Source organism: Ambystoma mexicanum, chromosome 3p (genome assembly GCF_040938575.1).
Source record: "Ambystoma mexicanum isolate Mex_15411 chromosome 3p, UKY_AmexF1_1, whole genome shotgun sequence".
In the NCBI taxonomy this organism is placed as follows: domain Eukaryota; kingdom Metazoa; phylum Chordata; class Amphibia; order Caudata; family Ambystomatidae; genus Ambystoma; species Ambystoma mexicanum.
The window spans coordinates 812,941,728-813,013,816 of record NC_090925.1 but is presented as its reverse complement, the minus strand read 5'-3'; the positions used below and the strand labels follow the sequence as shown (position 1 = coordinate 813,013,816).

Sequence of the window (72,089 nt, the reverse complement as noted above, 5' to 3'; positions counted from 1 at the left end):
AACGACACATTTAAAACAGGCAAAAGGAAAATACAAGAAAGATGCTGATCGGCATAGAAGTGATACTCCACAATACCAGATAGGGGCCCAAGTATGGTTAGCCACAAAACATATACCTCTAAAGGGAACACGGACCTTTAACCGCAGATATTTGGGACCTTACTCTGTTAAGGCCGTTATCAACCCGGTGGCTGTCAAGTTGGACTTACCTGCTAATATGCAAATTCACCCCATCTTTCATGTGTCACTTTTGAAGCCAGTGCAACCAGGGACAAGACTAACCAAGCCACCAGACCCCATCCTTGTAGGCGGAGAACCCGAATTTGAAGTTAAGAACATCCTGGACTCCAAGCTGATAAAGTCAAAACTTTTTTATTTAATCGACTGGAAAGGTTCCGGACCATAGGAAAGGTCATGCGAACCAAGTGACGATGTTCATGCACCCCGATTGGTGAAAAAATTCCACCGAAATTTCCCAGACAAACCGAAACCACAGGTAAGAATGACTTTAGGAGGGGCCTTGGGGGGAGTGCTGTCATGATGCCTACCCCCGGGAACCCAGACCAAGTCCAGCAACCCCAGAAGCAGGCATCAAGTTGTCCCAAGCAAGCCCAACAACCCCTGCTAGGGGCTGTTTGGGTGCAGTCCTGGTGCCTATGGCGCCAGGCTCATATGGAGAGTCAGTCCTGGCGCCATAGGTCCAGGCTCATAGATTAAAACTTACCTGATGGAGACCATGCTGCAAACTTACCTGATGCAGACCATGCTGCAAGAGCTCCAAGCAAAAAGAGGCTTGGAAGGAACTACTTTACCCACAGACTATTTTTTTTACTCGGGTGGGGCTGGGGAGGAATACTTACCTGGGACTACTTTGGAGGCTATTTAAACCACGCCCGAAGAGCAGCACACGCTTCGCGTTATTCTGCATCCAGCAGCGTAACGCTCACTGTGCCTGCAAGTCTGCATCCAGTCTTCTGCCACGCCCGCCTTGAGTTTGGAGCTCCTAGAAAAAGGGAGAAAGAAGGAGAAAAGGTTAGAACAAGAGCAATACCTTTGATCCTTACCTGAATTCCCGATCCATCGCGCCTTCGAGCTGGAAGAAAGAAGTTATTTTATGCGCGCCGCCTCGCCTGCTTCAGCGCCGCCCTGAAGTCACCGACCTTCGCAGCATCTTCACATTCCACCGCATCCTCCTGCATGTTCCCGCCGCACTCCGGCACCTAAGGAGAAAACGTGACTAGCAAGGTGAGCCAAGAGAATACCCAGAGGAATATTAGTTACCCCCCCATAGACTTACCTGATTTTACCACCAGGGGTAATATTCCTCTTGACGGGTCGGTGCAGCTTCCACTGCATCTTCGCCGAACCCCGTCCCCTAAGGGGAAACAGAAGGACAGCAAGGTGAAACAAAGGGACTAACAACCCTCCTCCCATAAAAGACTTACCTGATTTTACCACCAGAGGCATTATTCCCCGAGACTTCATACTTTCTCTCAGCGCCTGAATAAGGGAGAAAGCAACAAGTTACATATTGACTGTGTTTGATAATACAAACTTTACCAGAATATTACTGGTTGCCACGAGGAGCTCCCCACTAGGGTCAAGCTGCCACCTGCAAGGAATCGGACAGGAGTGAAAGTCAGACATTTGAACTCTTACGGACTACATACTTACGGCGTCTTGCCGGGAGTCAATATTGTTCTGAAACTCACCAATTCCTTCGAGCCAGTGAAGCAACTGGTTATCTACGCGCCCCTGCGCTCAATGCAGGATGGAGAGCTCATCTTTTCAAACCATCAGGTGAGGCTATAAGAGGGGACATCAAAGTTCATCAGTAGGGAGACCAGCGGGTGTGGGGGGATTTACGCTCAACTCCAGGGGTGGTTAATTCCCTTTCTCCATTTGCAGAAGAATATTCCTATGGGCCAAGCAAACGAAGCTAGGTGGGCCAGTCCAGTCTGTCATCTCGGCCCTACGCATCACTTTGGTGGAGACCGCAGCCGTCCAGTTCAGATCGACGCCTCTGTGGGAGCCAGGTGAGCGTAACACAAACTGAATAAAAACATTGTAAACCATCGGAATCAAGACATTTGGAACCCATAAAAGGGAACAGAACCTCAAATCCAAACAAACCATTGTATATTAAAATGCTAAAATGAATACACCTTTGAAGGTTAACCCAACCATTGCATGCTGAGTTCTAAATTGAACGTGACTTTCAGGAACATGCAAATAGAAGGTGCTGAGCGTAATTTGTCCACTTGTGTAAAATTACAAACTAAAGGAACTAATGTTTGAAAACCTTGAACTTTTGAACTTTAAATTTAATAGACAAGGATACCTTGCTTTTTGAACTGCGTTACTTAAATCTTGGGGAAAGGAACCCCAAGTCGTGACTTAGGGAAGGGCACCCGGGTCGTGATTCAGATTATTTCATCCTAAATCCAAAGAAGGTCATCTTGAGATTTGTTGGTGGAACGGTTTTACACTTGGGGAAGGGAGTGGAAAGGAAGTTGCGAGCTGGAAGAACTTCATTTGAAACACTATTTTCTTTTTGGTTGCTGACTTCCCTACAGATTGTACATATTTAGTTGTGAGGTCAAATATAGGTTTTGGACAAAGACAGATTCTTCAGTTGGACACTTTGACTCAGACTTTCCTTGGTTTTCTTTAGGTAAGGTAGGGAAATCCCCCCTTAGCATAGGGCAGGCTAGGTCTTTTTCCAGCCTGACATTTAAGTTAAGAAAAGTGTTAATTTTGAGCTTTGAATCTGTTGTCTGTGTCTTGCTTCATGATGTCTTCACAGATCCTACTCCATTACAAACGATGGTCGATAGAGCAGATTTATTATTTATTTTGGGTTATTTAATGATTGTAGAGCTAGCTTCAGAAAGCAATGGAGCTCTTTACAGAGTAACAGGGAAAACTTCAGGAAGGGGGAGTTAGTAAGCCTTAAATAATAAGAGAAGGTCCACATCTCCAATCAGACGGACAGTAGGTAACTGAGAGTAACCAAGCATTAGCAAAGTAAATATGTTTGGCTTTTTTAAGCATCCATGTTGTGCAGTGCTTAGATGGGATATATGTGGTGAGTGCTTAGATGTGTGGTTTGGCCTGTGTTTTTCTTTTGATGTTTGAGCTGTTGGGTATTTGATTTGAATATATGTAGTTGTATGAGTGGAGTGTTGTATAAAGGGGGTTCATCAGTGTTTCAGTCTTTGGCGTGTCTGTGATGTAATTTACAAAAACACTACTACAGCAGCACTGACTCATTAAGCTATATGCCCATAGTCGAGCTGTACAGTTAACCTGTTGCTCAAACTCCCAGACCGCAACTGAGATAACACTTACCACAAATGAGGACCACTAAGACAAGGGTTTTAAAGTGGATTTGGATCAGCACCTTCAGGGTCTTGCTGAATAATCTAGAAGTAACACAGGATGAATCTGTAGGACAGTGTCAAGGATGGGACAAAACAGAGTGTTACAAGTGCAGAAGGGGGTGGCTACTACAAAAGGAATATACTTAACATGTGGCTAACAAAAGTTCACAGAATTCTGTGTTTTCAATGTACAGTCCAACACAAGATGCTTCCTTGGACAGAGTGCATATGCTTCTGACTTCCCTTTGGTCAGACCATGCAATGCAAAAATGTGCATTTTCTTCTTAGAGTCGGGTATGGGAATTTCATTTAAGGTTTGCAGTTTAATTTTCTTCCTCAGTTGGAATGTGTTGCCTGTTTGTGGCTTAATTCTCTTCTGCGATTTGTCCCTGCCAGACTCAGGGTTTTCTGGAACTTGTAGTCCCCTGTTTCTGCTTCAGGTGCTGGTATCTTGCCAGGTTACATCTGAATACCTCATCTCAGAGGGGCAGGGCGAACCCAGGGAATCCCGCTCCAGTCCTCCTCTGGGAGGCACATTGGGTAGTGGAGGGACCAATCCAGGCCTCTGCTCCATCATAGTAAAGTATGGGGAGTTCTAACCCATCACTCAAAGTATCTAATTATCTCATGTGGTTGATGTAGCACAAATAAACATTACCGCAAAGAAATGTAATTATAGCATCAATTACATATTCTATAAATTGAAGATGAATTCAATCGGTATTCAATCTGAGAACCTGAACTGTCAAAGGCACAATACTGGTGCTGTGAACTCCATTGCAAGTATTCATTCACCTGATCCAACTGATGCAATCTCATCCGCATAACTCAATGTTGTGACACTAGAGTGGCACATATAATCAGCCATGGATTGCATGGCTGTGATCGCATCACATATAGCCACTGCAGGGGGATGTTTGTTTCTTTAGGGTGCTACAAGCTCGACTGCATGGTCCTGTGTGCAACATGGCAACCCCACCTGAGAATTGGAGCAGACATTTAGGGTGCCCAGTCATGCTGACTGCAAGCTCCTGCTTCATCTGCAGCACTGCTGTCAAACAGAGCCTTTTTTCATTGTGCTACCATTGCACAATGTGCTTCAGAATCCTAGTCTCTCAGAGCCACAGTTTGCAGGTTCTCACGCACTTCCACCCTAGCCCATCACATTACTTTAGCAAGACCCCAACGTCAGTCAACCACATCGCATCTACTGCTGGTAAAAAAACACACATTTCTGCATAAGGCGACACACTGTTGCAAGATGGCCACACAATTCACTGGGGACTTGCATCTCTAGGTGAGACATCCTTCAGAATCCTAGATTCTCAGAGCCACAGTTTGCAGGTTCTCACCCACTTCCCCCCTAGCCCATCACATTACTTTAGCAAGACCCCAACGTCAGTCAACCACATCGCATCTACTGCTGGTAAAAAAACACACATTTCTGCATAAGGCGACACACTGTTGCAAGATGGCCACACAATTCACTGCCTTATGAAGCATATGGAGGAATTGCATAAGTGGGGGCAGAGAAGCTTCCTCTCAGGGTTTGAACAGAGACCTGTGTGGATTGGATCAAGCTGTGAAATTCTTTTCTGCATCATGGAGCAGATGCTTGACATCAGGTTCTCTTTAGATAGTCCTCCAAAAGGTCTGGAAGATAGCTAAACTTCCCCCTATCGAGACCTAAAAAAGAAATCATAATCATGGGGACTTCAACTCTCACTCCTACAGGTGAAAAGTTCAAGACAACTGCAAAGTATTGTCTGGCATAATCGTTCACTGTGATAAGACATGATGTAGGTCTTATGTGGGACTGTGTAATGCGAAAGACATATACATTCAGTACAGTTGCTGCTTGTCATGATCTCTGCTTCCAAAAGATCAGGACTTGCCCGACTCCCTTGGAAGCAGACCCATAACCCCGGTTCCGAGTGCCAGCCAGTCCCAATTGGGACCTTTTGGACCCTGTCCTGGCGCCAGTGGCACCAGGCTCATAAAGATGCCCAGTCCCAGCGCTGGAAGCGCCGGGCTCATAATGCTTGGGTGGACTTACCTGCAGCAGACCATGCTGCTTACTTACCTGCCAGTTGAACCCCTGATCCTCTTCTGTTTGGGACTACTTTTCCTGTTGGGTGGGGCAGGAGCCACTCCCTAGGTTCAGAACACTGGAACTCTTCTGGAAAGCAGGAACTCTTTTCTTACCTAGGCGTGGCTGTGGAAGGAGACACCTAAGCACTACAGGAGGCTATTTAAACCACACCCGATGGATGAATCTTGCTTTGCGTTATTCTGCATTCTCTGCAGCAGAACGCTCATCGTGTCTTCTGCTTCTGATCCTGGGCCTAAGGGAACAAAGGCTTACCAACCTGGAATCCAGTCTTCAGCAGCACCTGTAAAGACAAAGAAAGAACAGGTTAGCACTACGGTCTTCAGTGGCAGCGCATCTCTTACCTGGTCCATCGGCTGTCACCAACGCCTCGCGCTGCATTCCGGCATCTGAAAGACAAAGGCTTACCTACTCTTCGCATGCTCCGGAGGTCTTCGCACTGCATTCCGGCATCTGAAAGACAAAAGCTTACCAGCTCTTCGCACGCTCCGGAGGCCTTCGGCGCGTCATCCCGCATCTGAAAGACAAAAGAAGGTGCGTTTAAAGACATTGGGCAACTTTATTACTCACGTGCCATTACTCCTTCCCACGCCGAATCCAGTGGGTATTCCAGCACCCTTCAGCTTCTCTAAAGCTCCGAACTTGTACCTGCAAGATAAAAGGGACAGTTAGTGCGCATCGTGAAGCAGGCTACAAGCGCTTACTTACGTGCTTACAGGCGCTTCTATTCCTCACGCGGGTTCGATCCTCAACTCTCATCAGCCCGCCAACCGCCATCGCCGGAACCCTGCAAAACAAGAGATATCATTACAAAAGACTTTTAAGACATTTGAAGTGCTCAGAACTTACCGTTCGTGCAGTTAACGACGGACAGCAGTCCTCTGAGGTCAAGAGGCCTGCACCCTTATCCAGTGAAGAAACTGGTTACGGCACCCTGCCCCGAGGCAGATGGAGAGCTTGGCGTTCACTTACCTAAGACATCTTACTCTTCGAGTCAGACATACAGTGCACAGAGGTCCAGCCCAAAGAGCCAACCGTGTGTTACACATCACCTTTGAAGATACGGCATTCACCCAGTCAAGACCGGCGCCTCTGCGGGAATCAGGTGAGCGTTACAGAACGCAAAGCCTACCGCAAAACTCCCACCCAGGTGCTATGGAAACCTCGGATACCGACCAGCTAGCCCAGTTACTTGGGGAACTAAGAGCAGAAGTGCATGCAGCCCGTCAGGAAACGAATGCTCTAAGAAGGGAACTGATTATTTCCAAGGAGCGAACAGACGATCTCGCTAGACAATTGCTACGGTCACAAGCCGGACAAACTCCGTTACCCGCATCAGGGGCAAATCTTCCTTCAACATCCTCTACGAACCCAGTGCAGATCAACCTACCTGGGAATGTACCTCTGGCTCCGCCCGAACGATTTTCTGGTGACCCAAAGAGGTTTGCAGTATTTATTAATCAGTGCCGGTTGCACTTCTTATGCCGGCCAGCAGCTTTTCCAACTGATCAAGCTAAGGTAGCTTTCGTGCTTTCGTACCTTAGTGGCAATGCGGCAGACTGGTCGATCCCTCTAGTTAATCAAGATGATCCGGTTCTCCATGATTTTCAAGCTTTTCAGCTCAGTATGGAAAAACTGTTTGCAAGACATTCACAGGGGCAGGCCTTGGACAATGAGCTCCTTTCATTGCGACAGGGTAATCAAGACCTTTTGGCTTATATTGCGTCTTTCAACAGACTGATAGTGGAAACTCGATGGCCTGAGGACAAAAGGATTATGCTGTTTTATAGAGGTCTACGTGGAGAGCTCAAAGATGTGTTAGCCCAAGTAGTGAATCCCCCGCAAGACTGTTCGGACTATATTGACTTAGTCGTTCAAATTGACCACAGACTGCAGAACAGGAAGGCCGATCGTTCCAAGTTTGATGCTCGAGTATTTTCCAAACCACCAACTCCTACCAAAGGAGTAGACTCCGGGGAACCCATGCAAATAGGGGGCCTGAAAGGACCACTAACACAAAAGGAGCGGGAAAGGAGAAAACAGCTGCAATTATGCCTCTATTGCGGAAACTCGGGGCACTTTCTTCGAGACTGTCCGGTGAAACCAGCCAAGAAGGCAGTAGGAGCTGCAGTTACCAGGGTCACAAACTCTGAGCAGGGAAACGACCTCGCCCGACAAGAATAGAGGTCCTCTTGCCGAGCGTTAAAACCAGTTCCGTGACCTCGCATTTCGTGATACCTATGGTCCTCATTAGCCCTGAACATCCGGATCGATTACATGCGATTGAAGCTTACGTCGACAGCGGTGCCATCTGCAATTATGTGGATCATGAAATGGTTTTGAGGATGAATCTGACTATTTGTCCAAAGGCTGTAAAGGACGTCATTACTACGGTGGATGGTACGGAGATAGCCTCCGGACCAGTAACGCATACCACCCAAGAAGTGACGCTAGTAAGTCAAGATGGACACCATGAGAAGATCGTGTTCGATGTGATCAAGGCCCCTCAGTTCCAGATTATTCTAGGAATTCCTTGGTTAGTGAAGCATAATCCTCAGATCGATTGGCGAGCAAGAACGGTTCAGTTTTCAGAATGTGTCTCTACTTGTCACGCTCGACCTGGTGTTGCACTGGCAGCAATTTCCTCGGAGGCTCCCCAGTTACCTCCTGAATACCTAGAATTCCAAGATGTTTTCCGGAAGGATCAGGCTAACTCTCTACCTCCTCATAGGTCTTATGACTGCCAGATAGACCTGATACCTGGATCTACTCCTCCTTGTAGTAGAATTTATGCCCTCACCGAGCCTGAGAATCTTCACCTCCGACAATACCTGGATCAATACCTAGCAAATGGGTTTATTCGTCCTTCCAAGTCCCCTGCTTCCTCAGCTTTGTTCTTCGTTCCAAAAAAAGAAGGGGGCCTTAGAACTTGTATAGATTATCGCGCCCTGAACCAGATCACCTTTAAGAATAGATATCCGTTACCTTTGATCCCTGAACTCCTGGACCAAGTCAGAAAAGCATGCATATATACAAAGCTGGATCTTAGAGGAGCCTACCACTTGGTACGAGTAAAAGAGGGCGATGAATGGAAGACGGCCTTCCGCACCAAGTATGGGCTATTTGAATATCAGGCCATGCCGTTCGGACTTTGCAATGCCCCGGCCGCCTTTCAATATTTTATGAACGATGTCCTCAGAGAGCTCATAGATGTGTGTGTTATTGTTTACATTGACGACATCCTCGTTTATTCTTCATCGGAAACTGAACATCGGAAACACGTGAAAATGGTCCTCGAGAGATTGCGTCAACACAAACTTTTCGCTAAGTTGGAAAAATGCGTTTTCAACGTGACTGAAGTTGAATTCTTGGGATTCATATTATCACCTAGCGGAGTGCGTATGGATTCAAAGAAGGTTGATGCAATTCTCAAATGGCCATCGCCATCCTCCGTAAAAGGTGTTCAAAGCATGTTAGGCTTCGCTAACTTTTACCGCAGGTTTATCCCCCAATTCTCTCGAATAGTCCAGCCCATCACCGCCTTGTTAAAGAAAAACAAACGTTTTGAATGGTCTACCGAGGCGGAACAAGCTTTCCAGAATTCGAAGACTAGATTTATCTCTGCACCGATCTTAAAACATCCTCGCCCAGAACTCCCCTACATCGTTGAAACTGATGCTTCGAGCCTTGCCATGGGGGCAGTTCTATCACAAAAGGACCCAGTAACCAATCAGTTGCATCCCGTGGCATTTTGGTCCCGCAAATTCTCGCCTCCTGAAATCAATTACACTATTACTGATAAGGAACTTCTAGCTATCAAGTCCGCCTTTAAGGCTTGGCGGCATTATCTTCTGGGGGCCCGACACACCGTTACTGTGATTACAGATCACCGAAACCTGCAATATTTGAAAACCGTTAAAGCTCAATCCTCTAGGCAACTCCGTTGGGCACTATTCTTTGCCGAGTTTGACTTCATAATTACCTATCGACCTGGTACAAAAAACGGTAAAGCTGATGCCCTTTCTCGGATGGGAGTGGAAGAACATTTGATCAATCCTAAACCTGTACCTATCATTCCAGAACAAAGAATTCTAGGTGTAATCGCCACACAATCCATAGAGGAAGTTAAGGATAAAGCCAGGCTACTGGTAACTCCAGCAGACATACAGAATTGGCATCTGCAGGGAAAGGACTTTACGGTGAAGGACAACCTATTGTATTTCCAAGAACGGTTATACCTGCTGTGATACTGAAAACTTCAGGAGACGGTGGATGCCAAAACAACATTTTATTCTAATGGGTAATGGGTCCTTAACAAAACAAAGAGTATCGTCCTCTGGTTTCCTTCACCAGTGATTGACCCTTCCAAAGTAGATTTGAAGCAGTTCCCAACTTTATCCTATCTCGTGGTATCCGGATAGGCCCACCACTCCGATCTTCGTTCCTCGTCCTCTTCTCTTTCCTGGAAAATGAGAGCACCCTGTCAGTTTCTTTTGGCGTGCTTTTAAAGGGTTCCCTAGGTTTAAGTCCCCACCAATCAGCATCAGCTTTGCCTGGCTTACGCCTTATTGGCTGCTGAGGGTTTGTCCCGCCTCCCTTAAAGGCTGCCGTGTCAGCGTACGCCTTTTCCTGTTTTCCGAGACCTGGGAAATGCCGGAGCTGATCACGTGATCGCAGCCGCGATCGCGTTGTGTATGGGCGTGCTCTGGGCGCCTTCCAGCCGCAGCCCGCTCCGGGGCCGCCGCGGGGCACGCCACGCTGAAGGGCCGGTCGCCCCCACACCAGGCTGCCATGGAGCGCCTGCGCCCTCGTCCCCCCTCCTTCGGGATCGGGTCTCCCGTCAGGTGAGCGCAGCTGTGACGCGCCGCAATTCCGAGCCGCGGCTCGCGCTTCCTCGCTCTCGGCGCTCATGACAGCCGAGAGCGAGGGAGCCGACCCGCGGCTCTCAGGGCCCCCGATCGCCGCTGTAGCCAACATATGCTGCCGGCGCCGAGGCGCATCCCCACACATCCCCACCCCAGTCCCAGGCCGTTCGGGCCGGGAAGCACACCTAGATAGGTAGTCGGCCACCAGCTGAAACCTGGCTGGTTTGTGCAATGTAAGGAAGTCAAAAGGCTGAAGGGAGAGGAACCAGCGGAGCACCCTCTGGTTGGTATCTTTATGTTGTGCAAGCCACTGCAAGGGGGCGTGGTCCGTGTACAAGGTGAACCGGCGACCCAGTAGGTAGTATTTAAGGGAGTCGATGGCCCATCGGATGGCCAAACATTCCTTCTCAATGGTTGAATAGGCAGCCTCATGAGGCAGCAACTTCCGGCTGATAAAGCATACAGGACGTAGGGCGTCCCCCCGGTCTTGTGAGAGTACAGCCCCTAAACCTTGGTTCGAGGCGTCAGTTTGCAGGTAAAAATGTTTTTGAAAGTCCGGGCAACAAAGTACAGGATTCGATGAAATCCTATGTTTCAGGAGTTTTATGGCGTTCAGGGCGTTCGGGTTGTTGGTTAGGTTCGGAACACCTTTGAGCCTTAAAGCATCGGTCAAGGGGGCAGCCACCGAGGAGAAGTCAGGTATGAACCTCCTGTAATATCCAACGAGCCCCAAGAATGCTCGGATCTGTTTCCGGTTGGTGGGAGTCGGAATATCTTGTATGGCCTGTGTCTTGGATAGTTGTTGTTTTAGGACACCCCCACCTACTATGTGCCCCAGGTATTTGGTTTCATGCGTTCCGATCGTGCTTTTCCTTGGGTTAATATGCAAACCAGCCCTATGCAGATCGGCAACCACTAGTTCCAGGTGGTTCATATGGGCTTCCCAGGACTTGCTATATACCACAATGTCATCCAGATAAGCGGCTGCATATCCGTCATGTGGACGTAAGATGATATCCATTAACCTCTGGAATGTGGCGGGGGCGCCGTGTAGTCCAAAGGGCAGGACCTTGTATTGATAGAGCCCCCTTGGCGTGGAAAAGGCAGTTTTCTCCTTGTCCTGAGAACGTAAGGGGATCTGCCAATATCCCTTGGTTAGATCTAGGGTGCTCAGAAAGAGGGCCGCGCCGAGGCCTTCCAAGAGCTCGTCCATCCGCGGCATAGGATATGCTTCGTATTGGGAAATTGTGTTTAATTGTCGGTAGTCCATACAGAAGCGGACGGACCCGTCCGGCTTGGGAACCAGGACTATGGGGGATGACCATACGCTGTTGGATGGCTCAATGATATCCATCCGTAGCATTTCGTCTACTTCTGAACTGATGACTCTTCGTCTGGCTTCGGGGATTCGATATGGCCTAAGCCTTATGGTTTTTCCGGGTTCTGTGTTGATCCCGTGTTCCAATATTCTGGTCCGACCGGGCAATGTAGAAAAAGCATTGGCATAGGGGAATAATTTGTCCATGACGTCTGCTTTCATGGTTGGGGAGAGGACATCGCCCCAACGGATGGCTTCGAGGGTGTCAGGAACAGTGTTCACGGTTTCCTCTGATTCTGGCTCCTCGGGTTCTGTGAAGGCACTCAGACTTGGTTCGCTCCACTCCTTCAGAAGGTTGATGTGATAAACCTTGTCGGTTATGGTTCTATCAGGTTGATGCACCCGATAAGTCACTGGGCTGAGCACGTCCGTGATTTTGTATGGCCCTCTCCATCTGGCCAATAGTTTGTTTGCAGATGTAGGCAGAAGTACCAGTACTTGGTCTCTGGGTTTGAAGGTCCTCATTCGGCTCCCTTTATTATAGTTCTTCTCTTGGGTTGTTTGAGCCTGGCTGAGGTTTGCTTCGGCCAAGGTACGCAGAGCTGTCAGATGGGTTTTTAGCTCCTCAGTATATTCAGTAAGTGATACCTCTCCGCTGGCTTCCCATTCTTCTTTCACCAGATCCAGTATCGTCCGGGGTTGTCTTCCGAATAGAAGTTCAAAGGGGGAGAATCCAGTGGAAGATTGGGGTGTATCCCGTAACACCATCAACACCAGAGGCAATACCCGATCCCAATTCTTCGCGTCCGGCCCTGTCACCCTCTTCAACATTTTCTTGATGGTCTGGTTATACCGTTCCACCAGTCCATCGGTCTGGGGATGGTATACTGAGGTTCTCATTTGCTTGATCTGGAGATTCTCACATATTTGCCGTAGGAGGGTGGACATGAAATTCGTACCCTGGTCTGTGATTATTTCCGAAGGCAAACCCACTCGTGCAAAAAACGGAATAAGCTGATCACACAAAACTCTGGCAGATGTCCCCTTTAGGGGAAACGCTTCCGGGTATCGGGTGGCATAGTCGACAATCACTAACAGATATCTATACCCCCTGCTAGCGGGTTCCAAGGGGCCGACAATATCCATGCCTATCCTCTGGAAGGGAACTGTTATGAGAGGCATTTTCTGTAGTGGCGCCTTTGCTGGTAGGGCACCGCTGGTCAATTGGCATGTGGGGCAGTTTTTACAGAACTGCGCCACTTCCCCGTATATGCCCGGCCAGTAAAACCGCTTCAATAAGTTCTGCTGGGTCCCATATGGCCGCCACAGGGATGGTTGTGGGCCAGTTGTACAACTATGTCCCGATGGTTTTTCGGTAGCACCAATTGCTCTTTGGTGACTTCATCCTCGCCCTTATATCTTCGATATAGTAGACCCCGTCGTAATAGGAACCCTGGTCCCTTACTTAGATCGGGTTCCCCCTCTTGGGTTGCCCTTTCTCGTGCTATCCGTAGGGTTGGGTCAGTTAGGGTCTCCCTTCTAAGGGTGGTTTCATTCTCCTCCAAATTCCAATCGATGGGTCTGGTCATGTAACTAGCCTGACACCATTCCATCCGGGTTCGTCTTTTCCGTCCTGGTATAGGGGTCAGGGAAGCAGAGTCTGACGCTGGGACGTCGGAATCGCATGGAATTTTCTTTCCCTCCAGGGCATTTATGGCCTGTTCAAAGCCAGGCAGGTCGGTCCCTATTACTACCGGGGCAGGTAGACACGGTAGGACGGCAGCCCTCAAGGGAGTGGTTGTGTCGTTTAGTTCTACCACCACATTCTTCATTGGATATCGCTTTACATCCCCATGGATACATCTAATGGGTACGGTTATATTAGACAAATAGGGAGCGTTACTCACGGTTGGTGATATGGCGGTCTGCCGGCTGCCGCTGTCGAGTAGAGCGCGCGATGGTCTGCCATCCACCCGGATGTCCACCATATAGGGACCCGGGAGGCTCTCCTCCGACCCAGGGCTCAGGTATCCGATGTCCATCGGTTCGGCTGGTCTCCTTCTAGGGCAGAACCTGGCTATATGGCCCCATTCATTGCACTCGTAGCATTGCGGTTGCTTGTATCCTGGTGCTGCCAATGGGTGTTTCTCTTCACCTCCTGGTCTTTTTTCTTCCGGTTTTCTGGAGCTGTCGTCGGTGTGTCTCCACCTCATGGGTAGGGTCCTACCACTCCGGAATGCCAGGGGGTCGGACATCGGGATTGCTATCCGGGCTGTTATTCCTGTTGGTTGTATCTTGTGGTGACCCGCCTTCTGGTATGCGGAGGCGATATCTACCGCCTCAGTCAAGGAGGGCCGGTGGTGCTGTCTAACCCACCTCTGCATTTGTCCTGGTAGGGCTTCGATGAATTGCTCCAGGATGATTTTGTCGAGGACGGGTTGATTCGCTGGGGTGGGAGGTAGCAGCCATTTTTCGACCAAGTCTTTTATACGATAGTATAGCTGGCGCGGGCTTTCCCCCACCCTGAGTCTGGTCTCTCTCAGCTGTATCCGGTACGCTTCTTCATCTAGGCCTAGACGATCCAGGACTGCGGCCTTAATTTCTCCGTAGGGAGTGCTGCCATTAGGGTTAACCGCCTGATAGGCACCCTGCATCACCCCGGATAGAAGGGGGGCGACATACTGTCCCCAGCGGTCGGGAGGCCATTGCGCATTCCTGGCGATCCTCTCAAAACTGGTAAAAAAGAAGGCAGGATCTTCCCCCTCCTTATATTTCTGGAGTAGAGCTGATGGCACCAATGGTTGGTTTCTGACGTTGGCCACCACATCAGTGAGACGGGCTATGGTCTCGTGTTGTTTGTCCTGGGCTGTGGTTTGTATGTTGCCCTGCAGCTGGATGGCCTGCTGGAAGGCTTGTCTATCGGCAGCCGCCTGTTGGGTTTGCAGCTGTATTAATTGTTGTAGTTGCTGCTGTCCCTCCGATAGCGTTTTGATTAGGGCCTCCATGACGTTGTCAGTAATCCCACCTTCGTCGCCAGTGTGATACTGAAAACTTCAGGAGACGGTGGATGCCAAAACAATATTTTATTCTAATGGGTAATGGGTCCTTAACAAAACAAAGAGTATCGTCCTCTGGTTTCCTTCACCAGTGATTGACCCTTCCAAAGTAGATTTGAAGCAGTTCCCAACTTTATCCTATCTCGTGGTATCCGGATAGGCCCACCACTCCGATCTTCGTTCCTCGTCCTCTTCTCTTTCCTGGAAAATGAGAGCACCCTGTCAGTTTCTTTTGGCGCGCTTTTAAAGGGTTCCCTAGGTTTAAGTCCCCACCAATCAGCATCAGCTTTGCCTGGCTTACGCCTTATTGGCTGCTGAGGGTTTGTCCCGCCTCCCTTAAAGGCTGCCGTGTCAGCGTACGCCTTTTCCTGTTTTCCGAGACCTGGGAAATGCCGGAGCTGATCACGTGATCGCAGCCGCGATCGCGTTGTGTATGGGCGTGCTCTGGGCGCCTTCCAGCCGCAGCCCGCTCCGGGGCCGCCGCGGGGCACGCCACGCTGAAGGGCCGGTCGCCCCCACACCAGGCTGCCATGGAGCGCCTGCGCCCTCGTCCCCCCTCCTTCGGGATCGGGTCTCCCGTCAGGTGAGCGCAGCTGTGACGCGCCGCAATTCCGAGCCGCGGCTCGCGCTTCCTCGCTCTCGGCGCTCATGACAGCCGAGAGCGAGGGAGCCGACCCGCGGCTCTCAGGGCCCCCGATCGCCGCTGTAGCCAACATATGCTGCCGGCGCCGAGGCGCATCCCCACACCTGCCCAGCACAGATTTACAGAAAAAGGTAATCTCTTGTTATCACGATTCTTTAATGGAAGGACATCCCGGTATGACCAAGACCTCGGAAAAGATCAAGCGCTACTTCTGGTGGCCGTCTTGGAAAAAAGATATCAGAGACTTTATAATGTCCTGTGGAGTATGCGCCCAAAACAAGAGTCAAAAGGAAAAACCCGCCGGCCTCTTACGCCCTATTGACATCCCGCCTCGCCCTTGGCATACGCTTTCTATGGACTTCATCACCGATCTACCTCCATGCTCCGGATACAATACGATCCTAGTAATCGTGGACCTATTCTCCAAGATGGCGCATTTCATTCCACTCAAAGGCTTACCAACAGCAGCAACTCTGGCCCGAGAATTTCTCGAAAACATCGTCCGACTGCACGGTTTTCCTTCAGTTCTAATTTCGGATCGAGGTAGTCAATTTATTTCTCATTTTTGGCGAAGTTGCTGTCGGTCGGCTCAAATTGATGTGAGACTTTCGACCAGCCACCACCCTCAAACCGACGGACAAACCGAGAGGACCAATCAAACTCTGGAACAGTATTTGCGCTGCATGCTACAACAAACTGAAAAAACTTGGAAAGATATCCTTTGGATAGCCGAATATGCCTACAATAACTCTGTCCACTCGGGAACTGGGAAGACCCCGTTTTTTCTTTTATACGGTAGTCACCCTCGAACCTCGGAGTTGGATCCACTCCAAGATCTTGGAACACCAGCAGTAGACCACCTGCATTCTACAATCACCCAAGCCTTTAAGGAAGCCGTTTCTCACCTTCAAAGGGCTAAAGAACAATACAAGAAAGGAGCAGACCAACATCGGAAGGAAGCCCCCCAATATCAAGTAGGAGATCAAGTCTGGTTATCCACCAAATATCTACCTCTAAAAGGACCACGCACATTCAACCCAAGATACCTTGGTCCCTATTCCATCACTACCATAGTAAATCCAGTAGCGGTCAAGTTGGACTTGCCCCCTCACATGAAGATACATCCAGTCTTCCACGTCTCTCTATTAAAACCTGTGCAACCTCAAACCCGACTAACTACATCTCCAAAACCTATTCTAGTTGATGGAGAACTCGAGTTTGAAGTCAAAAGCATCCTGGATTCCAAGATCTCCAAATCTAAACTATTTTACCTGATTGACTGGAAAGGCTACGGTCCCCAAGAAAGATCCTGGGAACCTGCAGAATATGTCCATGCGCCTCGTCTAATCAAAAGATTTCATCGAACATTTCCTAACAAGCCCAAACCCCCAGAGAAGCCCGGTTTGGGAGGGGCCTTGAAGGGGGGTGCTGTCATGATCTCTGCTTCCAAAAGATCAGGACTTGCCCGACTCCCTTGGAAGCAGACCCATAACCCCGGTTCCGAGTGCCAGCCAGTCCCAATTGGGACCTTTTGGACCCTGTCCTGGCGCCAGTGGCACCAGGCTCATAAAGATGCCCAGTCCCAGCGCTGGAAGCGCCGGGCTCATAATGCTTGGGTGGACTTACCTGCAGCAGACCATGCTGCTTACTTACCTGCCAGTTGAACCCCTGATCCTCTTCTGCTTAGGACTACTTTTCCTGTTGTGTGGGGCAGGAGCCACTCTCTAGGTTCAGAACACTGGAACTCTTCTGGAAAGCAGGAACTCTTTTCTTACCTAGGCGTGGCTGTGGAAGGAGACACCTAAGCACTACAGAAGGCTATTTAAACCACACCCGATGGATGAATCTTGCTTTGCGTTATTCTGCATTCTCTGCAGCAGAACGCTCATCGTGTCTTCTGCTTCTGATCCTGGGCCTAAGGGAACAAAGGCTTACCAACCTGGAATCCAGTCTTCAGCAGCACCTGTAAAGACAAAGAAAGAACAGGTTAGCACTACGGTCTTCAGTGGCAGCGCATCTCTTACCTGGTCCATCGGCTGTCACCAACGCCTCGCGCTGCATTCCGGCATCTGAAAGACAAAGGCTTACCTACTCTTCGCATGCTCCGGGGGTCTTCGCACTGCATTCCGGCATCTGAAAGACAAAAGCTTACCAGCTCTTCGCACGCTCCGGAGGCCTTCGGCGCTGCATCCCGCATCTGAAAGACAAAAGAAGGTGCGTTTAAAGACATTGGGCAACTTTATTACTCACGTGCCATTACTCCTTCCCACGCCGAATCCAGTGGGTATTCCAGCACCCTTCAGCTTCTCTAAAGCTCCGAACTTGTACCTGCAAGATAAAAGGGACAGTTAGTGCGCATCGTGAAGCAGGCTACAAGCGCTTACTTACGTGCTTACAGGCGCTTCTATTCCTCACGCGGGTTCGATCCTCAACTCTCATCAGCCCGCCATCCGCCATCGCCGGAACCCTGCAAAACAAGAGATATAATTACAAAAGACTTTTAAGACATTTGAAGTGCCCAGAACTTACCGTTCGTGCAGTTAACGACAGACAGCAGTCCTCTGAGGTCAAGAGGCCTGCACCCTTATCCAGTGAAGAAACTGGTTACGGCACCCTGCCCCGAGGCAGATGGAGAGCTCGGCGTTCACTTACCTAAGACATCTTACTCTTCGAGTCAGACATACAGTGCACAGAGGTCCTGCCCAAAGAGCCAACCGTGTGTTACACATCACCTTTGAAGATACGGCATTCACCCAGTCAAGACCGGCGCCTCTGCGGGAATCAGGTGAGCGTTACACTGCTCGAGAGAAACACACAGTACTGTATTTACATTCTTACGTTCAAACTTAGTCCCCAGGTCTGTCATTGTTTGCTTCATTTTCTTTTTTTGCTTTTATGTGGTATTTCAGAATCATATTGCATTTGAGCAGTGACAGTACAGTCAAATGGGGAAAGTGAGACTGTGGTATACAGGGCCACAAGAATAGTTCACAAATGCTAAAAAGCAACAGAAAGGACAGGCATATAAATGTAATGAGCATGAGAACTCACCAGAGGCCCAATAAAAAAGGAGTGCCCTACAACAGCTGTAATTTTTATTGGTTATTCAAAAGCACTCAAACCCGAAAGCAAGAAAGTGCTGCTAGGAGAACAAATGCAAGTGTAGCCACATAGTCTAGCAGATATTGACGAAAGAGGTGGGTTTTTACAGCTTTCCAAAAATTTACAAAGATCATGTTTATTTCTCAGTGACATGCAAAGTTTGTTCCAGAGTCCTGAACCATAGGCAGAAAAGCTTCTTCCACCGGCCGAGTTTAGTTTCAATCGAGGCAGAGTGAGCAACATTTAAGTGGAGGTACAACAAGGTTGTTTAAGAGGGACAGACATCAGTATGATTGCAAAATATTTTGGGGGATTTCCATAATATACTTTTGAACCACGGTAATGATCTTGTGAACAATTGAATGGATCACACGTTATGGCCTATCTCCCATTCCATATCTTCTGGAGTAGGTGCAGATAGCAAAGTATATTTAACAAAGTGTATGCTATGTGATGAATCTGATGATGTCATCACTCCTTACTCAGAGATAGCCTCTCCTAATAAGTCCAGGGGATGGCAGATGCCACCTGATCCTGACCATGGGGGTGGCTTTTTGATGGAGTATCAAATGAGGGTAAGCGATCCTCGTGGGGAGGACCCGGCATCATCAAATGAGACACTGTATCCCCCTTTCCCTTTCAGGGATACACCTTCCATTCCTCATGCCTTGATGGCATACCATGATCACCCCTTTCAACAACCCTTAAAGCCTGCTGATAGTATCCCTCAATATTCTGTAACCAACAGAGTGATAAAGACTGAGATGGGGAAGAGGGGCAGATTAATCCTGAATACTCACCAGAACGAGCAGTCTGGTGCTCCAAGGGAGCTGATTGGCTCCAAGCGACTCCTTCCCTGAATGGGAGTTTAAAGATGGAACAGCTGAGAGTGACTAAGAGATGCAACTGGCTAGTTACTGCCGGAGAAGCCCACAGGCGATCGGGGAGACGACGAAGAGCAAGGACTGCAGGAGCTGTTTTTCCGGGCTGGGATCGCAGCATGAAGAGAAGTGGACCCTTCCTGGTGACCAGGGCAACCGAGAAACAGTACCGACACCGCTCGAGCACTGAGAAGGGCTCAGGAGTGAAGCAGGAACCATGAAGGATGAGGAAGCCGCCAGACAAAGCAGGTGAAGTGGAGGCGGGACACTGGAGTGCCTCTTTGTGATTGCCACAAGAGGTCTGGAGTGCTCCAGAAAAAGCCAGTGAGTCCTGGGATGGTAAATTGGGTCACCGGGGTGGTTTAGTAGCTCCGTCAAGTTCCAATTCGTGCCAGTTACATGAGTCGGGTGAACCCGAGCAAGACAGTTAGGTCACTGGGACATTTAACAAGGAAAGTGAATGACAGTGGGTTTTCGACCCGATACTTTGATAAAAGTGATACTGAATATTGGAACTGTGTGAATACAAGAAATACAGGAATAAAGAGAGCACCTGGCAGGAGAGTATACCAAGTGTCTGGCGAGTCTTGGGCCTGCACCCAAATTGGTTAAAGGAATACAGAGACAGCCTGGCAGTAGAGTATACCAGGTGTCTTGCAAGCCTTGGACCCATGCCCAAATTGTGAGAAGGAATAGAGAGAGAGCCTGGCAGCAGGGTATAACAGGTGTCTTCCGAGTCTGGGGCCTGCACCCAAATTGTGTTAGTTTGAAAAGAGAATCCCAGGGAAGAGTCATGCCCTTGGGGTTTTGAATTTCAGTGTTTGAGGAAAAGACTTGGGGAAGGGAATTATTTACGCTGGAGTGGATCGTAACACCATGAGGAGGGAATCATACTCTTGGACCTTAAAGAACTTAGTCATTCTTATGAACTTTTGTTTTGGTTGGAGAGAAACCTGGGCAAGGGAGCCATTCCCAGGAACTGTGAACATTATCCATTTGCAACTTGTGTTGGATTATTTCTTTTTGTTAAACTTGCACATTTGTGCACTTTTCAATGCAGAGACAATAACCTTAACACCTTACAGTTTCTTTTAGAATGTGAGGGCTAGGATAAGATTTCGGACACAGGACACTTTTGCTTTGGACATCTTGACAGAGGAAAGACTCCTCTTTTTGGTTGAGGATTCCTCCTAGATTAGGGACAGTGAATCATTTTCCAACCCCTTTATTGTTTAATAAAAGTCTATAACCAATACCATGAGTCCTCTGTGTCCACGTCTAATTCCTGGTTCCTCAGAGCTACCAGAGCAGCGATTGCCATACATTGTAAAGGTGAGTAAAGAGCAGGTGAGGTACACAGAAAGGCTTCTATCTTTGTTATTACACTGGATGAATAGTGACACTGTCCATTCATTTTCCACCTGCCTCTTTTTGATGAACAGTAACATTACTTCACGGATTCCCCTAATACAAATTATTCAAGCACCTACTGCATGCTAGGCAATGTTGGCAAAGTTATGCACATAACAACACTGCAAGGGGGAATTTGATTTTAAAAAAATGGGCAGGCACGATAGGCAACCCAGGTGCCTACCTGTGAGCCATTCCAACAGAAGGCAAGTCATTTTGGCACAGTAGCATCCTTCTAGTATCTTGGGCATGGTAACTTTGTGCTATCAAGAAAAGGAGGATGAGGCTGCTTTAAGGTTGGCAAAACAAGATGGCATGCGTTGTGTAAATGAAGGTTGTGCCACACCGAGGATAAGTACAGTGATGCCACCGGTGTACTATTTAGACATAACCAAGATCAGAAAAATAAATAACTAGCATATTGCATGTTTGGTGAAAATCCTCTTAAGTACTGTAACACAGACAGTCTTGCAAGGATGTATATTTTTTTGTTGGAATATGGCCTGGTTGAAGGCTGCCTTTGGATCCAATGACTCAAATTATTTCAGTGTAACAGGAGTAGGGATTTGGGGAGTGCTGAGCTGGACACATGTTTCTTTCTCATACCCTGTAACTCAGCGAAGACTGTACAACCAACCAATGGTGGGAGTACAAATGATCATTTACTCTGAATATAGAGATGATAGTCATGAAAATATTAAGACCTGGAAGCATTACCAGTGACGGAGGGGATCTTTCACACTATCATTTTTGTGAGAGTGTTCAGATACGGTGTTGGTATAGAGAGGACATTCTCGGGATTTAGAATGGGAAATAGGGAGTTCTTTGATAAAGTCCGTTGAACTTTGGCTTAATGAGAGCAACCCTAACCTTACATTTGAGACAAACCAAAGTGTAAAAGAGATGGTCTTTGATGTATTGATTTGTGAAAGACATCTGCACATTAATTTGTACTGGAAACCAACAAATACCAACACTGGGCCTCATTACGAGTACGGCGGTAACTGAGCCGGAAAAACGGCAGGTTACCGCCGGACTCATATTACCCTTCCGCCTCCTTGATTCCCGGAATCACCAGGGCATTACAACCCCGGTGACCCGGTAATTCCGGAGGTGGAATTCGGTAAATCCCCATTCCCATGGAGTCCGATAGGACTCCATGGGAATGGGGAAGTGGAAACACTAGCACCATCTCGTGATGGTGCCGGTGTTTCCACGTCTGCCTGCAGGCGGGTGGGGTTAAACCCGCTAGGTCAGACCTGGCGGGAATGACACCTCCCGCCTGCAGAACTCGAGATCAGCTGGTCCGGAAACAACGGTGGTGGTGGGTTTACCGCCACCGTTATTTCCGGACCGACTGACTGGTAATGAGGCCCACTGTATTGAAATACAGCAGTTAATATTCCCGATGCCAAATGGATAATATCACCTATTAGTGATGGATAAGTGATGGAAAAGTGTTCAGTGGTGAAAGAAAAACACTGAAATACTGGCTGTTGCGTTCACCTTAAGCAGTTTTCCCAGGTTGCATGGAGAGCCTTCAAAAGATCCGTTAACCAGCGGATGCGGATCAGATAAGTGACGGAAAAGTGTTTCTTGGGGGTCCTTGGGCTACTGGGCCATTGTGGATCGACTGCTACCTTCAATGACGTCGGAGGCTGAAGAGGATTGTACTGTGCTGGGTTGGTGTTGCTTTAGACACAGATAACGGAAAAAACGAAGTGAGCTGGGGCGGGTTGTTCGTGAACTGTGTACCGTGTACTCGTGAGCTCGTGGCCTCAACTCTACAAAAGCTCAGGTAATTTTGTCACACTCATCGAGACATTGTGCTTTCTGGACTACAGCCCCTGACCCCCCTGATCACTCGCACCCTCCTATAGCAACTATTACATTCAAACCTCAACTGCTGAAACTAACATTTGGGAGAAAGGTGTAAGGTAAGCACCACAGAGACTGTTGAGCATTTGAGCCCCTTTGATTTGCGGTGCTGGACTCTTTTTTTTAGTTTGCACCTTCCCTGTTAAACCATGCCGACAACGGCTACAGAGCCACCAATAGAAATACAAACACATAAACAACCGTGTGATTGTGATGCTTGTGATGCTTGCCATTAACAGAATGAGACTGTATTGGGAAAGGACTCCAGTAAAGGGGGCTGCAAGCCTTTCTTAAATGGATGCCCGTTAACACCATCCATTAAGATTACAAGTAAAACGGCCTCCCACATCAATACCTTGCAGAAGGAGGTCATAGCTGCTGATCAAAGATTACCTAACACGGGACACACCATGGAACCAATGATTGTCTCCATAACGGATTGATTATTGCTCCCACAGAATGCTTTGGGTGCCCTGCTAGTCGGGCAAGAAGTGATGGAAGCTCGGGACGATTTGGATACAACACCCTCCCTATCGAATATCAGTAGTGCGGGTGTACCTGCTGTAAATCAAGAGGCTGGACTTAATGAGCCACTAAATGCACACTACAATCAAAATACGGTGTGCAACAGAAAGAACAATGCAGATCCTTTTGTCACATACACGTTTGGTCGAAACGCAAAAACAAAGTTAGCAAACATGCAACTCCAAAGCAATGCTACTAATTTATGTAAGTCTAGGGGTAAAAATACAGTTTCACTGCAGGGAACACAATGGTTCTTCTATAACAGGAAAGATGAGAGTAAAGCATTGGTAGGGGGAATTGCCTGTATGTCATCACCCTGGAGTTTCTCAAGGCACACTGAAGTAAGAAACATAGAAGAGTATGTGGCAAAGGGTCAAAGGACAAATAACTTTCTGCAAGAAACTACACAGCATGTTGACCCACGTACAGAGCAGAGGATAGACAAATGCAGGGCGTGGCAAGTGGGGATAATTCCCCCAGAACTGACAGAATCAAGGATTGATGAGGACTTACAATCCTGGGCAGACGAAATAAGTGCCAGAGATAACGCAGAAGTGCAAACCTCAAGTCACACCCGGAACAAACTACACAAAAACAGAATCACGGTCCCCAACTCCCAGGCACTTTCTACCAAGTGACAAAGGACATCAACTATTGAATCCCACGTCCTTCCGACAGATGAAGACCTGTTAATGGACCTTATAGCTTCCCAGGTATAACAAAGGAAGGATGAAATAAGTACATCTAACGCCATTGACCCAAAGTTGATAACTGAATTTTCTATAACTATGTCCCGTTCAATTGTGATTGCCATGCTACACTCGAAAATGATTTATGCAGAGAGATTTATCAATGCTCTGCAAAACAACCTGGACAGGAATAAGGGACAGATTACTGACATCCTTAAAATCATAATTGATCCTATTATCTTGAACAAGGAAAGAATAAGATCTAAAAGATTTACCACTAATACACACTTTAAAAACTGTATGCTATTGGTGGACCAGTGCAAAGAAGGACCTAAATGTACAGATAACGCAGTGGTGGTCTTTGAAAAAGCCACTCCACTACAGGGTGCAAAAATGAAACACTTAACAACGAGTAAGGACAATGAGGAAACTGCACATGCAGACAGTGAACTTGGTGGGCAGAAATTGCCTGAAAAGCACAGGAAGAACGACGCACAACGAACCAACAGAAATTGACATGATCATAGTGGAAAAGGTATCAATACAAACAGAGGTGGACAAGGAACTTCAGGTGGAGGCTAACGACATACAAGTGCTCTCACCTGTACAGTCCCCATCCCCTAAGACTTTTCACATCATTAGCAAACTTGGACGGGGGGGATAAAGACTGCATGACAGTCACAGATTCTCCCTAGACAAAGACAAAAAGACTAGCACTAAGGAAAAAAATGAAATTAAGCACAAATGTTCCGGATACACAAGCACCGGCTAAAACATGGCAGAGAAGGACAGGGGTGCAAACTTCATCTATCAAGATGCGTACTAACACAAGAAACAGTATTATTGTGCGTAATATAAAGAAGCTAGATGAGTCAGTTGTCTTTGAAAGACCTTTGAAGCAACACCCCTCCAATCTTACAACAGAAAAGAGGTACCAGATGTTCACAGCTGTCAAACTCAAAGACATGATGACGATTAAATCCAAGAAATCACTGAAGACCTCTCGACTTACTCTGAAGAGGCGGAAGAGGTCAGTCTTGTGCTAAATGGAGAGAACCATAACTCAGGATACCAGGGGACCGATCAACACACAGAGGAGGACCTGTGTTCTTTACCAGAAGAGGAAGGGTTTATTGCAACTATAGAGGCTGAGTCTAAAACCTCAAATTTGTTGAAAGTCAGATTCTCAGATAATGAGAGAACTGTTGAAACAGGTGCTCTAAAAAAGGATGGAAATCAAGGGCTCATTCAACATTTGCTGGGGACCTCCCTCCACTGGGAAAAGCTGGGAAGGATTTAGATCAGCTAGCTATTGATGAATAGAAAACATTGGAACAAAAAAGAAAGGCCCTAAAGCTAAGGAGAGTAGTGGTTCCTACGTCAAGATTTCGATCAGTAATTAAAGAGAATGAGAACCTTACAATTACAAGGAGGATCGATAACGAAGACACCACAACCACTTACAGATTTGCCCTGGAGAGGGTGTTGAAAATCAACGAAAAATTAATCCTGAATAGAGCAAACATTATGAGACTGATCAACAGTGTGGCAGAATTTAAGGTAATTCAATCAAGCGACTTGCACTTAATAGAATTCCTAGAGGAAGACCGACTAGACAGGGTTGTAATGTATTGCTCAGAATCAAAGCTAAAGGACCTTCCTTAAGGAAGGGCAGAGACTTCTTACAATGGATTATTCGCTCAAAGAATTGGAGGATAACGATCTAGCTGTAGAAAATACACAAGAAGGGCACCATCGCCAGACTAATAATCAAGAGGAAGTCGACGCACCCCTCATTAAACATTCTACTGATAATATCCATATTCATGATAAGGCTCCATGCAGGGAGACAAGGGGTTGGAAAACGGTGCCCTTAAGGCGTGGTTCGCAAGAGTCATCAGGAGGAAGACAAGTTTTATACAAACTGGTAATACCCGACAAGAAAATCATAAGGGTGACAGGAGTTGACTAGCAAACTCGCTGGCCTCAAAGTCATAACGGCCACAGGGTACCGAGATCACCCCTTTTCACCAACTTGTTTTTGGCTCATGGAACACTGGGGTTTTTCGCATCTCTTTGGGCAAGGAGACTTGGTTTTTGAAAAATATGATGTATTGTGTCTCCAGGAGACTTGGTTAAGTCAGTAGCCAACCTGGAGTGTTATGAAATTTCTTTAAATCTCGCAATTAAAGGGGTGGCTGGACGACCAATGGCAGGATTGATAACTGCCATTTAGAGAACCAGCGGCTGGTCAATTTGCTCCATGAATAAACCTACTCCATTGATTCAGCTTGTGGTATTAGAAAATAAACTTCAAACCACGCAACACGCCTGGCTGCTAATGATATACAATCTGTATTGGAATCCGGCCTCTCCACTAGTGGCTTACTTCACTCAAACGGTGATGCACTACATCGAAGAAGCAAGAGTAGCCTACAGCAATTTAGATATCTTGGCCTGAGGGGATCTGAACATTGAATGTTTCAACTTTATTCAATAACTAATAATAGACCTACCAAAGAATCATCACACCAAAGCTATCAAGAGGGCTATGCTGGAGAGAGGAGCTAAAACAAAAAGAAACATCCACTTAGTGAATGGGCACTTCAAGGGTCACGTCCCGCCAGAGAAAGCCAGACTAAAATCCTTGATTACATATTTGCCACAGAGAACCTCTTGGGACAGTTGGAAAACCTGAAGGTATTAAACTCGAATCATAGTGATCATAGCCTCACACAGTTAACAGGCTGTCAACGGAAAGGAGGCCAGATCCTTGCCTTACCATCACAGACAACCACTAACATGGAAGTTACATATGGTTATAACCGTTAAAGAATTTCCTGCAGAGCAGTAAAGGAAGTGACTGAGTCTTTATCAACTGGTGCAACTACAGATGGATCTGGAAATACTTTATCACTCCTGCATTTCCCATTGGCATTGAAAGCCTTTGAAGTAAAAAAGGAGTTGGAAATAAAAGAAGTTATTTAACAAAGCACGTATTTAACTAAGAAGTGGAGGATAGGAAGAAAACATCATAAACACTGGCTTTTCAATTTGATGGTGAGAAGATGTTATAATTGGTAGCCGCAAAAAATACGGCCGAGATTTGGAAGATCTCACAGCACCCCAAGACACCCTTCTTGTTAATTCAGTACCGTCTAAAATATGGGTGAATCACTATTCCAGACTGTTTACGAGTAAGGCTAGTCCTGTCCCAAGGTCCATAACCTCAAGCAATTCTGAATGGTCTTTTAAATTTGACAAAGAAGAAATTCTATCTCTGATAAGGAAAGCCAGTTCCTCCAGGGCTGCAGGGCCAGATGGCCTCACCAACGCCATCTTGAAGAAAAACCCAGACCTTCGGGCAGACTTTATGATGACCCTTTTTGAGGAGATCAAGACCACAAAAACAATGCCTCAATCATGGACCAAATCTATGTTATGTTATGTTATGTTACTTGGCATTTATATAGTGCCTTATGTACCATTGATATGATCTGAAAGCGCTGGTAGGTTGAACGCCCTCGGAAGTCAGTAGATCGGGAAGGAGTCATAAGAGTCATGTGTGCACCGGCTATGTGTGCAGGCCACCTGGCAGTTACGTGTTAGCTGCTTCTTAGCGGTGGGTGTAGCGGTTGGGAGGTCAGGCATATGTGTTCGTTCTGGGGGGATGAAGCCCAGACTGATTTGGGGTTGCGTTAGGCCTGAGGAGACGCTTAAACTAGCGGTGTGCTCAGCTGATGTTTAGTCAGGATTATGGGGAGAATGCGGCGGGTGTTAGTATGAGAACAGCCATAATGAATGTGTCATAGTATCGCTGTGTTCTAGATGAGTGTTGGTGTGTAGGAGAGAGTAAGCATGGTGGTGTATTATGGCGGTTATCAGTTATGCGTTTGAGGTCGGGCACTCCATCTGTACCATCCACTCCATCCGTTCCATCCACCACATTCGTTTCATCGCCTCCATTCGTTTTGTCGCCTTCATAGGTTTCATTTACTCTACCTGTTCCATCCACTCTATCTGTTCCATCACTCTACCAGATTCCAACCACTCTACTTCTCCCATCCACTCTACCTGTTCCATCTATTCCATTTGTTCCATCCACTACAACTGTTCGGTCTATTCCATCTATTCCATCCACTCCATCTGTACAATCCACACCATCCGTTCCATCCACTCCATCCGTTCCATCCACTCCATCCTGTGGAGTGGATGGAACAGATCCAATCTACAAGAAGGGCGAAGGGTCGGATCCTACAAACTATAGACCTATTTCCCTTCTAGATGTAATGGGTAAACTCTTCTCTGCAATCCTCCTAAAAGGATTGAACAACTGGTCACTGCTGACTAAGCATCAAGATCATTGGCAATCAGGTTTTACGAAAGGCACAGGTACATCATTGAACCGATTTTTGATACATTTGTTTAAATGTAGGGTCATATCTGCCAAGAATAAGAAAATCCATATCACCTCAATAGACTTAGCACATGCTTTTGACTCGATAGACAGGAGGATACTATGGAACAAACTGCAATCACTTCACACTGCGACAACAATCAGAGTGAAACTTGACAAGACAGGAACTCTGTCTAGTAAAATATCGACAACAAAAGGCATAAAGCAAGGATGCAGATTGGCGCCGGCTGTTTTCAATCTATATGTCTCCGATGTTGAAGAAGCATTTGCCAACGTGAGATGCTTTCCACCACACCTCACAAAAACAGCAGTTGGCAGACTCCTTTACGCAGACGACTGACTACCTGTTTTTGGATCAATCGAAGATAGGGATGCAGCGCCAACTAGACGCATTGTCGACTCGAACGCACCTTCAATAAACCCTAAAAAATCTAAAGTCCTTACATTAGGCGACGCTAGGGGAATGTGTCGCATTAAAAGAGCCTGGTACTTGCGAGGGGAGAAACTCCCAGAGGTCACCTGAATGTTATACTTGGGATCGATCTTAAACAACAGTATTAATGATTCTTTTGGCATGAAGGCCATGAAATCTAAAGCTAAAAATGTTGCCACATAGGCCAGAATCATTAACCAAAGGTATGGGAAGTTCTCCGTAATTTTCGTCATTCATTTTTACAAACTCAAGGTCATGCCCATCCTCACCTATGGTGCCGAATCTCAACTTATTCTGGAAGGGTCAGTCTGGCAACAAGTGAAGGGCATTTTCTGGCGGTGAGTCCTCAACATGTCCAACTCACTTCCTGTGGATGATATACAAAGAGAACTGGGCTTGACATCACTTTATGCTGGCATGGTGTGGAAATTACTATCACTCCTGCAGAAATGTTTGATCCGCCCAGGAGATGGAGGATTCGAGGTGCTGATAAAGGCTATGAAGACAAACAGCGAAAGGTCTTTGAGCAAATGGAAAACCACATGTGTTGACATTTTACAAAACATTTCACTGAACGAAGAAACGCTATTAGCGAACCCTGGACAGGTCAAAAGGAAACTACTCGACTTGGACTGGATAGCTACAGAGGAACGGATTTTCTTCATAAAAACTGTTGGGAAGAAAGGCAAAGGACTCAGGAAACGCGGCGAGATACCCAGATATTTGAAAAAATTCCTGTCGCCAAGTTTGAGAAACGAGTTCATGAGATTCCGATTCAACCTATACCCAACAAGGGAAGTATTGGAAAGACACAAATCAGCAAGTGTCCGTAATTATACTTGTAGGCTTTGCCCTGAACCACTCGAAACTTTAGCTCACCTGACTATTGAATGCTCTAAGAACGAAATATCTGGACAAATTCTTCGATGATACAGTGAGCTCATACAATGAAATATGGGGCCTCCTAATTCAAGGGGGGATAATAACTGTAACACTAGCTTTGTTAGCGTTTTTAAAGGAAATTTTGGCAAACATTACGGAGGAAGAAAATAGTCAGATGCACTATGTTGGTGAACAAGAAAGTCATTGATTAAGTTGGACAGAGAACAACTATTACAAGTAGCGTTCACTTGAGATTTCTGGACTTTCTCTCTCTTGTAAATTGTTTTTACCGTTTTCATTTCTTTTTCCTCTCTTTTTCTTTGTAATGAAAATATAGCATGAACACATTTAAATTATAAACTAAAAGAAATGCTTGATAAAAAAAAGAAAAAAATCCCCTATTGGCAAACTATTAAATGAAGAAGACACTGCAATATGAGGGAAGATCATTTTACGCCCCTTCTGGGTCACAAAATATGATAACTTGCCTCAGGCTATCTGAAGAGGTTCAGCACAAGGTCACTTAAAGGATCCTGGAACAGCAATACTGGCTGGAACCGAAGAACTCTACACCATCAATACATACATTTGTGTGAGCACATTTTCTAGACATTCCTAACACAACTAAACAGTTGACCAAAACAAATTTGAGTGTTATCTCTGATGGGCTGCCCACTACCAACACTACTTTTTACTGTTAGACCTGGTAAAAATGTGGTCATATTTTTCATTCTTTGAGGACTAGAGAAAAACAAAACCACAAGTGACTAATGGGGACTACCGGGCATTTTGCAGAACTTCACATGCGCCAATTGCTGTGCATGTAAATTCACTACGAACACCAATACTTTACAGTATCTAGTCAAACAATTGGACATCCAACATTTCAGTAATTGTGAGACACAAAGTGTCATCAGTTAACTTGCCTACACTGGAATGCCCATGAGAGCTGTGGACGTGAGAACTATGGATCACAGTTCTGCGATTAGGTTAAAGGCAAAGCAGGCCACATTGGTAGCCCTTTTTATGAAAGAATATCAGTAACAATGATCTGTGTTGGGTTAATTTGGATAATATAGCTGCAGTGAGAGCGAAGGCCCAAGGATAGCCAAGTCTCAAAATCAGAACAATATCATATTTCCCATTTTCAGGTCTGAATGAGATTAAGGCGCTGATTTTTTAGATATCAGAGATGCTTCCTTTACGTATCTATGAATGTTTTACTTGAACAAAACATTTTGCTTGCTAATGAGATGCAGCAAGACCTGGCCAAATTAGCTCTGCAAAAATGTAGAAAAAATTACGTTGTAGAACTATGCAACCAGGTTGTGGCATCAACATTGAACTCACAACCACATTCATGAAATTCAGAAAAGTGCTCAAGACCCTCCTTTAGATGAGGCACTTTCACTCACCATAGACCCTCTCGATACCAACCACTGACCAACTCCAACGCAACCCTAATTATTGCACCTGTTTCTCAATTGTAATGCATTACTGCCCGCTCTGCCTTATGCTACCTTTCTAGTATTTGTAGTAACCCATTACTGTAGAGAGCTCCGCAGTCTCTCAAGGCTATGTCCATTCTGAGTAAATCCTCAAAATAAATAAAATACAAATATCACTACTTTAGGGAGGGATCTTGTTTCCTTAGACCAAATGAAACAGGAAGCTCTTTTAGGCAGTTGTTTGGTCCTTTTTTTAAATAATGAGTGGTGATGAGTACATGTTGTCATCTGGAGAGACATGAACAGACAAGAATTGGTGCCTTGTTTCGAATTAACCAACCTTTTACGAGTTGGGCGCTGTGATGTGCAAAAATTGGATTGTAGAGCAGCAACTGATCCAAGTAAGATGCCTGGATGTATGAAATGTATATAATGTATGGACTGGACAAGGCCTTATAGCCATCCAAACACTTGTGACATTGGCTTTTTCTCTCTTTGTATTTGATAGTGGCTGTTAACCTGTATGCTGGAACAACTTTGAGAGGGACTGTAAATGGTGCACAATTGCAAGTATGTTGTAGGTCACAATTTGGATTAAGTGGATTGCAAAACAGCATTATAGGTTAATTTAGAATTCCATATAGATTTAAAGAGGGAATGACAAGGGGGGGTCACAGCCAATAGACTGTTCACTTTGTGATGTTGGCCTTTTCTTTTCCACTAAAAGATAGTGGCTACTCACCCACGTTTAGAAACCGCACCAGTAGAGATGGAGCATAGATTCATTTTCAACTGAGCTGGTTATTGGAGAATTTTATCACACAAATGTACTATACACTGTTACTTCCTGAAAAAGTTGTGTATGCCTTAAACCATGACATAAGGTGCACTAGTTGTGTGTAGATATATGAATTACATGGAAAACAATACATTAAAAACTATAAGGTTACTACGCATAAAAAGTTAAACCTGCCGGCATTGGAATTAACAACATTGTGAGGCATAAAGCAGCTTCTCCCAAGAAAACAGGCACAGCAGGAGACCAACTCACCCTATATTCGATTATTAGTTATTGTTTACATTTCGAAGTGACATTTTTTGCTTATTATTTGATAGTTTGCTTTTGTGTGCACATGGACTTTTTGGCTAATTAGCAGTTGTTTAGTGTAACACTTGTCATCAACTATTCTACATGTGTGTTTTGGATGGTGTAATCGCTTGGGGTTTGCTTTATTCTAGTGATGGTTGTAGTTATCGGGATGTTATAGTAGTACAACTCCTCCTTGATTTTAAAGTAAATGTTAAATTAATCTTTCCTGTCATTTGTTTTTGGATACATAGCTCATTTAATTTCATAAAGCATTCAAAATAATACAAAAAACATATTTGATCAAGTAAAATAATAATAAAGCAAATCAGTCAGAGAAAAAAAGGTGGGATTGGGAAGCCTCAATATCGTAAAACAGGTATGATAACCCATATACATTTGGAGTGAAGGGATTGCTTGGTTGAGAGGGAGACGGCCAATATGGTTTAAAACTACTTTGAGGTATGACATTTCTGTTTGCCCTATTGTTAATCCTGATGATCTCTGTCTGAGTTTTAGTTTGAACAAAGTGTTAGAGTTTGTTTGTGAAATTGACAGGGTGAGGAAAGATTACAACGTGCTACAAAGAGATTAGCCACTGTTAATCTTTGAGGCTTTCTTAAAGATGCATAAAGATCAGCAGGTTTTTTGGAACTTAATAGCCAATAGTTCTGGTTAAGAAAACCCGAGTCTTATTTCCACAGCTTTTCAGTTTGACATTTGGCAGAGCCATTTTAAGAGTTTATATAGTAACTAGCCTAAGTAACTGGCATCACCCGGGATGTCCATTCTCAGATTTTTGTTAATATTCCACCAAAAAAGATGAACAAATATTGTTGTTTGCCACAATGGTAAAATGTGATACATGTTAATTTCACTAATTAATTGAAAACAAAATGTTTATTTATCTCTGATTTAAATTCTCACATGAACATCATAATTGTAGGCTTACTCTGATTATTTGCAGTGTTGATAGAAACGGTGGCCATTGTCACTGCTAAACACACACTGCAAATAATCAGAGTAAGCATGCAAATATGATATTCATGTGAGAATTTAATTCAGAGATAAATAGAAATTTGGTGTTCAATTCATTAGTTAAATTAACATGTATTGAGTTTATTGCAAGAGAAATCAATGAAATGAAACGCTCACTCTCTTTCAAGCAAATTAGAAAACAAAAAACCTCAAGACCAGTTCAGCACAGACAGCGCGATGATGAGCACTTTCTACAAATGACCTGTAGATGGCGGTCAGAACACCACAAAACGTAATGCCGAAACCCACCAAAAGTTAATTCTCTCGGGAATGGGATGACCTATCGAGCTAGAAATAGTTGCAGTATCTCAGCAATGAAATAAAGAATATTCCATGCAAAATTCATAACACCAGACCTCACCGTTTATGAGGAGTTACGTCCCCAAGATCAATCCCACATACAAACCCAAAAACTAACACAATTTTGTTTCATATATATATATATATATGCCAACTCTACCTGTAGAGCTGCGAATAAGAGTGATCTAGTAGATAATGGAGCCAACCCTAGGGAGAATTGAATTTTCACCGAATAAAGTAAGATTGACACTGTACTCCAAAAATCAGGTAAAGCTCCAAGCCCAGACCATGCCCGGGTAGAATTTGTTTTTTTTTTATGAACCGTTAATCTAGATTCCCTTTTCAGCCTGTTTTTTTTTTTAACTCTCTTAACAATAACTATTATTTCTGATAGTTTTAGCAGAAATTATACCTATTTTACAAAAAGGTGATAAAACATAACAGGGAATTATCAACAAATTTCTTTAAAAGATTGTGTGGCCAAAATGTATTGTAAAATTCTATTGGAATGAGTGGAAAAATTGGTCAAGGAAAACAATGTTATATCTGACCTAGAAGTACCTTTTGGAGAAACAAAAGGGTACCATTTGACATTGCTTTCTTATGTACACTTTAATGAGAAAGTATTTCATAGTTGAGTGGTATCTGTTACAATAAACTAGGGGATTTTGAATGAAGGGAAGGTATGCCTACTGGGGATGCATTGATAATGAGGCATACAGTCATGTACTACTAGGTGTTTTGTTTGAATGTGTGATAGAGGACATGTGTGACATCATTAATTCAAGATGGCCATCATTATAGATGCTAATTTTGCTTTTGAACTGTAACTGCTTTTAGGGTGGTTTTATGAAAAATGAGCCAAGTAGGTTTTTCTTAAACATAATCAAAGGAACAGAAAAGTTCCTATAACATATTCTTTTATATCTTTTACAATTTCTGAGACATAGCCTTGTAAATTATTTCCACTTCATCACCAACCTTTCTCATTGATATATACTAGTTATTAAAACTACAATAGATATTTACATCTTCTGAGTCTCAGAGTTTATTATCATCATCTACACAATTGTTATCACAGAGCTCTTCGTCACCACCACACTTACACAGTTCTGGGCACCTTAGTGACTGAGCTCCGCATTTGCAATGCACAGCACACCGTCCTTTAACGCATCACATGCACATCGTACCAGCTGTATGATTGATTGTGTTGCACATGGAAGCATACACATAGTAGGAGAATATTGATGATTTGTCTACTCCCACGGGTGTTGTTGATCAGCGCAACGCCACACAGTCCCCTGGTAATGAGTCCTTAAGATGTCTGGTATTAGAGAGGATCTTGTTGGTGGCAGATTAACACTTTGCATTTCTTTGTTTGTGAACATGCACCAACGCAGTTGACCAATGTCCGCAATCTTTGCTCCTGGTAAGAAGACTTTACAAATGAATCGCTTTATCAATTGGTCATCTTTCTTCTTAAAAACCTCTAGACATCCAAGTCTTCCCAAACCTTCAAGGATTTCTTTTTCTGACATCATGAAAACTTTCCAGAAAGATAGTATTCCTTTCTTTGTAAAGCACCCCATAACATCACACCCAGAAAGAGCATGAATGCCTAGCAATGCATGCACTTTTTTTTGAGATCTATAAATCTTCTATTAGTTCCAACTCCTGTGACAAACATGCTGTCAGATTGGAAAAACAGTGACAACCAGAGTGAAAGGACAAAAATATTTATTATCAAGTAAACAAATATGGAAGGCATGACGACGAGATACATAAAGGTAGTGAAGAATGATTTTTGTGTCTGCCTACTCATGTGTGCTTTCAATGTCTACAGCATCATTTCCATCTGATGACTTGGCTTCATTTCTCCAAACTGGCTACGAGGCTTCTGTTTATCGTCTGTGCATGCAGAATTGCTTTATTTGAGAGGTAAGCTCTATTTGCAGAATCCGTGATTTTGTACTCAACAGGTGTTGTTTTCCAGCTCCTTTCCTTCGCATGGAGTTCTTCAGTGAATGTTCTGGGTAGAAATCAAATACTAAACGAGTATCATCATACTTGAGCAGTTAAGGTTCTATTTTCTTGTTGAATGCAATTGCAAGGTCATGGCATGTCTTCACGAATTACGGTTTCTGCAGTGCATGCATCTCTGCCATTCTGTGAAGGGCAGCTGCTGAAGGATCTATGTAATCACTGCGCCCCCCATAATGCAGACTTACATAATACCCAGTCACATTATGGTGCAGCGCTGTGATCACATAGATCACTGTACCCCGAAATATTGGTGCAGTCCCTGCTGAATGTTTGCTCTAGTTCAGATAATCTGCAATAAAAAATGAAGAGACCTCTGTCATGTTGTTAGAAACCTCTGTATGTTGTTCCTCTTCCAGTATCATCATCAGCTTACTTCTGTTTGCAGATAAAATCATTGTATCATCTAACTTGCACATTGAAAGAGGTACTACAGAGAATTGGTAATTACGCAAGCATTCCTGTAGATCAATGTCATTTCGGCTTTGTGAAGCAATCAGCAAACGTGTGAACAAAGAACGATCTGCCTTCAACTGCATTACGATGTCTGATACTTTTGTCTGAACACGTTTTTGTGCCCATTTACACAGCTGAAGCTTCTCTTTCTATATTAGTGCTCACAGGCTAGAACTGTCTGATTCAATTCAGTCCCCTTTACCGCTGTTGTACAATTGGCAATCTTTTTCTGTCATTCTCGATGTGTCCTTCTGACTTTTTACATCAAAAACTGACTTTGTTGAGATGATGATGAGTTCTTTTTCCATCATAATTCACTGGATTAGTCACTGTCATGATCGAGTTATAGATCAGTTGAACATCTTCCTTTTGGCGTGTTACTTTGGCTGCTGTTAGGTGGTGATGTTTTGACTGTTTGTAATCTGTGATTCCTACAATTTAGTTTGCCTCAGTAGGCAACCTTGATAGCTCAGGATGGGCTAAAAAGAATTGTGCTAGAACCTGTTCCTTTTTAATAATATTAGCCATACCAACAAGTACTTTCATTGCCCCATTTTGATGTTCCAAATCTTCATCTGAACCTAAAGCACAAAAGAGTACTTTTGTCTTGCTTACTGTTCAATTGCCTTTCTGAAACTCACTCCACAAGTCTGAGTGTTTGCTTTCATGCTGTTTCAATTCTGCTAAGTAGCATGCTATCATACTTCCGTGGTTTATCAAATCGTGGGTGGAAAAGTACTTAACAAACTCCTCAAGTGATGTAAGATATAAATCCCAGTTTGCAGTTCGAACGGATTTGATAAACAAAAGCATTATGTCCAGCATATGAATGTACTGAAGAGCAACTCTGAGTGTTGTTTTTTCTTGAGATTCTTTAGCCTCAAATGCTTACATTGTTGCCATCACATTCAAACTTGTCAGAACTATCACAACGTAATTATGGACTGCTTTTGTTTCTTGGGAATTATACGCTTGTACACTTTTAAGTAAATCCTTCAACTCAGGTGCCATCCTTTCCTTGATTGCAACATGCTCTTTGTAGAATTCATTGATGATGCATTTGAAAAGTGAAAGCCTCAGTGACCGGTGTGCTTCAACTGCTCTCTTTACGCACTTCCCTGATAGAATCTTCGACACAACAATCATATCAAAAAGTACAGTTAAGGTAGCCTCAATGCCTGTACCATCCAAGAAAGAAGCAGTAGCTAGAAGCATCAACCGTATTATATGTAGTTTGCCTGGTATAAGCATCCAGTTCTTTGACATGTTGTTTTTAGCCATAGCTTATTCTAAAACAGGTTTGTAGATGCCAAGATCCAATGTACAACTGTTTTTGATTCTGGGGTGACAACAGATGTTATTTTCTCCAGCTTCTTCATGAATGTGAGCTGTGTTTGTGTGCTGGTTGGGCTGGCATCTATGAGTGGAAGTACACAGAATCTAGTTTTTTATTTGGAGGATCACTTATAATGGAACTGTAAGCTGATCAAATCAGAACTGTAGTGAGTGGTTCTGACTCTGTATCACATCCATCAGTCTCGGTTTATTCAGTGAGATTACAATGTTAAGTACAATACAAAATGGGCCAGGTTCTCCTTGGGCGCATCACAGAAAATGCACGATTTGTTCTCATCACCGTTAGACCATGCCGCCACCACTGCTCTTAAATGAATGCAATTAAAACGTACCCTAGTGATCACAATGTGTTGAGAAGGGTTCTGTGACCACCGCATATACCTCTGGAGACCTGGACCCATAATTTATTTATTGGGTATTTATAAGTCACCTATTCAGCAAATGGTGTTTCAAGGCGCAACAAGACAAAAGGGGATGGGGGTGCTCGGATGAAGAAAAACAAAAACGGTCCTACTAGGCCATGTGACATTTGGATCATGCAAGTGCATTAACAAGAAGTCTGGGGAAGAGGGGAGGGAGGGAGTGCAGGACAGAGCGGAATGCGCTAATGCTACGGAGGGAAAGGAAGTGCAGGTCAGGGTAGCGAGCGCGCATTTGCGGAGAGGAGGAAAGGAGGGAAATGGCCCATGGGTTAGGCGAGTGCTAAGGGGAGGTCCGTTGGACAAGTGCCAGGGGAATGCAGAGAGTGCAGGTGAAAGAAGGTCCACGTGCTAAGTGTGAGCAACAGGGCTGGGCAGGCTCAAGGGTTGCAGGCCAGCCAGGCAAGTGCAGGGGAAAGGAGCCCGGTAGGGCAAGTGCAGATTTAGTCGGGTGTCAGGGAGACCAAGTGCAGGGGTAGACTGGTCGAGGAGGGTCTGGTGCCCTGTATGAATCAGTAAGAACCAGGCATCCAGTCAAAAGTGTCAGAAAGGCACATTAGCAGGGGGGGGAGGAAGAGAAAAGGAAGGTCTTGAGAAGCTTCTGGAAATTAAGGAGATCCGGCTCAAGTCTGAGAGGGGCAGGGAGGCCATTCCAGAGGGAGGCACCTGCAGAAGAGAGAGATCTACCCCCACCTCTCTGCTTGGAAAAACGTCTGCTCTGCAGAGAGTTGGAGCTAGGGGACCGAAGGGCTCTAGTAGGGAGGTATTTAGGGAGAGCGAGATGGATGCTGCGGGGTCCGAGGTCCCAGAAAGCCTTGTGGGTGATGCAGAGGGTCTTGGATTTGATCCTCGCAGCATCCGGGAGCCAGTGGAGAGATTTAAGGCTGAAGCGACGCAGTCCCTGGGCTTGAGGCCAAGGATGTCTTGCAGTCCTATTCTGGGTTAGCTGAAGGGGGCAAAGAGAGGAAAGAGGCAGATTGAAGAAGAGGCTGTATCAGTAGTCTAGTCTAGAAAGAACCAGAGCTCTGGAGACATTGAGCTTCTAACAGAATGTAAGGAAAGGGAGAATGCATCTGAGGAGGTGAAGCTGAAAATACACCTTCTTGGCAAGGTCTGTGATGTGAGGGGAGAAAGAGAGAGAGGAGTCAAAGATGACCTTATGGTTTTTAGTCTCACAAGATGGTTTGGGGAGGGGACCCAAGGAGAAGGATCTCAGCCTTACTGGCATTAAGACAGATTTATTAGCTGTGCACCATGCCTGAATAGCACTCAGACAGTCAGCAATGAGAGAGGAAGAAGAGGAGGTAGTGGAGGGAAGATTGAAGGAGAGCTGTGGGTCATCAGCATAACATTGGAATTGAGGAGCGAGGGAGGAAATCAAGTGGGCCAGAGGGGCAAGGTAGATGTGCAAGAGCCACAGCGATAGAATCGAGCCCTGAGGGACCCCGCTGGTGGAGAGTGAGATAGAGGAGAGGAAAGGGCCCAGTTGCACCTAGGAAGGTCGATTGGATAGGAAACAGGTCAACCAATCCAGTGCCAGATCCGTGATAACAATTGTATCATGGAGCAGCTTTATGAGGATGGCATGATTGACTGTGTCAAAAGCAGAGGGCAAATCAAGGAGGATGAGAACAGCAGGCGTGTTGGCGTTAAGGTTTGAGAGGTCTTCACAGGCGTTCAGGAGAGTAATTTCCATGCCTCTGGATTCTTTGAAGCCAGACTGGTGGTCATGGAGTCAGCCAACAGATTCAGTGTGGTGTGTCAGTTGGGAGATGACCAACTTCTCCAAGAGTATGCCCGGGAAGGGGGTCATGGAGATAGGGTCATAGTTAGCTGGGCAGGAGGGGTTAGCGGGTGGCTTTTTTACGAGAGAGTGCACAAGGGAGCGCCAAGGCAGGAGCGAGAGAGGAAATGTTGTCCTTGATAGTTCTGGTGGAGCAGCGGGTCACCTGTTTGGAGGAGACTTTCAGATAGTAGACAGCTTTAGAGACCTCATCCGGTCGTGTTGTTTGTGAAATGGGAAGCCAATGCAGTACATGGAGCCTGGGATGGAAGCGGAAAAGTGGAAACTGCAGTAGGATTGGCAAGTTCCTTACAGATTTTGAACAGTTCAGCCGTATTGTTGGTGGACCCGGATATGCAAGCTTGGATATGGGCCCTCTTCTTGGAGCATATGGAGAGACGGTATTGCCTTAGGAGCAGGCGACAGCATTCTTGTGATGGGATAGTGTAACATGCTAGAAACTGTTTGGGTGAAATAAGACCAATACAAGTTGTCTTCAGTTTCAGCATGATCACGTGTTCTTGCTTCTTTGCGTGCTCACGCTGAGCACCAAGTGCAGTTCTCATCTTTTCGGGAGTCAGGGGTACCAGTTGGGTATGGCAGGGCGCAGGAGTGCTGCATGGTCCCATTGTCCTTAACAGTTTAAGAAAAGTCGCAATTTGTCGCTAGGATCAGTGAAATGATTTTTACCACCCAAAAAGAAGTGATACTAGGCCAATCCCGTACCACCCACCCCCGGCCCCCTCTCACACCCATGCACCTCGTACACTTGGGCAGCATTTGCTGCATGACGTATCAGCATGGCACACCCTGCTAGTGGCGCCCTGGGTGATCACCTTGTCTTGCATGCACTAGAAATGGTCTTTTTACTTACGGTGCCACCTTCAGACAGTTCCAATTTTGGGATTAGCATCCCCCGTCTTTGTTTTTTCTTTTTTCTTTTTTTCTTTTGTTTTGCAACATGTAAAAGCGCATTCTGTTGATTACTATTTTTATGGGGATTTGTGTTCTATCAATTTACTGAAAGCACTTTCCAAAGTGAATGTTATCATGTTTATTTTCATCAGCATATATTGTCAAATATAACCTATAACATGATTAGTTTATGATTTTGAAAAGCTCACAGAATAAATATTTACATAAATAACATATATGGCCTGAAAGACATCACAAAATCTCATACATTTTTTAAAACATTAAATAGCTAAATATGCAAAGGCCCATAATGATTATCTGAGCTGAACAATGAACCTTTATAAATTAGACACATTCTGATCAAAGTGAACAATGTAGGACATTCATTAACTGCAATAAGAGTAATGTAAATCAAATGGAAATGTACAGGACATATCGGTGCTGAGCAAAAGGGGGGAGAAGAGGCCAGTTTGGGGCAGAATCCTTCAGTATCATGGAGGTGTGGCCATTTCATGGACCCTTGCTTTTTCTCAGCCAATGTAGGCCTTTATACTTAAATGATGTCCCACAATGTGACCTCAGTCTGTTGTCGCATCCTGTGATGTAACACGTGTGTGAGATTTCTGAAGGCTGCGGTTCCCATAAGGTGGCTGGGGTCTTCCCTGCCATCGTTTCCTAACATGCTGATGGCCAGATGAGATCCTGTTGGGGACAGATGGTAGGCAGTGCACTATGGAATCCACATTTTACAGCAGTTCCGGAGAGGTGGAACATTTCACTAGAGAGGGAAGTCATTTTGCCATGTTATTCACAGGGCTCTCTCACTACACCTTTTTATTGGGGAAGGGGGGGCAGGGAAAGCATTGAGAGATGGCGGGTACCAGCCCATTTGAGCAGGGAGTGGCCACAATCTCTGAGGTTATGGGGCTGTACTAGTTAGTGCAAACAATTACAATAATAAATATGACCATCAATAAATAATCACAGATACATTTCACATTCTATTTTATGGTCCATTGAAGAGCCATGACAGGAATGTTCTGAAGACTTTCCGCTCTTCTGGTGGTGGGTCCAGGCTGTCATAAATTAATTTGGGGTCTCTGGCAGGTGTGCCGGTTTCTTCTCATGCACAATGATCTGGGTCCTTCATTGTCGCAATGCATTTGCCCAGAGACTCACTCTCTAAAGGGATGGTTGCCCCTGGATGCCCTGGTTTCCTCTGTCAGTGCAGGTTGGAGGTGCCACAATATTGTCCGTTATCCAAAAGTGTCCCTTTTTAAACCATTCTTAACAGGCTCATGATGAAAATGGCTGTGACAATGAGGATCAGGCTGCAGGCAGGAAGATGGGCACTAGAGCTCACCCTGGACACACTCGGGAACTCTCGTTGGACCATGCTGGCAGCTGAGATATTGAGGGTCAGGGTTGTGTCCCCAATCTCTGGCACATATTGCTTGATCCAGTCCATGTAGGCGGTGACCTTGCTGTACACTCCTGGCCGGTTCGCCTGTGCACAGCCCTCCCCAAAGCTTGAGATTCCCACCAGCAGCCAGGCGCCGTCCTGTCTGCAGACCAGTGGCCCTCCGGAGTCGCCCTGAAAAACACAAGGATGCATGTATTATTTCCTCTGTGCTGTGCATCTTTTGCTGACCTGGTCCTCTCTCCTGCACACTACAACTATTGCCATAATGATAGATTAGAAATCACCTGCGAAGCATATCTCCAGCAACATGTGGTATCAACCCATTACTGCGCAGCAAACAATACAGAGGACAAACATTTTACAAGAGGCTATTGGTCACCATAAACCACAACCAGAGACTACCTTGGTGATCTCCTGCCATATAACCAAATATCCTGCCTAATCCTACTCTGCAACCCACCATAAACCACAACCAGTGACCCGGAAACCGGGCCCTTGAGATGCATAGTGCTAAGCCTAAGAATGATGACCATCTGAAAGAGCAAACATGTCTTAGTCTGCTCCTAGCTGTGAACCTAGTGCCACTACCGCGAAACAGGAGGATGACCACCACCAGCTCATCCAGATCCAGAATGTAATCCTGGAACAGCGGGCTCGTAAGAATAAACCACCCACTCCTGACACTCACCTCTCCTACCACTATGCTCAATTTCTACTTTACACCAGCACACAATAGAGTGCAGCTATACCCCTCGATCAATTTCGGCCTAGCTGCTCACCTACGAACAATACCCCATGAACACCTCAACATCCTGCTAGAATGCAGGCCTAATGCCACCTGAATGCAGTCTCAGAGACCAAGCACCTGAATGCACACATTCAACTGATCTCTCACTACCACCGCACCTAGTGTTAGGATGCAGCTACCATCAGGCAAATCACACTAGCTGCACACATATTGAGTGCACCCAAGCACCTTATAGTACCCTACTCTCCCGACTGACCTGGACTACGGTCCCCAAGGGCGTCCAACCCACAAGCACTTTCAGATCATACCAATGATATATAGAGCGCTATATAAATGCCCAATAACAATAACAAATAACAATAACTGTGATTGAAAGAGCCCATTAATATAGATATGTCTTCCTTCTAAGGAAGTTCGCTCATTCTCTGGCCTTCAACGACGCAAAGCTAGGGCATTACGTGGGGGCGGGGAAGGCACTTTTTCATTGACACATAGGATGAGGGAAAACTGTGCAAAACCCATTGAGGATTGTCGGTGGCTCTTGGCCGTCATTGCCCGGCTCCTTGTAGTGGGCAGATGAAATACATCAATGTTCCAAAATGAAAGAAAAGGCTTGTGAAGAATACCCCTGCATTTCTTAGTCAGGTGGAGTTTTAAGCATGCACCTACAAGCAATTCTTTTGTTGGTGATTAGATATACGCAATCTAGGGACAGCATATTAAACCAATGATTCTGGAACAAAAATGTCTTCCCCCAGGATAAAAGATTAAAGAAGATGTTGATTAACATGGGGTGTGAGGATGATGATTGGAAAACAAGACGCAAAAGAAGGGTTGCATGCCGGAACTGTCATGCGGGGCACTTTCTGTTGATCAGAGAGCTCCTCAGAGTAACTCACCTGGCAAGCATCCTTCCCCCCCTCGGCATATCCTGCACAGATCATGTCCTCCTTCACCAGGGTGCTGTTCACATCCAGTTTGTCGTTCCCGATGTGGTAGAGCTTGTCACATGTGCCGGCATCTATCAGAGGCAGTTTGAGCTTCTGCAGGATGCCTGGGGAGGGGAGCGACACTGCAATGTACAAAAGGGAATTTAAAAAAAAAGAAAATGTTGTATTCTCTTTTCTAAGCTCCTTTCCCAGCCTACCATCCTTGATTTCATTTTGCCTTAGTTCCACCTTTTGTTTACTTTCCCTCAGCAATCCCCTGCTCCTTCATTGCCTCTTCTATACTTCATACTTTCCCTCTCGCCCAAAATTGTAGACAAATATCAGACTTTCGTGAACCTCCCACCCAAATGCCCCAAAGCAAATTTCACTGAATTCATGCAGGTTTTTTATTTCTTTCTGAAAAGATAGCAGAAATATTTTCAAAGTTCTGTTTTCAGTGTTACTATAGATTTTTGTTGCATTTGACTGTAGTTGCTTTGTAGACATTTGTATTATTTGCCTATATTCAGTTTGATCTTTTCAATGTCATGGCAATATTACATTTTGAATGGTCTACTGGAGATTTACATTTTTATCTGGAATCTATGAATCTAAATGACGTCACTACGCCTTTAGTCGACAAACCATTCCGACATAAAGCTGGAGAAATCTTTACATGCCATTCTAGAGCCGAAAGGTACATCGCTTTTTAGGATACAGCATGGCTAGTCCAAACTCAGAACCTTGTGCCTAGTCCACAAAGGACTGCAACACACACATCGGTTTTGCCAATTAGCTTGCAATACTGGTAAGGTGTGATCGCAAGTGCGCATTTTATATCGGACTTGTTTATGCATTGTTTGAAATGTCTCAACACTATCAAATGTAGGTTTTCCGCCTGGATAAGCACTCCCAATTGTGGCTTGCAAGATGATGGAAGGGCAGCAACGATGTAAAGCAATTTGTTAAGGAAATCACTAGTTGGTCCAGAGGAGCAACTAGCATAAGATGACAGGCTTTTTGGATCTGTAGCCCACAACTTGCGCTCACTCATTTCCCTGGCTGCCATATTATATATGGTGTATTTAAGTGTTGAAGCATGCTTTGCGTGCTTGCCACAGCCCCCCCTACAACAATGGACCTTACCACCTCAAGCATTTGGACCAAGCTGCATATCAAAATGATGTCCTGTTTGGTGAGCCATGCCGGGTGTTAAAGGTCTTCCCCTTGATCGGGTATAACAGTTTGGGCGACTTGACATTACCACCAGTTATGGACCACCAAACATGGAGTTGTTGGTCATGATGCACAATATTCCGCTATTTCCCTTGACTCTTTTTTAAAATAATGTTTTAACCTATGCCCTCCTAGTATCTCGAAGCACCTAGGTCAAAACGGCTCTCATACAGATATGGTGAATGGCTATTCTACAAGCCACATGGCGTATCCATCTTAGATGTACCATTACCTTCAGAAGAGATGAACCCCCAGCCTGTGACCGAGCAGATCATGCCGGTGGGGAACTGGACTGAGGCATCGGGGAGGCAGACGGGCAGGATGTAGTCTGTGAAGTTCACCGGGGTTTGCAGCTCCAGCAGTGCGACGTCTCCAGATGAGCCGTACTGTGAAGTGTAGCTGGGATGGACTTTGATCGTCTTCACTCCAGAGATCACGGCTTTGGGGCTACTGCCTGACAAGTGCAAGCTTCCAAGGGCAACTGAGGGTTTAGCGAGGCCCCTCCTGAAAAAGAACACAGACACAGTAAATCTCTGTTTTAGCCTACGTCATTAATGCAGAGACTGGGTTATGCAGAGTTGCTCTTAAAATGAAAACATATTCTCTAATAGTCTGTTACCTTCCATTTGTACCATATATGGTGATCCATTACTCCATAAATGTACCACAGCAGTCTTATATTGAGTCCTTTGCTCTTGTTCTCCACTCTCTTGTCTCCTATTGTGACTGCAGGAACACTTGTCCCCTGCAATCTTCAGCCTCTTGTACCATATTTACAAAGCTTTAAAGATGTTCATGTCTATATGACACCCTGTCCCACATTTCCTCCAGTATAGTTTCTGAAATTCTGGTGCTTGAAATCCTGTGCTACTGCTGTCGTTGCACCCCTTTGAGCTCTCCCAGACCCATCCTAAACCTTTTGGGGATCTAGCCTCCCAGGCCCACCCTTATGCTTCTGGAGATCTAGCCTCCAGAAAGAGACTCATTTTCCAGATGAGGCTTCAGGAACTAGAAAAACTACACCGGATCTGGTTATCAGGGCTGACTAGATTACCCCAGAACAGATCACCACTTCAGCTGTGGCCTCCATAGACGTCCACATGATATTAAATGTGGGGCTCAGATCTGCACACAATTCTCCACGTGTCACTGCACAAGGCATGGTATTCCTGATTAAACCTTAGTAATATGTGATGAGAATGGAAATTAATAACTTGGTACACTTCTGGGGTGCAAGCAATTCTGTGGGTGATGCTTTGGTGCAACCATTTTACTCCCATTATCTCATGTTGGAGTCCCAGCTCTAACTTCTTCTTCATTGAGAATAGTGGACTGCTTTTTAACCTCTATTTCTACCTCTACCTTTTTACTCTGTCTGCTATGACTTGTTGAAACAAGACCTGAAATTCCCAATCAGCCTTTCAGGACAGACAACTGCAATCTGGAAGCAGGAAGCAGGTGGCCCTTCACAACAACTGATATAGAAAGAGTGGAGTTGCCAGACCTCAGTGTTCCAGTACAATAGTAGGAGGTGGGAATCTCCAAGCAACAAAGACCGGGGGAGGATTTAATGCATGGCCATTGTGTGACTCCCCGGAATCTAGTAGAGAATAGATTCAATGTCGTCCTTATTCATTAGTCACTTCTTATTCTGTGAAGCGTCTCAATTAGCAGCAAGTGAACTGTTCCTTTTATCTGCTGTGGAGGGAGCAATCTGAGCCTCTTCACTTAGTTTCTGATGGGAGAACGGTCAAGAATCAAATGATGCGAACCAACACAAACTCTATCCCCCATCCTCCCTCCAACACTCCCTACAGTGATGCTTAATAATGTAATTTTGTATAGTTATATGATACTCTTTAGTTTGAAGCATTTTCCCCCTTAGGGTAATGTTACCTTTGTAGGTCATCTTTATGTGGTGTGTTTTGTCTCTGGTTTCTGTCCCACTTATTTTATACACCCACATACACTGGCTCACCACTTGTTCTCATCTTTGTGCTATTGTGCTAACACCCTTTGGGGGGAAGTCCTCTGCCATCTGCAAACGTATTATTTTAAGTTAACTCTGTTCAGAATTGACATTACAGGACTTCATATTGAACCAGTGGTAGAAGCTATCACCTGTTAACTGCCAATGAGCCAGCCCAGCATAGTTTAATTTATACTTTTGTTTGCGTCGGAGGTCCAAGCAATGCCAGGTTATGGACACAGCCGGCTCACAATTAAGTCTTGCCTTATGGAGGGTTGGCACTTTCACCATAAGTTTTAGAGTTTGTGCAACAGTCCATGACAAAAGAAGCACTCCTCTTGGGGCTAACTAGAATCCGTATAAAGGATGTGTGCGGCAAAGCATATGAGACAGGAAGTCGAAGAATCACACAAGAAGAAACTCCTAATTTGAAAATGATCAACTTGAGAGGCACAGCTTCAACTCACTGATGAGGCCCGACTAGGCCGAAACACTTGTCTGGTGTTGCTGATTGTACTCTTGTTCAGAGGAGAATTGCCTAGCATTTCAGTTCTGGACTTCCCTTGAGGGTGGGACAAAGACTGATATGCAAATGGGTATTTCTCCTCTGAGAAGGGTACAGTGAGCTAAAAATGTGATTGTAGAACCTCCTGAGATGAATAAAATTCCATAGAACAGGGTATTTGACCCATGTTCATTTTCGATAGAGGGGCTCCCACACTCCTTTGTAACTTTATAAAGCTTGGGGTTTCACCCTACGTTACCTAGGGTAATCCAGATGTGGACCCCTTGCTCACTGTGCTTAGAGGGGCACAGCTTCACCTCAATGATGAGGCCCAACAAGGCCAAAAAAAATTTCTGGATTTGCTGATGGTACTCTTGTTCAGAGAATTGCCTAGAAGTTCAGTGCTGCGCTGCTCTTGTGGGTGGGACAAAGACTGATATGCAAATTGATTTTTTCTCTTCTGGGAAAGGTACAGTGAGCTAAAACCTGTTTGTAGAGCATCCTGAGTGGAAGAAATTCCATAGAACAGGGTATTTGAACCATGTTCGGTCTCAGTAGAGGGGCTCCCACACTCCTTTGTATAAAAGTGTGCCGCTAAGCTTATGAGACAGGAAGACGAAGAATCACACAAGAAGAAGCTCCTAATTTGAAAATGATCAACTCGACGTCGGACAAATAGAAGGAGGAAGGGGAACAAGAGGACATGCATTTAGGGACAGAAAATGCAGATACACATTTTGAAATGGTTTAGGGACGAGAGGCAGGAGATAGATCTTAATCACTGTGGACCTCATGAGAATGAACAAAACATGCTGCTTTATGTACCTCCAATGTTCAATATACCACCTACATATGACTTGGGATCACATGAAATATTTACAGCCTGGCATACAGATCAAAAGATCCATCCACCGCTTAATACAATTCTACAGGTAGGACATGCCACAGCAGGGGGTGGTAAATTAGAGGCGATTTTACAAAGTCGTTGATAGTTAATTTGCATGCCAGAGATCACACAGCATCTTGCACCAAATGTAAAAGCTTCACTTCAGAGGTTTATCTGTCCTTATTCATAATGTTCCAAAAGCTATATGGGCGATTTCTGCTCCTGGGCACTTACATTCTGACACAATGAGCGGCGCAGACCACCCATCGATCTGTTAGCAGGGTCCCTCCACAGACATGGCGGCCTGATAGGCGGATGCTGACTTGCCAGGGCCACTCCCCACTCCGGGCGTTCTGCCCACCCACAATCCGACTTTCAAATCTGGGTCTTCCACAGGCTGTAGAAAAGAAAATATGATTGAAATATTGAACATAATAGATTAAGAATATTCAGAATCCCCCATTCCAAGCAGCAATGGGAGGCATAGGTCTTAAAAGTTAATTAGCACCATGGGCAGCGGGAGCCAGACAATCAGGCATCTAAGAACGTGGGCTGACACTACCAGTGAAAGCTTGCGTTCCAAGCCGCCTAATGGCTGTCTCCTTCACCCGCCATCTTCCCCCGCCAACCATGTTTTTATTTTGTTCCTGCACCCCCTGCCCCATCCCACTTACCTGATGGCGCCGGTAGGGATCCGCCGCCGCAGCTCCTTTCCCCATGTGGCCGCCATGAAAATGGAAAAGGGAGCACTGCCTTCCAATTCTCTGGTGGCCATGTTGGTATAGTATTTTGTCTCTGAGAACGGGACGCTGCGAGGTGTTCCGTTCACGGAGAGAAAAGACTTTTTTAAAAACCATTTAGCACCCGTGTAGCGCACTACATCAGTGCTAATGGTGATATGCCCCTCTGTGGCTGGGCCCACCCTATGCGTAATGGAATGCCACCCTCATTAAGGGACTGTCGCTTAGCTCGGGCCCTTAACTTGGGTGGCAGGCTTTTACCCAGAGGATGGGCCCGCCACCTCGAGGCATTTCGCCTGGATATAAACTCATGCAACACTCTCTTAACTATATGTGGTGATTACAGACAATATCAACATAGCTTTCACAGTATCGGAAATAGTATTTACTGCCCAAAATGTACATTAACTAAAACCTTTTTGTGTTTTATGAGCGATGTAGTTGTCATAGCGTCATACAGTGCATATCTGGTCAGTCTGGGGTGACCGTGTGGAAGTAAAAATGTACATGGACCAATGACAAGTGATTTCCACACAAACTTGGATGTCCACACTGGTCACATTAGAGAGCAGCTACATAGATGAAAAACCACAGCACTACTGTCCACTGCCAGATCCACTGTCAGGGAAGATGTTCCATGGGACGCTTGGCAGAATGGTGGCATTCTCCTTCGGATCTGACATTGGTTACGAAGAATGATAAGGTTTGCTAGCAAAATGACGCCAGGGCCTTCACACAGTAGAATTACCTTTTCAAGCTTTGGGCTTCTGTATCAGATACAAGATTACGTAAAGGAAATATATATGGCAACACATGCAAGATGGTGTCAGCTCCAGCTGAGTGTCACTTAGTCCTGAGGCTGCGCATAGTATTCCTCCACGGCAGACAGCACTGCTTGCTTGTGTGGATGGAAAGGGCCTAAACGGTCAACCACCCCATACACAGACGGATGCGGGGAGCCATCGGTTCATCCGTCCAAGTTGCTCCTGTGAAGTAACAACCAAAACAATAAACCAGTAAGGAGCCTGAGACCTTATGAACCACTAGCTATAGGGACAATAGCCTACAGCCTATTATCCCTTAGTGCAGAGAGCCCCACTGAGCTTCGATGAGGACTTAGAATGGGAGGTGAAGGGATGTGTTGGTATGTATAATGTCGGAGAAAAGCTTTATATGAGCTGGGGACACTTGACATGCAGAACTTGCAGGCCACCGCGTGGAGCATGCTCTGCTCCATTCCTGTGCAGGAACAACACTGTTGGTTTTGCCTGCAGCCCAGCACCGGCCAGTGGTTCTTACTGTACCTATGGCATTACTTGGGATAAATATTGTACTCTGGGTACCTAGAGTATCAAGAAAGAGGGGGCGTAGACTCATGTAATTGTTTAGTATATTGATGAGCTTTATAAGGGCAACAGAACTAACCTTGTAGATAGGTCTTGCTCTGTATTCATGAGCAAATATGAGAGTGGGGAGGGGTGTGCAAAGTTCAGAACAGTCAACTACACTTGCAAGCAGAACAGAATTGCATTTTGTTTTGGTGGCACTTGGTTCTTACTCTGGTCACTGGTCTAGATAGTTCCTATTGAGCCAGATAAATGGAATATGGCACAGAAAGCTGTAGTGGTCTGGGCAGGATAAAGCGGTTTCTTGATGTTTGGAAAGTCGGGATTCGAAGGTAGGTGTCTCCAATACAAATTATACTTGGCTTGCAGAAATGGTTGTGGAATAGGAGAAGAACGGGCTTGAGGAGTGGAGGGGCTAGCAGGCTATGCCAGCGTAGCTTCACTATCAGTTGCTCATGATAAAACATATATCTTAAGAGGCTAATTGGATTGTTGCAATGCTCATGGACTCTCAAAGGAGCATTTCTTCATGGGTAATGTATTGTTTTAGATGCTGGGACCCCCTCGCTAGTCTAGTTTGATTTCTAATCAGGTGCTTGTGAAGAAAAAGATCACGTCAGAGAACTGCAGAGAAGCGAGGGGTGGCGGGCTCTGGCTTCCACCTGGCCGGGCTCGGGTGCCATTAAGGACCAGCAATGGACTGATCTTGGCAGGCTTTTAGTTGCTTTGCCGGCTCCAAGACTAGGCCCATTTAAAGCCTCAAGTGAAGCTGTAGTGATACAGTATATACATAGCACAGCTCGACATCTAGGCACTGCCAACGTCACAGCTCAGTAACTGATTCTGTGAGTGACACTGGGCAGGTCACCACATCTCCAAGTGTTCCGAGTCAATGAGACGTACCTATCGCAACTCCTCCTTTATGGGAGAATTTTCGAATTCCATTGTTTTATTCACTTATTTTACAAAAAGAACATAACCACAGTAACGTATGGATCCTGCTGGTTTTTAAAGATTGCGAAGTGGATATGTTGTCAATACAAGAGTTGCCTTGTGCCCTGCATAGTGCCATCTTCTGGAGATAGTACTTACTCTCGTTCCGGTGCATATTAATGGCAGCAGTGGCGTCAGAGGTCATGGTGTCAAAGGTCGTGGAGCCAGAGGTTGGGCTGACATTAGACTTCACATTGTTGGTGCCTGAAGAAGAAGAATTATTATAATACATGGTGAACATTCACACCTGGAAAGCACAAGCCCATCAATGGTAAAGCCCAAACTACTAATAAGACTAACCTAAATACATCCAAAAATCTTTTAACATATCCTCAAAACTATGAGCCTTTAAAGAGAGCTACTGCAGTTTATTGCCGTATACCATGTACCTTGCACAGTTTCCATGGTCCGCAGGCGGAATAAATAGAACTAAAAAACTACCAGTAACAGTTGTACAAATAACCTTTTCGAAACTAATTACATTAAAAAAGATGATGTCATATTTTACCTGGAAAATGTAATTTATAAAAAAAGTTTGTAATTAGTTAAAATCTCACCATTGATAAAAACCTGAGATTTTAAACTATTATTAAAAATATATATCAATGTAACAAGCATGCAATATTTGCAGTAAAAAGTAAAGCCCATTAAAGCGAAGCCTGAAGGAAGGTAAATGTATCCCCCAGACCCAAAGTGATGCTACTTGTTAACCTCACCCTACTGACCCATGTTGTCTCTCCTATTAGCCATCACAGACCTGCATCACTGGTGTTATTATTGGGGTATTTATTAAGCGTGGACCTAGATTCGGGAAGCAACCGGGCGCTTTAAACTCATAGTGGAAGGATACAATGAGGGAAGCAGAGAAACAAGAGAGCGGGGGGGGCTAATAGCGGTGGGGCGGGGTGAACAATTTGACAGCAAGGGATCTACAAGCAGCCTGGGGAGGAAATGTTGGGGGGCAGATCACCCAGTCTCTGGTTGGGTAGGTAGTGGTGGTGTGTGGGCCTAGGTAGTAGGGAGGAGCCATGTTTTGAAGAAGGATGCTTGGACCACCTTCCTGAACTGTAGAAGCGAGGGGGTGAGTCTGTTGATGACGGGAAGAAGGTTCCAGATGATAAAAATGCAGCTGCACTTGCGGCTTTGAAGATTTCTTTAAAACCCTCATAACAATTGAAAGGGCACCAGAGTCTTAGCGAATGATTCTCTCCCTCCAAATTCCCACCTCCCCGTCATTCCAAGCAAATATATGCAACTGTGTGCAATGCAATTGAGATCAGTATCATCTACGTACTACACAATAATATGTCGTCCATCTGTGTTGGCCCCAGTCCATGCTCTCATTGGCACTTCTTCCAGTAACAACTGGATTGCATCCTGATTTATTATCACTAGGGCCTTTTGTAAAGCACTCAGCAAATGAATTGCTTCAAACACTTTCCTTCTGTCCAAAAATACACAAACACTAACACAATTAACAGAGAACCATGGTTATTTTTCTCAGTACATGTTGTGAACATGATTAGGACCGCCATAATTTATTGCGGGGAGGGGCATGATGATTGGAGCGATAAATTGATGGGAGCATAAATATTTCCTCAATGACAAATGGGAAAATAACTGACAGATAAATAAATGAGATAACCAATGGGTGGTTGACTGTACTCATTCACCATTGGGGGAATAATTACTGACATAATACCTGGGAAATGAGCAATTGCTGGCATAGGATAGATTTGATGGAATCATTCCCTTTGCATCATATGTCTTTGGGGTACCACTGGGCAACACTGGGCCAACAGCTTGACTTTTTCGGGTGAACAAAGAAACCGAACAGGTTTTATTTACACTGTCAAATTAGGAGAAAATCATTTTTTCCTTTGCTGCTTTTCTTTCTGCAAAATTAAATGTTAGGAAATATTTGTTGGATCTTTTTCCACTGAAATAAGTTTAGATGAAAAATCCCAGGTATGGATATTGGTAGTCTGCTTCTGGACTGAAGAGTCACTGCTGACAGGGAGGAGTTGGAGGCGAGACCCAGCAGAATTTGGTAACAAAGGTCACAATAGGAACATCAGCATTGAGGTCAGAGTACAGCCACGCAAGGCCACGTGTTACATAATGACATAGCTTCGCAGTGGAAGAGTTCAAGGAAGGCGCCATGTCCATCGAGCTCAACTTTCTTATAATTGCAGCCTATAGGCAATGATCTAATGATGATTCATTAAAAGAAAAACCTAATTGAAGCCTCTGCCCGGCTTGGATTTAAAAAAAGGCAGGCAAACAATACACTCTCTCTTTAAAAGTCATGAGGAAACCAATCATGCGTCAGCTTTTGCTGGTATTTCTAGCGTAGTCTATTCCATAGCATAAGCCATCCTTGAGGCCGGACACAGGTGCTCTCTTTAGTTTGGTTTTTGTTTTGGTTCCCTGCTAGTTCTTACTCCTGAAAGAAAACATTTGACCATTTATTGCAATTGTTGAGCTCTCAGCCGCCATTTTGTCAATAAAAAAAGTAAACGAGATATTTGAATTCAGGAGTTGCAGAAAGATAAATGTGAACTAGTGTTTAATGCAAACACTTCCGGTTGTTTATATATATAGTTTACGTATGAGCAGGCAAGGTTTCCGAGACAGGGTTCCGGGCGCGACTGACGAGTCACCCATCTTCCTCTTATTAAAGGAGACTGGTGCAGTCACCTGAAACTGTACATTAAGATTGGTGGCCGATCTATTACAAATGGCTGACTTGAGATCGGCCAAAATGTGCATGCACGATTGCAAGAACCGCTGAGTTCCCAATGCAGTGTCTGAAGGAAACTGGCCCGTAGGTGAACTATTGGTGTACCACATTTCTGCTTCAAATAGGTACTTGCAGAAGTTTGGCTGTAAAAGCAGCTTGACTCCAGCTGAATAGTTTGGTTTCCCATGAAAAGCCTATAGAGCAGGCCAGAGCGACATAAAAGCTGACTGCAATAGGGAAGTAAGTAAACAGTAGACTTAATTGAATGCCTGACTAAAGTGCATGTCTTCATGTAACGAAGAAATCGAGAGGAACAAATTAGCCATTTGTTCTCTATAATCAAAACTGGCTGCATTGAAAAGGGTGGTGAGGAAGGCACCAAAATGCCACTTTGACTGGAGCAGCTTAAATCCCTCTATAGGCCCTTGTGAGAGATGACTGAGGTGTGTTCCCTTAGGACAGGCATATGGAGAAACTTCAAGACTTCACAACTGTTAGGTGGTGGCCAGTAGGGCTGGTGTAAAGTCAGTTACAGCCCAGGCAAAGCAATGTGTGGCCAACTCTGGCCATCCCAACCGGCCTCCTAAAGGATCTTCATATATCAAACCTTTTTCAATTCTTCTAAATGCCAGTCTACCTCGGGGGACCAAGGTGAATGCCGACCTTGGGTGGCCTTGGTGGTTGTTACTTTTAGCAGCAGCGCTCAGCACAGGTTGTAGTTGGCAATGTATCAAATATTACGGGAAAAGGCGATTCTTGAAGCAAGTGTGAATCGAGGGGTCACTAAGTGGGGTCGAATGTGCAGCCACTGTCGGCAGCCTCCTAGTAGGGGAGAGCCACCAGGTTAGCTTAAAGGCGGCGTGTGGACCCAGAGGCTTCTGTTTACAAGTTACTGGTGTTTGGTTGTCCGGAGAGATCCTGTTTGAGTCAGTTGCAACAAGAACATCTGCATTAGAAGGTAGAGGTTGAAGCGACCCTAACAAGATGTAAATATTTACCTCATGTTATGAGCAAGGAGTCATAAGTAGCAGGAGAAGGGGCGTTGGGCCGGCTTTGTGGACAGGTTAACATTATTTAACCGGAGCATTGGTGTGGTATGCAATTAACTAACGTCAGGTGTGTTTGGTTTCAGAGGGCCCAAAGGGTCTGTGTCTTTTTGTGATCCTCCCACACAGAGAAAGTGATGTTCGATGAGGGGAGCCCATGCCTTGATGTGATTGTAGAAACACACTTGGAGGAAAGAACGATTGAAGAGGTGGCCCCAGGCAGGAGCACCACATCAACAGAGCCAGACACCTTCTTTCAGTGGAGTGTCACTGAACTGTTGAAGGACAATGTGCGGGAGACAGCAATAGCAACGATGGTAGGCCCACAAATGAATGACAAGAATAAGCATCGGAATGAGGACAAGATTGGGGTTAATGCAGAAGTTAGCGGATATTCTCAAATTACATGCATGGTCCCAAAAGTGAAAAGTTAGTGGCGTCCAGGGACGCAAGATGCATTGGCTTTGGTATAAGCTTCTTTCTCTGGGAGATATCCATGTCAAGGGTGGCAAGCATTGAGGCGGGGAGAGCACATCAGAGCAGCGACGGTTCACACAGGGTGCATGGGGAATGGCTACACTCTAGGTTTTTCAATGAAGATGTTTGTAATTGGAGCTGAACCTGTCAATGGTTTGCATGGTCAATTTGGGTTTAAAGTCAGGGCAAGGAGGGGCAATCGATGAGACAATGGCGCAAGGGCGTTTGAGGGTTGGACCACTGAGAACGCTGTATCCTCAGGCTGCTCGCTTGGGATGAGAAGAGAGACAGTGAAGAAAGGGGGGTGGGGACTTATGTTAGAGTGCTCAGTGTGTCTTGTGGTATGCACATTGTTTTAAATAATATTCTTATACATACAATCAATGTATGTTGATGCTGGAAAAATAAAAGTCTATAATAATATATTGGGCCTCATTACGGCTTTGGAGGCAGCCATGCCCTTAATAAGTCCATTAAATAATGGCATGGCTGCCTCCAAAATCGGGTCCGGGTTCCCTGAATGGGGAAATACTGGGTCATTCCGAGTATGGAGGGCCCGGTATTTCCTCCTTCATGGAACCCGGGCCCGGTCCTTCGCCATTCCCATTCGAGCCCTCATAGGGCTCAATGGGAATGGGGAGGGAGCTAACAACGGGCCCATTACGAACAGGCCCGTTGTTAGCTCCCTGGTCCCCTCGCAGGACCCGCTATGGACATCTGGAAAGATAGATTTGCCGGGGGATAGAGGGTATTCAGGAGTGAACACGTTACTACCAGAACTATCGACAAAAGACCCACCCCATACATACAGCAAGGTTTTTACGTTCGTTGGTAAGGTACCCATTCATTAACCAAACGTACACTTTGGCCAATTGTTTTGGGGTTTGAGGTTCCATCCAGAGGTCCTTTGAAGCAGAGTTGAGCAATAAACTTGAAATCTGTACAGGCTTCATTTCTGATGCAATTGACAGTGTTAGCAGGATTGTGGGTTGTTTCTATGAGACCCCCCCTAAAGAATCTTTTAATTTCACCATTGCGGGTGGATCCTGAAAAGGTGGGTTTAGGAAATGTAGGCTGATAGTTAATCTCTCATACACTAATTGAAATTCAGTGAACGATTGGCTAGACAGTGTCGGCTGCAATGTAAGTTACATGTCATTTGATGAAAGATTAAGCCTAGTAAGTGGGTCTGGGAACAGGGCACTGCTGGCCCAAGCCAACATCAATAATGCCTTTAGGATGTTAGTCATAAAAAACCCTTGAGTTTTCATCTGTTGGGTTTTCAAACATAGGAAAGATTTATGTTGATAAATGCATGCCGATGGGATGCAGTGTATTCTGTGTGTATGTTGAGACATTTGGCTCACTTTTGAAGTGTGCGATAAATAATTTGTAGGGCAGAGAAGGCAAGACATACTATTTGGAGTATTTTCTATTAGTGGAGAAAGGGAAATGGATGTCTATTCCTCCTTCATAAAGAAATTCATGAGGGGCTGGTCATGACTTTGGCATCCAAGAAAAAACAGGGCCTGTTCACCTTAATCACTTAACTCTGAATTGAAATAAACACAGAGGGGGGCAAATCACAACAGAATAAAGTATAGACTTTTGTTGAATGCATTGTGAAAGACAAGACATCACTAAATGATATTCAGGCCTGTAGTAAGTGCAATGGCAGGGTGTCAGATGGATGGCATGTTGTGCATTTACATGAAGGGTTAAGAGGACCTTGGGATGTGGTTGCAGTTCTTGATAGAGTTCAATGGGGTACGATTGTAGCAGTACTCTTTGGTACCATACATTCAGGTTCGATTGTTTATGGACGTCTCTGGTTGGCATGGTTTCGTTGCATGCTTGGTGTAGAGCGGATTATTCTAGTGGAGTCAGGGATGGAGAAGAGGGAGGAGGATAGTTAAGTAAAGGTGAACTGGCCAAAAAGGGAAGGGATTTTGCTACAGACAGATGCCCCTGCAGATGTTTTCGGGGCTGGAACGAGTGGATCATGTGGACTAGGAGTACGTTAGTCATTTTCCCACCACTGTATTTTCTAATATCCTTCATACTGCACTACAAGATGCCTGATGTTTGCCTATTATGGAACTTAGAAAATATAGAGTAGGACTATAAGGTTAGACTGTCTACTGTGCTAGAAAAATCCTATGACTCCAGATCTTAAGGCAGCCAGGCTCCCACGGTTAGAAGGCGGTTTAAGATAGCCAGTCTACTTTGTGCTTTGAGGATGACTTTGAGGGTAGCCGGTCTATAGTGCCTATAATAGCAAATGAGGGTAATTTGTCTTCTTCACAGTGAGATCAAAAATAAGCTCCATCTGAGCTTAAAGTACTTATAAATGCACCACTTCGGTAGAGATCTACCGCAGGCACGGCTCTGTCTCCACACACTTTAGAATGCAGCTATGACTATGACAAATTTGGTCTAACAGGACACATAACGACTTCGCCCTTACACCAGACTTGCATCAACACCTCTGCCATTAGAATACAGCGTCGACCTATGCCACTTTTTCAGTCTAGCTGTGCACACATCGAGTCTCTCACATTAGCGCTCTGTCGTGACCTCCCTCAGCACCCATCCACATGCTTGCCCTTGCGTTGCATGAAGGAGCCTAGCCAGCCCACCTAATGCCTAAACTTGCCCAAATGCACACATGCAATGTAGGCCTTTCTGAGAATCTTCCCATTACTGGACTTCGGTCCCCGAGGGCGCTCCTACTACAACACACGTTGAGGCCATACAAATGAGAAAAGGTGCTATATAAATGACGACAATACAATACAATGTAATACAATACATGTCAGACTCACCGACATGTAATGGGCACAGCTCAGATGCTATTGGCCTACCAGAAGAGTCTAACCTCTTGGAAATTGTTCTTCCGTACCCATAGTCTAACGGGTAAGTAGTTAGAAGTTGATCGAGATCTGTATGTGTGGGACAGTGACTGACATCCCAGGCCAGGTGTACATGGTGGCCAGATCTGTGTTTAGATCAGACTGTTTCTGAACGGAAGGGGAAATGGGGCAACTAGATGCACTTTTTGAATATTAACAAGGCATCAGATACATGTCGACTCTATTGCACACATCAGCAAAGGCTTGCAATGAGACTGCCTGCAAGGCACAGCAGGCATCAATTCACACTGGGGCATACACTTGAATACCCTCTCCCTTCGTACCACATATTGAGGACCCATCTGTGGTGCAGGCACGCGCTGATGGTCCACTATGTGAATGGTTACGGCTTGCCTTGGGCCGATGGCAGTGTATTGTGACCATATGAGTGGTTGAAAGCCATTGATATATCTCCCCATGAGTCACAAAGAAGAGGGTGAGGAACCCCCACTTTCAGCCTCTTCCACTTTGCGCTCAGCCACTACGATTTGGAATTGCAAGCCTCAGTATTGAATCAGTGCGATGTGAAGCCTGCGTCAGGTGGCAGTCCTTGCAAATGCTAAATCCTTTTATACCTCTAGCCCTCTTTTCCTTTAATGTACTAATTTCTGTCGTCTGGGCAACAAACATGGTGTGCCTTATGAAAAAAATAAAGAAGAAAAAGGAATAACAGAAACTCTGCTTATAGGGTGCTCTCATTTCTGTTGGAGGGTGCGTTCACCGGATTTGCAATAGTATTTATTAGAAAAATGTCCCTTTTGCTTTGGCTGAATATGTTAAAAAATATTGAGTGGAAGCTGAATGCTATCACTAACTATACTACTTAGCACACCAGATGCCACTACCTACTGTCCCTAAACGCTCACAGCTAACTGGACCCACCCACTTATTACAGATGTAATGATCGCATACACGTGCGCACCCAGCCCAGGGGCGGGGACTAATAAATCTCGCGACAGGATCCAGGGGTTTTAGGACGTTGCCTAGTTGGCAGGAGTTATGGTGTATCACGCAGCACGTCTCTGCTTTACACAGCATTTGGTATGCCTGCTGGCCGGACTCCAGGCCCAGTCATGCCGTAAGAGAGGAAGTGCCTCACAGTATCTGCAGAGAGCTGCAGCGTGCAGTTGCCAGATTTGGAATAATGATTGCAGGCAATTTAGAAGAGCTGGGGAGAGTCCTTTCCATGTAAGGCGTGCACTTGAAATGTATTCTATTGTGACTAAAATGCCAGTAGGTCGATTCTGCTGACTTGAAAATAAGCCACACAAATGAAGTCCCAGTAGTTTCAATATCTCTCCAGAGCACCGAGATCACTTCATGAGATCATAACGGACATTCTAGCCTTTATGTATTTATTTTATATTGCATCCCCCCTCCCCCGCATGCTTCCGCTGTAATTGGGAATTTGCAGGCATGATGTCACTCCCTTGAATTATGGAAATAATTGAAGAGCGTCTCATTATTTCTGTAAATTATGGTTTTTGCAACCATTAATGCATGACCAATAACAAAAGACGTGCTGAGCGCATGCTAACCTTTGCACTAGTGCACATTTTCCGTAAAGTGCTCTGCTAAAGTGTTTTGTCAGGGTTCTTACCCTTGCACCACTCAGGAGATGCGTTCATTTGAGCAGAGGCCTTTCTCTCACCTTTTGGCCCTCTTAACCATTAAACATAATTAACCCAGGCCAATGTTTGATGTGATATTTCTCTCTATGTGCATGTTATTTGGTGTCTCCAAGGTAATGTGCCTATTTAATGCTGAAAGCTATGGGGAAGAACGGCAACGGCCAGACTCTTGGCCTCCCATCACAATTATGCCGACTCAAAACCCCACCTTTCCAAGCAAAGCCACGAGATTCCAAAAAAGAAAAGTCACTAGTCACACCAGATGTAAAAAGCACCTTACCCAGGATGAGGATGAGGAAGAGAAGTGCTCCCATCAGTGAGGTGGGTCCCATTGTCTGGCTCAGTGGTGGCAGCTGTCAAGTGTATCCACTTTGTTCTGTTTGCACCAGGACTGTCTGCTTGTCTCGGGGTATCCGGGGTTGTCTTCCTGGCTGTGCTGTGAAGACTGTTCCACTTGTCTCTGCTGCCCAAGCTTGCCCTCTTGTCTCCGCTGCCAGTGTTTCTGCCTGGAGTGAAAACACATTGCTTCTTATATTGTCCTCCCAGAGGGGAAGTCAGAGAAAAGATCACAGATGGCGTAATTCTAAAGTATTCACCCATTGTGCTAATCCCAGAACCAGGCTCTTCAAAAATGTGGACTGACCAGTTCCAGGGATTTCAGAGAAGGTTGCCTCCCTGCATCCCCTCCCACACTGAACGTGCCACGTTGCTTTCCTCGATGCACACGTGATGATGTTGGCTGCGATTGTGTGGCTGCAGGGCTGGAAGCTGGTAAAGTTTCAACAGGTACCATATCTTGTGAGCGATCTGCAGACTGTCCCGCTGTGACGTCAGTGTCCGCATGTGACTCACAGCTCCTGGCAATGGAGAACGCCAAGAGCTTAAGGATCAGGAGTGAGGCAGGTAGAACATGACTGGCGGATGAATCTGATTAGGTAATGCTTGTTGTGAACTACTAGTACTTGCATTTACTCACGGGACGAGGCATCAGTATGGTACAGTGCACAATCACAACACAGGAATCATAGTGTGTCAAAGTAGACTATGTGCTTGGTGCTGGCATTTGCATTGTTACACTAACATTGTGCAGGTAGTAAAAGTAATGTCACATACCCCATGAATGACTGCCATTCGTACAATTACAGGAAGTGACATCACCTAACTGTTATACCTGAAAATTTCAGGAATGTTGACACCACACAGATTTTGCAGCGTGGACTGGTTGGAGTTGTGCAACTTGGGAGTAGCTTACATGGGTTGACGGGTGAAGGTAACATTTCATAGAGCAGCATTTTGACAGTTGTGCCTTAGGTCTGGTAAGGAGCCCCATTCTAATGGTCAGGGACATTATTGTTCCAAACCTCCTGGGGTTCCCTCCCCTTAGCTGTGGATGACGGATGCACAAAGTGCAATTTCAGATTCATATTATATCTGCAATTTTATGGCTCCTGACATTCAGGACAAACCAAGAGTGGGAATGCTTTAGGGGGAACCATGATATATGCACTGACAATCTTTGATTCCTATTGTCAGTGAGTGGATATACTTTACTGACTGACAGTTTGAGTGAGTAGGAGTTTTTGATGAAAATTCAGTGTTTGGTGGTGGCAAAGAGAGGACCCACACCCCTTACCCCATGGGCCATACTGTGAGTTATGGGCCACGAAGAGTGAGCTCAGGGGAGATTGGGCCTGACCAGGACCCCTGCATCTTAGGAGCCCTATAATTTAATGGTATTACCCAATTTTATCAAATTAAATTGTTTGAATGGTACATCTGGCCAAATTCTGCCAGTACCATTCGATCGATTAAATTCGATTAAATTGGGTAATCAATAACGAACATGGGGAGCGAAGGTTGCGGGGGTGTCCCCTATTCCCCATGTTAGGTATTGATGGCCATGGAGTGTTGCAGGGGCGTCCCACACTTCCTGAGGATTGGAGGCAGGTGACGTAAAAAATATGGAAAAAAAAGAGAAAAGGGGTCCCTGCAGCATCGGATGCGACCAAAGTTAGAGGGACGGAACTGACACCGCAGGGTCAGGAGAGGTAGCTGACGTGCAAGAAGTAAGTTGGTAGGAGGGGGCGGGGGATCTATTATTTGCAGGATTTGGCTGTGGTAAAATTGAATTCGCTGCAAACCTGACTACGGTCAATTCCGCCCGAACAATTATGCCACAGCCAAATCACACAGATCCAATTTAATGGACATTTCTATTAACTGCTTGGAGTTGGAGTGCACTTACCATCTAGCCCTATTTTTTTACATCTCAACTCAAAATTCCATACCTGTACGTGGCGGGCAGTGGTATTCAAGTTCATGCATGATGTTGAGGAAAGAAAATGCCTATTTCACTCAAGGTATTGAGCAACTAGATCTTTACCTTCAGGTTCCAGAAGCTCTGGTGCTTTTGCTGTGCTTCTCTCCTGATGTCCAACAGATTGGTATCATTTGCGATCCTGTGATAACAAAAAGGGGGGTGCACTTAACCAAGTCAAAAAGGAAGATCTTCTTTGAATCATTCTGGAGTCGTCCGATGCCTAGATCCTAGAGTCATGCATGGTTAGTTCTGGGAGATCATTCAAAACCATCGTGAAGTCTGTGTACAGTGTGACGATTCACAATTTGTCATCACCTTTCCCGAAGGGGGAGCCCTTTTCCATGAGGCTAGGGAGGTGCTCTCGCTACGCAATGGTCACCCTAGGGGTGGTTTCATGTGGGAGGACCTCATGGGGAGGGACCCCGGATAAGGACAATCACCTGGGATTCAACCAATTGAATGTGGTTCACATTCCCTAGCCCTCTCTAATGTCCAGAGCAACGACATTGAAAGTAAACCTATTTATTGTTGTAACATATGACCTAAAGGTAAAAGTACTAGGACGAGGAAGAACATAGTAGACATACAGATCATTGACTATGATAACTCCGGTACAAGGTGGCCCCAAGGAGGCATGAGGATTAAGTCAGTAACAAAAAAGGACTTGTGCAATCCACATTGGTGGAATGGGATACAATGTAAAAAAAAGAACAAAGGACTAGAAGATGTGTCAAGCCTGGCTGCAGACCCGAACTGAGCCATAAGAAGAAGAACAGCAGTGGTAAGAACAGCAGTATCCAGTCTTGTTGGGGAAAGCAGCTGGGGTATGAAATTTCCAACGCTGAAGATTCAAACACAGACCAGCCACTGGGGAGATTAGAGAGCGGCATGATGATGCCGAAGAAGTTCCATGCCCGCTGAGTGGAGGCAGACCGAATCCCTAACCAGCAAGACGCTGCAAAGCCACAAGTGCACAGGAGAGAAGCCAATGGAGCCAGAGAAGTGTGGCCCGGTCCCAAGAAGTCCCGGTAACATACCACAGCCCCAGAAGAGTCAAGGGGAGGTACGCAAGAACCAGAGAGGACCCAGGGGTTGGGGCAGAGTCGAAGGTGACTTTTCATCTGCCCAATAATAAGGAAGACATTAATGGGCATGAGGAGAGAAGGTTTGGGACCCTGAAGAGAAGAACATGGGATTCAGAGGAAATCTTCCTCATCACATTGTGGAGACACATCCCACTGACCTCCACAGAAGTGTCTGGGACCCCAACAAAGAGAAAGCAAGCATCAGAGGAAAACTTCCTCAGCGCAGTGCTAATGAGGAAACCACTGGCCACCAGAGAAGGGTCTGGGACCTGAGCAGTGAGACATTTCTTTTCAATTTATTTTTAATTATGGTTGGTTTATTTCAAACATTTCATATCAATCAACTGTTTATCCATCTCATTAAAATCAATCAATTCCAAGAAGATAATCACATCAGGTACATTAGCAAAGATTCATACAAGAACCAATGATTCTCGTCTCAATAGAACAAGGTAGGATTCTTACACAACTTCTCAGATAGATGCACATAATTTACACTTAATAAAAAAAGAAAATTAAAAAATCAATCCCATTCTGTTTATGATTTCCTCATTTGCCTTTGCAGGACCTCTGTCATTTGCTTATTATTAGACAACATCAACACGTCTTCCATATATTTAATTGCCCCTATAATGGCTGATTTATTGCCACCAATTAGAAAGGTATTCCACCATTCCAATTGTGTTATAGAGTTGGAGCCTGTTATAATCTCATGGAAATATGTCTTCTTCAATTCCTTTAATGCTTCACAATCAATAGCTAGATGTTCAAGAGATTCAGTCATGGGAACCTGGCCACAAAACCGACAATTTGAAGGGAAACCACCCAACATGCTTCTCTGGCTCAATGCTTCTCGAGTAGGTAGAATATTTAATCTTAACCTAAGGAATAGATTTCGGTACCAAGGGCAAGGAAATTTACTCAAGTACGATGGAAGCTTGTTCCCCCTCTACCTTCCAAACCCAAGTTTAATACAAGTTCATATTTAGATCTTTTGGGGATAGTATCAATCCAATCTTGGCAGCCAGGCTCCTGAAGAGGACATCTTCGGTAAGACCCAGGTCTCCCAACCATGACATACATTCAGCCTTCCAATGGTCAAGCAGATCTCTCCCTCAACTATATACGCCTTTAAGTATATCAAAAGGCGGGGGAGCCTCCTAGTCAATACATTTCCCATAAAATGCCAGTATCTTCCATTTAATCCTTGATTGCATTGATTGAAGTCCTAATTCGAATCTCACCAGTGCAGTTGGGATGGGTCTGGCCAGGCAAAGCACTCTTTTCCACAAATAACCCTCAATGGCCGCCCAAAAGGCTTTGGGCCATCTAAGGAAAGACTCTGCACCGTATATCAAGATTGGCACCACCTTCTTTTTAAAGAAGGTTCAAACAGGTACCAACAAAAACGTGACCAATCCTTTGTGCAACATATGCCCCTGTGCAGTAAGGCTTTTACATTTGAGCCTGATGTTTTGCATCCATTGTTTTTCAGTATGGCTTCGATTCAGGGTCACACATAAATAGGTCACAGTATCTACACAATCAAGGGAAACCTTGTCTATCCTCCATTTAAAACCCAGCTTGTTTTCTCCTTTTATATTACCAAATCAAAATGTTCATCTTTTTCACATTAATGCTAAAACCATTCCACTCAAAGTATTTTGTCAACTCATTTAATCTCCGCTGCAGACCAATTTGTATCTGATCTAGGATCACAATGTCATCAGCATAGAGAACCCTGGGAGTAGGCTAGCCATAGAGCTTTGGGGGAAAAGCCCGAATAGGGGCCTGTCCTTCAATGTCGGCCAGGAAAAGATTGAACAAGGCGGGACTAAGGAGCAGCCTTGTTTCAGCCCCTTTGATGTTTGGATTTCTTCCAAGATGTGGCCCTGAGTAGAAAGACGAACTCGCATATTCGTTTTTGAATATAGGGTCATAATTGCATCCACCAAGTCCCTCGGACATCCCCAGCATAGCAGCTTGACCCACAATCTTTCCGTGCCGACACTATCAAGGGCCTGCTCAAGGTCAATGAAGGCCTCATATAGTTTAGAAATTGTCTGCATGATTTTGGTCTTTAATATGTTCAGCAGGAAAAGGTTGAGACTTGTCCCCACTCCCCTGACAAAGCCAGTTTGTCTCGAGTGCAACCGCCTGGCCTTTCTGGCCCATGTTAGTAGATGGCAAAGTAGGAGGGAGGCAAATAGTTTTCCTATGGTGTATTGAAGGACAACGTGGCGATAATTTGCAGGGTCTTCCCTACCACCTCTTTTGAACACTGTGATAATGAGTGCCGACTTCTAGGATTTGGGCACTTCCTTACAAACTACAATTTGTCTAAACAACAAAAAGCAGAACTCTGACCGGATTCTGCTTTAAGATGTTATCATTGGGACCATCGGAGCCGGCGGCACTAGATTAATTTAGTTTGCTGATCAGGCAGCTTATATCTTCCCTATCAAATGCAATGCTCCATTTAGGCTTGGAAACATTTGACTTGGACGATTGAATTTTGGCCTTCAAAGCCAGGGACAACTCTAATAATCTCGGGTCAGTAGGATCGCACTCCTTATCGGGCCCCTTGGAAAAAAGAGACGAGAAATGCTCACTCCAACTGAGTTTGGACATTGCAGGACATAAAGTGGCCAGCTGGTGAAAATCACTGTTATTTAGCATGGCCCAAGGGTCTCTACTATTTTTTTTGCCACTACCTGAATACACATGGCCTTGGAAGATAGTAACCAATTCCGATATTGTTGATTCCTTTTCCTTATTAAATGAAGACTTTCAGGCATATTCAGCTTTTGCCGTTTTCGCGGATCCCCCAGTAAACTTTCCTTTATTCAACCAGTTCTTTATTGTAGTAATGTACCCTCATGACCTCGGAACTAGTTCCTTTGGAACGGGTACATTTAAATTGCTGGAGCAGGACTTCATAACCCAGAAACATCCCGTGACCTGTGACAGTTGCCTAAAACCCTCTACTACTGTTATCACATCTCTTGGCCGTATATAAAGCCTATTCCCAGCCTGATTTACCTGGATGATCACACCTTCCATTTCAGGCCTCACCAACCCTCCCACCTTCCATGTAATTTTCAGGAGGTGATGGTCACTATTTCCCATTGGACAGACCTCCAAGGAAGCAACCCATCTAGAGACATTAACTTAAACAAAGTAGTAATCTAAACACGAACGTTGGACACCTCTAGACCATGCAAAATTAGCAGGTATGTCACTCCTAGTTTGGCCGTTTAGCATATCATAATTGCACGAGGGCGTAATCTCTCTCACCCCATCAAAACAATTGAAACTAAGGTCTCAACAAATGAAGAAATGGGGATTCATCTCTTAAATAGATCCTGTATATCCAGGTAGCAATCAAATTGATGAAAGAGGCGCTATTCACTGTAGCAGGATTTGAGTATAGATTAAAAATAAACAAACAGAACTTTTGTAGCCCACCCACTCTTTCCCAGCTCAATGAAACTAGCTTAGCATATGGGTTTAAATGTACAATTTCCACCACTTTCAGGCCACAACACATCTTTATCAAGGAGAGGAGAACCGAGGAAGGCCGACCCAAAAGATGGTTCTTCGCCAGCTAACAGCAAACCTTGAATCCATTACAAATAGGGGCGCTGTAGAGCCAGTTCTCTTGGAGACAAATTACAACACTATTTTTTTTAAATCCGACCCGTCTGTATGGAGCAGATGTTCATGTCCCCTTGTATTCCAGGAGCACCATTGGAACTGCACCCCATTTTGTTGTTCTGGCTGTTAATTCTTAGAGGAATGTGCCAAAGTCCCACCAACCATGACCAATCTTGACAATTAGTTTCCATTAGTTTCTGTTCGGTGTCAAGCTTTATAGGTCTTTTGTCATTCATTGTAACAAGCCATAGTAATTTTAAAAGACGGCAGATCAATATCCCCAGGAGGCTTTCTCTGCTTTTATAGCCTCGGGTGGTGTGAAACAGACGATGGCCCAGAAAGGTCCACATCCACCATTTTGTTTGGATCCACTCTCAGGTGAGGATTTTGTATTTGGATTAATCTAGCTTTTTTCCTCACTTGCGGCTCCATGAAGAGAATTTTCTGAAATTTCAAACCCCAATGGAAGTAGATCATCAGCTGCTTCAAGTAACATGTTACGCACCAAGCTTGAGAACAAATACAAAGATACCCAATCCATTCGTTTTTTATTGACAAATTGTACAATCTTCAAGTCCTCTGATACTGATATTGATATTGATATTTTATTCATATCACGCTCGTACATAAGTGTTTCAGAGTGTGACAAGGCAAGGGAGGGGAACAGGGGAGAACAAAATAACGATCTTACTAGGCCCAGTGACATGGAGAACGCACAGGTGCATGAGAGCAGGGGGGATGTGCATGGAAGGGGGAGAAGTGGAAAGTGCGGAGCAAAGGAGAAACGGATTAATAAATAAATAATAAAGGCAACAAACAGTGGTAGTGCAGCGTTTAAGGCAGCAGACAGGGTATGTCGGATAAGTGCAGGAAGAAAAGGGGGGGACTGTAAGGGTACAGATACAGACCCCAGTGCAAGGGGTGGCCCGGAGGCAGTGCGGGAGGGTGGCAGGGTGAGCAGGTACCTGGGCCCGGAGGACAGGGTGGCCTGGTGCACGGTGCCAAGAGAGAACAGATCAGTAGGGGAGAGGGGGAGCAAATGCAGAAGCAAAGGGGAAGGTCTTGAGGTGCTTCCGGAACCGGAGACGGTTCTCCTCAAGTTTTAGAGTAGCAAGGAGGCTGTTGCAGAGGGAGGGCCAAGCCGAAGACAGAGATCTACCCCAGCTCGTTTCTTTGAAAAACGACTGACCCTGAGGGAGTTAGAGGTAGAGCAGCAAAGAGCTCGAGAGGGGAGGTATTTGCAGAGGGATAGCTGAAGGTATTTTGTACCCAGGCCCCAGAAAGCCTTGTGGACAATGCAGAGCGCTTTGAATGTAATCCTTGCATCCACTGTGAGCCAATGGAGAGATTTCAGAGCTGGAGAGATACGTTCCCAGGGCTTGAGGCTAAAGACAAGTCACACAGTCCTGTTCTGGATTAGTTGCAGAGGGCGGAGAGTAGAGGCAGGTAGATTTATATTTAGAAATGATGTGATGTTTCTTAACTTAGGTGTGCAATGTAGTAGTTTTAATACATTCAGCCAAATGCGAATTAGGCCATCTTTGCAGGGTAGAAGTCTTTCAATTGTAATCATCAGAACTGGGTTTCCATATGCTGGCTCTATATTTGTCAATTTTTCCTTAGTTTTCATTTTATGAGGTATGAAATGTGGCATGCTGCTACACAGTTTTTTTGTTGACTTTGAGCAGAAGATTATCCTTTTCCCTCTTTCTTCTAAAGTACAGAATTATTTAGATATTGTGCCATGATCTAGTTGGCTACTAGAGCTAATAGTAAAAGATGGAATCATAGGGTTGGTAGGCAGAGTCCTAATAGAGGAGCCAGCTGGATTGTCATTAAGGGGAAGGAAGGGAATCAAATCTCTATTCCCCCAAATATGAGTCATCCATTATTTCATCTTCATTCCTTACCCCATCAGAGTAGGCCGATAGATCAGGGCATCGTAACATTTCCTTATCCATCACCACCTCATCAGTTTATGTCTCGTCCTGTGGCATGGGTTTTAGCACCCTTCGCGGCATAGGTCTAGGCATATTGTTTTTTGACAACTTATGCAGCTTAGAAGATATTGGTGTGGATGTTGTTAGTTTGCGTAGAAATGTCCCTCAAGCCGTTTGATTTTGGGTTGTTGTTGTTCAGCGCATCTTTTTGCCTTTTTCTGCAATATGCCTTCACCTTTTGCCTGCTGAGGCTTGGGCCTTTTTAATCAGAAATCACAAACGGATTTGCATCTGATGCTGTGGTGTTAGGCCCGACAGATGGTTTATTTATCCGAGGTTTTCTTTCTCCGCTGTGTCATCCTCGGTTCTTCTTGTGCCTTTTCCGGGAATTGCCTCCCGGGGCGACTTTTATCAAGCTCCAGATGGATGCTAATCCCAGGTTGTAGACCTTCTGGGCGAGAGTCTCCTGTGCTCTTTGCTCAATCTTCCTTATTAATGTCCTCTGGAGAATGCACTTCTTTTCTCTCCTTAAACACCTCCGCAACATAGAGTCTAGGACACTGAGGTCCAGGTTCAGCATTTTGGGCCAAGAAAAACTGAGCGCCGGCATTTCTGAGATGCAAACTATCCTAAGATTTCCTTGCCAAACTCAACGTTTCGAGAATGGTGGACATCAACATATTTTTTTTCGTTGGCCTCCCCTCATGCAAGGTCTGCCAACATTTCCTGCCATTTCGATGATGCTTCAGCCTCTGTATCCAGTCGTCTTTTCAGAGCCTCAGCTAGCGATTCCAGTACCAATAATTTGGGGTGTGTTGTTATCAGGAGAGTAGCCTGGGTTTTAATTGAGTCATTCAGGGAATCGTATAGTTTAATAAAGGTATTAAGTGAGACAGTCAGACTTGACATGAGTCTGGATATTTTCAGTCTCCAAACACCCTCTGCGTCTGCATCCTTGAAGATCCTTAATGGCGACTTACAGTGCTTTCTAACTGCTCAGAGTCCAAAGAGGATGAGGAGGACAGGCTCAAGATTCTTCTCTCACCCTCCATCTCTGGTTCCGTAAATAGAGGTACAGATGAAAGCTGGATCCGTGGGTGTAATTTTTGCCACTGGAGTTAACCTAGTTGAGTCCATTTTTGCCAAGAGTGGGTTTTCTTTAGGAGCCGGCCCTTCAGTCCTGCTTTGATATGGTAGGAGCTCATCCCATTAATTAAATCAACCTATGGGGGTACGAGGTGTACGTACATTAAATACCTCGCTGAGTCTTCTGTGGTTTTCCATATTTGTTTTGATTTCGGCTAGGTCTCTCGATAGCCGTATGACAATGACTGCATCTTGCGTCTCCAGACAATCAATAGATAATAAATTGGGACATCAATCTAAATCAGTTTGGTCCCCATGAATGTTTTGCATATATTCTGGGGAGTGAGGGTGTGCAAAAACGTCCTCTAAATCCACATACTCCTCTGCATATCCTGAGCAGTCCAGCCATAAAGTGGAGGCGTGAGTTTTTCATGGTTTCTCCACCATTTTAGCAGCATGTGTAGCTGCATTATCATTCTTTCCTTCAGGCCTCTCAGGGGCGATAGTTTGATTTGACAAAATGGAGGTAGGTTATTAGTTGGTTGTACCTTACTCTCAATGGGGGGAGTAGGATCGGGGAGTAGGTTTTAGATGGGTTTTCCGTAGGGGATGTAGGTAGAGTGTGAATACCAGTTCTTCTCTCCCTAATAGCGATCAATTGCTTTCGCTCCCTCACCTGGGCCAACTTCGATGGCTCCTCATTAAGGCTGTTAGGTAGGGGGCATGAATTATCCGGTTGCATATTGGGAACGGTCACGGTGTCCGATTGCAACATGGCGTCAGCTACCCCCTCTATCACGTCACGGTCAACGATCTCGCCCGAGATGTTAATGGTGCAATATGGATCGCCACCTGTTGGCAACTCTTCATGCTGTCTCCCCTTTCTGTGGGTACAGGGGATTAGTTTTTTTTATTTTCTTTCAATTTTACCCAATAGTGGATAGGCAAGGAATCTAGCACCTAAGATGTAAGGTACACTGAGTATGGTGAGATGTGGTACAGAGAGCTGTAGTAATACGGGGAAGTCTGTTGAATGGGAGTGAAAGTAGGAAAAACGGCTTAACCCTAGCAGCTACGGACCCACCAGTGTTCTCATGCTTGCTGGCCCGCTGACGGCTGGATACTAGTAAGCTCTTTTTCCAATGCTGTGGCAGGGTTGAAAGGAGTTGAATGGAGTTCTCGGCACCAGAGCCCTCGGCAGCACAGCAGCCCAGCTCCCCAGACGGCCAGACTGCACCACTGAGCACCACTCTGCACTTGCTCCGCGAGATTCTGTGGTTTTTTAAGTAAAAGTTCCGCCTTTACAGGAGTACCATAGACGGTGGCAACAGACTGCACCCTCTGCACTCGCTCTGCGAGATTCTGTGTTTTTTTAAGTAAAAGCTCCACCTTCACAGGAGTACCATAGACAGTGGCAACAGACTGCAGCACTCAGCACCCCTCTGCACTCGCTCCGCAAGTTTCAATGGTTTTTGAAGTAAAAGCTCTGCCTTCACAGGAGTACCATAGACAGTGGCAACAGATTGCACCGCTCAACACCACTCCGACAGTGAGAAATAACTGTGCCAAGCAGTACCAGGAGATGGGAGTCATTCCCCCTAGTCTTGTCAGGGAACTATACCAAGTAATACACAGAGAAGGGAGGTATTCTCTCGGTCCTGGACTGAGAGTTGTGTTGGAGACACCAGGGCAAGGGCGTCATTCCCCCTGGATTTATTGGAAACAGTGTACACCCACACCAGGAGAAGGGAGGCATTTTCCTGGAGGGGAAATTGCATAAAGACTGGGTGAAACCCATAAGCGAGGGACGGGAGTCATTCCATCTGGCATTTCTGTTGTAAGAGAATATTCTTTGGATACTTTTCAAGAAGCACGAGAAGGGAGTTGTTCTCCTGAAGCAGGAATTATCTGTTGGTTTATATTTTAGTTGTGTGAGCGATAGAAGTAGGTTGTGACACAGGACGGTGGATATGTATTCGCCAG

General features: G+C 45.2%; 1 protein-coding gene across 1 annotated transcript; it reads right to left on the bottom strand.

Annotated features, from left to right (window-relative positions):
- Positions 1 to 40,558: 40,558 nt before the first annotated feature.
- LOC138580924 (serine protease 27-like) lies at positions 40,559 to 60,557 on the bottom strand. Its single transcript, XM_069651857.1, has 6 exons — positions 60,299 to 60,557; positions 51,309 to 51,413; positions 48,365 to 48,527; positions 45,003 to 45,274; positions 43,505 to 43,677; positions 40,559 to 42,028 (listed from the first exon to the last, which is right to left on the bottom strand). The coding sequence occupies exons 1-6, from the start codon at positions 60,348 to 60,350 to the stop codon at positions 41,711 to 41,713; spliced, it is 1,083 nt and encodes a 360-aa protein (XP_069507958.1). The 5' UTR covers positions 60,351 to 60,557; the 3' UTR covers positions 40,559 to 41,710.
- Positions 60,558 to 72,089: the final 11,532 nt, after the last annotated feature.

Bases quoted from the DNA above. Each gene is read 5' to 3' on its own strand.
- LOC138580924 (XM_069651857.1), bottom strand. From the start codon at position 60,350: ATGGGACCCACCTCACTGATGGGAGCACTTCTCTTCCTCATCCTCATC. The intron at 48,528-51,308 runs GTAAGTACTATC...TCTTTTCTACAG, and splicing joins TAATATGCACCGGAACGAGA to CCTGTGGAAGACCCAGATTT. The intron at 42,029-43,504 runs GTGAGTTACTCT...TGTGTTTTTCAG, and splicing joins GGGGGAAGGATGCTTGCCAG to GGCGACTCCGGAGGGCCACT.